Source organism: Quercus lobata, chromosome 2 (assembly GCF_001633185.2).
Source record: "Quercus lobata isolate SW786 chromosome 2, ValleyOak3.0 Primary Assembly, whole genome shotgun sequence".
Classification (NCBI taxonomy): domain Eukaryota; kingdom Viridiplantae; phylum Streptophyta; class Magnoliopsida; order Fagales; family Fagaceae; genus Quercus; species Quercus lobata.
Genome location: NC_044905.1, coordinates 79,374,486 through 79,435,433, shown reverse-complemented (window position 1 = coordinate 79,435,433; position 60,948 = coordinate 79,374,486). Strand labels below are relative to the sequence as shown.

General features: G+C 34.6%; 4 protein-coding genes across 9 annotated transcripts; 1 reads left to right on the top strand and 3 right to left on the bottom strand.

Moving 5' to 3' along the window:
* Positions 1-4,151: 4,151 nt before the first annotated feature.
* LOC115976773 lies at positions 4,152-8,242 on the bottom strand. The gene is made up of 9 exons (XM_031098264.1): positions 7,904-8,242; positions 7,732-7,812; positions 7,378-7,638; positions 6,323-6,458; positions 6,010-6,172; positions 5,628-5,756; positions 5,251-5,445; positions 4,599-4,721; positions 4,152-4,501 (listed from the first exon to the last, which is right to left on the bottom strand). The coding sequence occupies exons 1-9, from the start codon at positions 8,082-8,084 to the stop codon at positions 4,409-4,411; spliced, it is 1,362 nt and encodes a 453-aa protein (XP_030954124.1). The 5' UTR covers positions 8,085-8,242; the 3' UTR covers positions 4,152-4,408.
* A 1,320-nt stretch (positions 8,243-9,562) lies between these two features.
* On the top strand, positions 9,563-10,126 carry LOC115971774. The gene has a single exon (XM_031091807.1). The coding sequence runs from the start codon at positions 9,608-9,610 to the stop codon at positions 10,124-10,126; it is 519 nt and encodes a 172-aa protein (XP_030947667.1). The 5' UTR covers positions 9,563-9,607.
* Positions 10,127-15,783: 5,657 nt separating this feature from the next.
* On the bottom strand, positions 15,784-21,145 carry LOC115976772 (CLAVATA3/ESR (CLE)-related protein 25). Of its 4 annotated transcripts, none has more exons than XM_031098261.1 (3): positions 20,692-21,145; positions 17,431-17,731; positions 15,784-16,444 (listed from the first exon to the last, which is right to left on the bottom strand). In XM_031098261.1, exons 2-3 carry the CDS (start codon positions 17,679-17,681, stop codon positions 16,405-16,407), a joined length of 291 nt encoding a protein of 96 aa, XP_030954121.1. In that variant the 5' UTR covers positions 17,682-17,731; positions 20,692-21,145; the 3' UTR covers positions 15,784-16,404. The 4 variants fall into 4 exon arrangements, with proteins under 4 accessions (XP_030954121.1, XP_030954122.1, XP_030954123.1 ...); XM_031098262.1 differs by lacking the exon at positions 20,692-21,145 and adding an exon at positions 19,602-20,001; XM_031098263.1 differs by lacking the exon at positions 20,692-21,145 and adding an exon at positions 18,987-19,551.
* Positions 21,146-21,789: 644 nt separating this feature from the next.
* On the bottom strand, positions 21,790-29,282 carry LOC115976771 (putative rRNA methyltransferase YlbH). Of its 3 annotated transcripts, XM_031098256.1 has the most exons (10): positions 29,042-29,274; positions 28,849-28,949; positions 28,298-28,396; positions 26,296-26,400; positions 26,019-26,123; positions 25,619-25,757; positions 23,030-23,145; positions 22,842-22,898; positions 22,269-22,467; positions 21,790-22,119 (listed from the first exon to the last, which is right to left on the bottom strand). In XM_031098256.1, exons 1-9 carry the CDS (start codon positions 29,193-29,195, stop codon positions 22,393-22,395), a joined length of 951 nt encoding a protein of 316 aa, XP_030954116.1. In that variant the 5' UTR covers positions 29,196-29,274; the 3' UTR covers positions 21,790-22,119; positions 22,269-22,392. The 3 variants fall into 3 exon arrangements, with proteins under 3 accessions (XP_030954116.1, XP_030954118.1, XP_030954119.1); XM_031098258.1 differs by lacking the exon at positions 22,269-22,467 and having other exon boundaries at positions 29,042-29,282; XM_031098259.1 differs by lacking the exon at positions 22,842-22,898 and having other exon boundaries at positions 29,042-29,282.
* Positions 29,283-60,948: the final 31,666 nt, after the last annotated feature.

The window sequence follows — 60,948 nt, the reverse complement described above, 5'->3', positions numbered from 1 at the left end:
AGCGCTAGTATAGGTCTTCAATTAATATAATTAAAAGGGTCTATACAAGCATTCTCGAAAACGTTGGTTATAGGTCTTCAATGAATATAATTAAAAATGCCTATACCAGTTCTTTTGAAAGTGTTAGCATAGGCAGTACATATTCTAGCGTTCTTGAAAGCGCTGGTATAGGTCTTCAATTAATATAATTAAAAGGGCCTATACAAAGCGCTGGCATAGGACATAAGCCCATACCCTATTCTAGCGGTTTTTAAAGCGCCGGAATAGGTCATTTTTTAAAAAATATTTTTAGCATCTGTAATGTATCTACAATTCATATTTTCCAATACATATTTTATAGCAACTATGGAATAGGGTCAAAATTCCTATCCCGGCGTTTTTTTTTCTTGGTGCTTCAAACTGCTGGGCAGTGACAGTCGGTATAGGGTTGTCGAAGCTGTACCAGCACTTTTCAAAAGGCCCGAGACCTATCCCAACGCTTTTCAAACCCTATTTCGACGTTTTTGCTTGTATCGAGACAGCCCTTACCAATAGTTTTGAAGACTTGTACCAGCGGATTTCAGGGCCTATATCGACGCTTTTTGTTTATTAAAAAGCCCTGGTATAGGTCTATCTATACCAGCAATTTTATAACTGCCCCTAAAGGGTATTCACGGAAATATGAATACAACCTATGCCAACGCTTTTGAAAGCGCTAGCATAGGCAATACCTATTCCAGCGTTCTTGAAAGCGTTGGTAATAGGTCTTCAATGAATATAATTAAAAATGCCTATACTAGTGTTTTTGAAAGCGTTAGCATAAGCAGTACATATTCTAGCGTTCTCGAAAGCGCTGGTATAGGTCTTCAATGAATATAATTAAAAGGGCCTATACCAGCGCTTTTGAAAGCGCTGGCATAGGGCATAAGCCCATACCCTATTCCAGCGGTTTTTAAAGTGTCGGAATAGGTCATTTAAAAAAAAATATTTTTAGCACCTGTAATGTATCTACAATACATATTTTCCAATACATATTTTATAGCAACTATGGAATAGGGTCAAAATTTCTATCTTGATGTTTTTTTTCTAGCGCTTCAAATTGCCGGGCAGTGATAGTTGGTATAGGGTCGCCGAAGCTGTACTAGCACTTTTCAAAAGCCCCGGGACCTATCCCAGCGCTTTTCCAACCCTGTTCTGACGTTTTTACTTGTGTCGAGACAGCCCTTACCAATAACTTTGAAGACTTGTACCAGCGGATTTCAGGGCCTATATCGACGCTTTTTGTTTATTAAAAAGCGCTGGTATAGGTCTATCTATACCAGCAGTTTTTTAACTACTCATATAGGGTATTCATGGAAATATGAATACAACCTATACCGGCACTTTTGAAAGCACTAGCATAGGCAGTACCTATTCCAGCGTTCTCGAAAGCGTTGGTAATAGGTCTTCAATGAATATAATTAAAAATGCCTATACCAGTGCTTTTGAAAGCGTTAGTATAGGCAATACATATTCTAGTGTTCTCGAAAGTGCTGGTATAGGTCTTCAATGAATATAATTAAAAGGGCCTATACCAGCGCTTTTGAAAGCGCTGGCATAGGGCATAAGCCCATACCCTATTCCAACGGTTTTTAAAACGCCGGAATAGGTCATTTTTTTAAAAATATTTTTAGCATCTGTAATGTATCTACCATACATATTTTCCAATATATATTTTATAGCAACTGTAATGAACCACAATTCATATTTTCCAATAGCAAATACAATACTGCATTAAACCAAGAAACTAAATATATTTAATTACACTATATTAATAATTACATCCCAAATGTCTAGAATGTTATACACAAAATAATACATCCCAAGTGTCTAGAATGTTATGAACAAAATAATACATTCTGCATAACTATGTAGAATGTCATGCACAAAAGAATACATTTTAACTATATAGAATGTCCTGCACAAAAGAATACATTCCAATTGTCTAAAATGTTATAATAAAGCTTCCAACTATGATGTGTATATATATCAAAGTTTGAAACTTTATTATAAATATCAAAATGTCACAGTAACTACTCCAAAATAGGGTCCAAACTATCGCCTACTACATATCATCAAATGATAAGTGCTGAGTACCAGGAGACTAGATATCCACTGCAAAATCACCATCACCATCCTACGAATTAAGAAACATACAATAGATTAGTGTACTAAACAACAACGTTAGTATCTGAATGACACAATATCACTAGTATTACTACCAAGTGCCACATTAGCGATTAAAACACACTCAAAATTTGAGATTTTAGTTAAGCATTCAAACATTCTGTTCCTTCAAAAACTCTCAAATTTATTTCCCTCCAAATGGTTCATAAAAGGAAAGCCAGAGTAGTTCCCCACAAAGTAAAACAAGTCTTTTTACCACATAGTCTAGACCAAATAATGAGTAGGTCTGGCACCAAAAACAGCCTTGAATTGCAGTAAGGTACTTAGACTAGTTTTCCTTAATGGAAAAAACCACCCCGGCATGCAAACAATCTCATAGAAAATTCATAAATAGTTACAATTAGTCAGAACACTCAAAATCTTTGTATCCTAACCATTCACATGACCTATGCAACGGCCCACTTCCCTTCCTATTGCAATAGTCTTAGAAACTCTTGAATCCTATAAGCCAAAACTTACTCTCTCAACTATAAACCAAAACTTCTTGCCCTCCAAAAAACCTCGTGAATATTTGTAACAATGAACCTCACTAAAATGACAGTGATTTCAAACTCTAAAACAATCTCTTGGGGATCAATTTATCACTGGGAAAATAAAAGTATTTTTCTATGAAGCACAAGACAATAAGACATTGGTTTTTGAAAATCTTCGTTAAATTAATGTATAACATGAGGATGCAAGGTCAAAAACAAAACCAAGAGGGGTTGTGAGAGACTTACTAAGTAAGACTTGCCTTGATATGTGTAATAATATCGTTCACTTCTTGTACTCAACAAGTTGTGCTTTAAAAGATTTTTTTTTTTTTTTTTTAAATGATAGTTTTGCTGAAAACTAAAAACACTGTAATAAAATAATTTTCAAATGTGTGAATAGTACCGTGAGACCCATTTTTAATGAAAATTTTATTGAAAAAAGAGGTTTGTGGGTCCCGTGAACAGTGCATGGGACCCACTGACAAACACATTCCAGTGAAAATTTTGCTAGTCAAAGAGGCAGTGGGTCCTGTGCATAGTGCACGGGACCCACTGACTGACAAAATTCCATGTGAAACGTGCTTCTCAATTAAAAAAAAAAAAAGGAAAACACAAACGCACAAATGCAGCACCAAAAACGCAATCCAAACGGGTACTAAGCTTCGCTTAAGCAGCTTTTATAGTTTCACTTTTGGGTTAATTTCACTCAAGCAAGCTTTCCCATATTGCACACTTTCAGCAGCTTCAGGCTTGACTCTTTCTTCACAAATGAGTGAAATGACCAAGGATGCAAACCTTTGTTTATTTTATCATGTCAAAGGATGTTGTCAATCAAAATCCTCACACTTTATTATCTTGATATTTTGCAAGAATAGAAGGTATAAAAAAAAAATGTAATCCAACGGTGAATTTTTCAAAATGCATATTCAACTCATTAAAATATGAAAAAGGTAGGTTGGAAATTAATTTTAAGTTACACATAATAGAAAAAAAAAAGTGTTACGTCCACAATATTTTCCTGATACTTTCATAATAAATCTTATGTGGTAAGTTATTATTGGTTTTAATTTGTATTCACCATTTAAATTACTTTTTTCCTCCGCTTGTAACAATCATTGACAACTTGTCACTTAGGATTTATTATGAAAATGTTATGGACATAACATTTCTCATGAAGATAATGTTATCCATGTGGTATTGAATTTAAGTTTCCAGATCAACATCTTAAAACCATTTCCAATGAATTTGATTTAGACAAGGGGATTACACTCACCCACATGATTAGATAGGAACTCTAAAAGCCTAATAGACACCCAAATTAAGAACTAGTCGACAGAGAATGGGATATGCTTCTTTAAGATTTTATAAACCCAGGCTTATGCGTAGCCAGACAAAAGGCATCGAGTTAGTACTTAGACACGCCATACCAAAGGAATAATTTTAGGAAAATCCAAACAGCTAATAGATTTAATATTTGATATCAAATTATTAACATGTCTTATTATATATACCATAATTTTAGGAGAAAAAAAATGAGAGCATTTTTATTACATTCTCTTGGTCTGTACAAACGAATTGAGGACACTCAAGTGGCAAAATTGGAGACCACAAAATCTAATTTGTTAAGGTGCCCACAAGGGAGGATGTATAAATAAATAGATATTGGGGTCGATAGTCTTCGTTGATTCTCCATTGTTTGGAAAACCTTACAGCATTCAAACACTTGTTGATCAAAAGCCCAGTTGTTTATATTTAGTGAAGTTAATTTCATTCAACCTTATGCAACATAACATATGCTCTGGCAAGTCTTCTGCCTTGTTCCCCTGTTTCAAATCAACAAAGAGGGGCAGCATAGGTTAGATATGAATTTTCACAAAAACTAAAGATTAGCTGTCTGAGAATCTCAACTAATATAGTTACCTGAATTGTCAGGCCGAAATCCAAAATACATGACTGCAGTCTGTCATGGAATGCTTCAAAACCTTTTCTGGCAATGTAGCTGAATCTATGCATATCTAAATCAATTTCAAAGTAGTTTTCCCCCTGTAACAATGTTCATATAAAAAAAAATTGAGTAAGAAGAATTTCTTATGTAATTTCACTGATCTTTATACAGTCATGTCAAACTTAAATATGCAAATTCACTAAAACAATAGTTACTTTAGCTAAGGTCTTTTATGGGGATGAATAATTTTGGCTCATTCTAGTGGTGAATATAAACTTCTATTGCAGTTTTCCTGCTAGAACTTAGCTTTATGAATGAAAAATAAAATGAGAGAGAGAAGGATTCTTGCAATCACAGGACTACATGAGGCAAACAAGATCCACATAAACCAATACTGACTTTCTTATTCACTTTCAAATTTATCTTTGATCCCCCAAAGAGAAATACACAAGCAACCTTAATCCACCACATTGTAAACATTGTGCACATTGTATCATAAATATCAGATTAGTGTAACATAAATAACAGCTAGTGATTGCTCACCACGAAAATTTAAAAAAAAAAAAAAAATTGAATGAGAAATAAAGTACATCACTCTAATGGAATATAATAATTTAACAAACTTACCAAATAAAACTCATGTTGAGGACGTGTGAGAACAGGTTTTTCATTGTAAGCATTCATAAGCTTCTTCTCAGCAGCGCTTAAATGAAGATCCTCTACATTTGCAACTCTGCCCAAGATTTTTAATCTCTCCCTAAAAGACGCAATTGTGTCTACAGGGAAACCTCTAACTCTCTCCACTTCATCATTGATCAACCTCTGTCAAGGAAAGAAACATAAAAATTCTAGTTAATAAAGTTAAGCATACTATATAAACACAAAAAACAGAGTCAGAGAGATACCATGGGATGCATATTCAAAGATAAAGAGCTTTAGGAACTACATCTAGAAACATTTAGCAAAAGTTAAGGAGCAGAAAGATAGAGATGCATTCAACTTACAGTTAAATTTTCTCGGAAATGAGAGGGAAGCTCTTTTGAATAACTTTCAGATAGCTTAAAGTAAAGAACCAAACTCATTCCTTCTCCATCATTTTCACTTTGAAAGATGGTAGTTGGATATAATGGTATCTGCAGGTGAAAAAGAATGGTTTTTAAAATAAAATAAAATGGTTTCCCTTCCTAGTGTACAAAGAGTTACAAGGATATTTATACATTAAACATGCCCCTGTAGGATTTAACAAAATTATATCACCAAATGTCTGGCAAAGACAATATAGTTGGATATTAAGAACCACAATTCTTTGCAGCATCTTTCCACTAGAAATGAAGAAAGGGATGCAAGGTTCAAAATTCAGACAAAGAAAACGAAAGATATGGATACCTGAACATTCACAACAAGTATTGAGGGGAGTTCTCCAGCTGAAATTATATGAGGAAGTTCGAAAAAACGGGCAATATGATCAACTTTCCTCTGAGATAAGAAGAGGTCAGCTCCCAAAGGATAATACGCAGCACAGTTTGGAGCAAATTCTTTCTTTTTATCCCTGCCAAGTAAATTTCAATTAATTGAAACACGCAGAAGAAGATAACAAAAAACTCAAGTAGAAAGGCATCCACAGTTCACACCTTAATACTCGCTCACTTCCCATGACTATGAAGTAAATGTAACCCTACTAAAAGTATTACGTACTCACCTAAGATAATTCTTTCCCCTGACTTTGAAGGCACTTGGCTCAATCGGTGACCAACAATCAGGAATTCTCTTCTCTACTGGGCAGTAAGGAATTGAGGTACCCGCCATTGGTTTTTGCCGAAGCGCCTTGGGTGAAACTGAGACAAAACAAAAGATCACGTACTTGAGCTTCTGGTCTACCAATCAACTATCTTACCAAAGAAGTAGTTCACATTATACTAAAAATGAGAAGAATAAACTAAATTTCATCACAATTATGAATGCAAAACAAAGACAACTACTCACTATTAGAGAAATCAGTCTAGATTCAAAGTACCTATACAACTTATACTAATTGCACATTATAGCTTGTACTATATCCTAGCATTATTATTTGGACACAGCATGGGTCACTAGATCCCTATTTCACATTATACTAAAAATGAGAAGAATACACCAAATTTCACCATGATCACAAATGCAAAACAAAGACAACTACTCACCATTAAAGATAGCAGTCTAGATTCAACTGTACGTACACAACTTATACTAATTGCACATTATAGCTTGTACTACATCCTAGGATCATTATTTGGACAAAGCTTGGGTCCAATGCTCCTATGCACTAAATCCAAGAGAATGCTTACATGTGTATCAACATTTGTGCACAAGAGTACTGGACCGAAGCCTTGCCCTTATTAAAAATATGGATAATTCTGGTGCCACAACTTGCCCATGTGGCGAGTTGTGGAGGGTGGAGGAGTGTCACCCCCCCCCCCCAACCAACCACAACTTGCCACATGGGCGAGTTGTGGCACCAGCATTGCTCTAAAAATATAGCCTCTTAAAGTCTTTCGGTAATAAATGTATGTGTCAGGTTAAACCACGTTAATTTTCACTTCCGTTGTGTATTTCTCTCTCCTATCAAATTAAACCAACATATATTAATAACTCACCCTTCTAATTGTATCATCATCAATCATGTTTAGCTACATTACATTACACCTATAACTATAAGCTCCAATATCACTAAAACATAACAAAATGACAAAAAGCAAAATTCAGAAACACACTCACCAACTGCTAAATCAGCTTGAGCTTCCCTCAATTTAAAGGAAAGCTTTGAAATCAATTTTCGCCGCGAACCCGCCGGGCCAGTGCCCGTAGACGCAAGACGAGGCAAGCAAGCATTCGCACCACCACCACCACCACCACCACCACTACCCTCATTACTAGAACCATCCAAATTCAATTGAGGCCTCGCTTCCCTCGGCAGATTCAAATCCTTTCGCGACGACATGCTCACCGTCGATTCAGAACCATTCAGCGAAAACGCATCTACACGTAATCAAAATCCATTCTCTTCAATTCAAAACCAAAAACCAAAAAATTAAAAAAAAAAAAAAAAAACTAAAATATTAAATATTATACCGTCGCGAACACTATAAAACTCGTCGTCACGTTCAGAATCGATGATTGAAGAGGAATCGAACCAAGCAACATCTAAGCTTCCTGATTTTCGTCACAATAAATATTGGTTAATTCAATAAATCAATATATATATATATATATTTTTAATGAATGAATGAAGGAGAATGACGACCTTGGATTTGGAAGGTAGGGTTGAAGTGAGATCGATCAATGTTGTTCTCAAACTGAAGATTGTCCTTGAACGAAACGTGGCGTTTTGAAACTCTTCTTCGTCTCCGGCAGTGCCTTCTCTTCTTCGGCAATTTGATTCGACCTTTAACGCAACCTTCTGGTTTCGAAGCACAAGCCCCCATTGCTCTCTATCGCTCACACAGCTTCAACTTCTTTTTTTGGTAAATTCGATTTCGATATTCGAAGAAGAAGAACAAAAATAAATAAAAAATTCAGTGCTTTATTATTATTATTATTATAAAAGTCACAATAAAATTTTAAGTGAGGAAAGAGAGAGAGAAGTTTCAATGCAATGGGGCTGGGATATTATAACAACAACAGAGAATAGTCAAATCAAAAAAAATTGGCTGAAATTTTTTTTTAACCTTATCTGCGGGGTCCACGGTGAGAGACGCGCTATTCTCAACGGGTTTTTGATCTGGTGGTTGTAATTTGTGCCACGTAGGATTTCGGTTTAAAAATCCGTGGGCCCCAACCGTGTGGAACAACAACAGTGAGTTTGCTTGTTGTTCAGTTGAGATTAGATTTTACGTGTTTTGGCTCCTTGTCCTTGCGCGCAGTTTAAGGAATTAGAATGATTTATCGCGTCATCTATATTTGTAGTTTCGAATTTCCCCACGTGTACTTTTTTGTTTTCTTTGAAATAAAGTTTTTTATTTTATAGAATCCAGTAATGATGACAAATGATAGATGTTTTTTTATTTTTTAAAACTTATTTTAGATATTTACAACTTTTTTTTTTAACTAAGATTCTTCTAACAAATTCCATTTTAAAAAAAATATATAAAAAAATAAATTTATTCAAAGTTCAAACAAATCCAAAACCAACCAATATGAATTAATGCGTTACAGATTTATTATCATTATTTGAAGTTAGTGGATAAACTACATATGTCCCTCTCCAAAAAAAGAAAAAAGAAAAAAAAAAAAAGGTTAGTGGATAAACATTGAAAACAGAAACTGGATCTAGACACTATCCAATTGGAAAACAGAAACTGGTTCTAATCATGAGTGACTAGACAGGAGCCAATTGGGCTTGCACTGTAGCAGGCTTATTTAGTTGGGGCAGTAAAATGGGCTGGACTAACCTGGGCTTGGATTTGATTGTAAATACAGATTTTAGATATCTTCATTTTATTACCCAAAAAAAAAAAAAAAAAATTTCTTGAAAAAAGCAATATAAGATATTAGTGTTAGAGCATCTGCAGCCGGAAATCTCATTCTATCTTATTTTACCATTCTAAAAAGCAACTTTATCAATTATACCATACAATTTTACAACATACCTAACATCCCAACTTTTATTTTCCTATTCTACTCTTTAAAATAATATATCTACCCAATAAAATAATATATCCCAAATCCATATCTATTCTCTCCTTTCTCTCTCCTCTCTCTGATTTTTAACTCTCTTCCTCTGTCTCTCTTCCATTGAAACCACCACCACCTCCACCGTCCTACAAAACTCAAACAAACTACCCCTGCTTCACTGCCCATCAACCCACCACTGCCAAAACAAAACTCACAAATGACCAACAAAAACCCAGCAAAATCAGACCCATAAATGAACAATTCGCACCATAAATGAAAAAAACCCATAAACCGATCTCTGCGCCGATCTCCACACCCAATACCCAATAGAATAATGGTGTCCAAGATCTGCAAGAGGACCCCACCAACAAAGTGCATCAAAGACTGCCGGATCCTTCCCCGGCGGCACCGCCGGAAAACCCCTGAGAATAAGAACGTAGCGGCGGCGTCTGCCACAGTTTTAGCAACCATCAACAAGTCCATATTCACGTGTCAGGGCCGCCTCATCAGGCTCTTCTCCAAGTTAGCCCGCATCGGCACCCCGAATCGCCACAAGGGCTTCAAGATCCTCAAGAAAATCCCACAAGACGAATCCGAATTCGAACCAGAAACCGAAAACACAGTCCAAAGAACCCTCATTTTCGACAGTAGCGACAACAGGAAAAACAGCATTCTCCCACCGATGATCTTGCCTAAGAGAACGGTGTTTCTTGATTTAGACGAGAAATTGATCCATTCCAAGGCAGACCCACCACCGGAACGTTTCGATTTCGTGGTGAGGCCGAGTATTGAGGGAGAATTCATGAATTTCTACGTGCTGAAACGACCGAGTACACCATGGCTATGGGGTTGAGTCTGAAGAGAGGATAGCTGAATGAGAGAGAAGGAAGATAGAGAAAAGAAAAGGAAATAATGAGAGAGAGAGAGAGAGGAGAGAGACAATTAAAAAATAATTTTTAGAAATAAGATTGTGCTACAGTAGCATCTTATTAGTAAGATACTACTGTAGCACAATTGTAAAAATTTTTACAATTCTGAATGTTTACAAGTCCAAATGCTGGGTGTTTTTGGGGCTTTTATGCTAAACCCATCTTACATTTGGCATATCCATATCCAGCTGCGGATGCTCTTAGCTACAGCTTGTAAGCTAATTTCACTAGCTTACTTGAACTTGAACTTGTTGGGCTTTACAAAAAGGCATGATTTTGTTTGAGTTTGTCAAATGAGTCCTACATACACAACAAAAATTAATAATAATTTTATAACATGTATAGTGATGTGGTGTAGTCATTTGATTTTATGAATAAAAAAAATTGTTTTCTTACCTTCTTCTTTTTGCTTTTTTATTTTATTTTTTATAGTCATCTGGCACCCAAATTTTAAAGGTTTAGTTTTCAAAGATTTGATAAGTTTTTCCATTAACCAAGTAGCAGAGCCTAGATTTTAATTTAGGGATAACTTGAAAGGAAAAATCATAACTAAACATTTAGTTGCTAATAAGATGAAAAAATAAATTCATTATGACAATTCAATTTTATCTGCCAGGGTCTCCATGATTGCAATTAACTTAATTAAAATATTTCATAAGTTTAAACAAAATATATATGTAAGGACACAATTTGAGTCCCTAGCTCAAATGATAAATGACCTTAGCCCCAAAAGATCCAATATAATGAATTTGTAGAGAGTGTGTTGGAAAACTGGGATTTAATGAATCAAACAACAAATTAAGTATATTCAGATGGCAAGAAAATGAAGATAGTCTGGTTTATTCTAAATAAAATCGTCCTCGGCATAGTCTGAGGAGATCAGTCCTTATATATTTCTCTCAAGTTTGATTACAAGTTCAATTCTTGATTGCTACAATGTTTTTCTCTTAATTTTTTTCGATCCCCTTCTCTGAGGACCTTCCTCCTATTTTATATCACATCTCCCCTCTCATCTCTACCCTCTATGTGGACGTTAGATTGCTTATGTTGATACTTGTCCCGTTAGCACCTTCTTGAAGTCTTTGGGAGTAGCTGTAAGGCTGAAAGACACTATTCAGATATCACTTCCTTATTAATGAGGCCAGAGATTTAGCTACAGAGCATTTAATGAGGTGGTAGCAGCTTTCCCCTAGATATTTCTCAGCTCCCATTTTGTCCTGTATGTTCACAGTGCATATCCTTATCAACAGAACTTCCTGGAACGTTACTCTGGATAATAGAACACACTTTCTGACCCCTTCTTCATTTAGCTGAGGAGATGCTCCTCCTCGGCCTACCCTATAGTCATAGCTGGCTTGTGAAGTTAAAAGTCTTACGTTTTCCTTACTATTGATCTATCCTCGGACCACTGAGTCTCCTCAGACAAGGTCAAGGCCCAACATATGTTTTTGGGTCCATTGTCCCCTAGATATTTCTCAACTCCCATTTTGTCCTGTATGTTCACAGTGCATATCCTTATTAACAGAACTTCCTGGAACGTTACTCTGGATAATAGAACACACTTTCTGACCCCTTCTTCATTTAGCTGAGGAGATGCTCCTCCTCGGCCTACCTCTATAGTCATAGCTAGCTTGTGAAGTTAAAAGTCTTACGTCTTCCTTACTATTGATCTATCCTCGGACCACTGAGTCTCCTTAGACAAGGCCAAGGCCCAACATATGTTTTTGGGTCCATTGTCCCTACAATATAAATGTTAATGATTTAATGACTAACTTGATATGTTTTATCATGACTAAACAATCCCAAAAAATTATTGTTAATTAACTCTTACATTGGATACCGAGTGAACCGTCTCTTGATATTTTGAACCTAACTCATGTATTGCTTTAGTAAGTATACAATCAAACCTTTGGAACATATTATTACCCTAAGTGAGAAGAAGAGCTAAATTTAAAGTGTCAAATCCTTCTAGGTAATGACTAACTTGATATGTTTTATCAAGACTAAACAATCCAAAAAAAAAAAAAAAAAATTGGAGAAATAAATACACACAATAGAGAGAAAATGAAGTTTTAACACAAAAGCACACTGCAAACTTTACTCAAACTCTTATTAATTATTAAGAATTTAACAATTTAAAATTAGAACTAAATATAAGATATTCAATAAATGTTAATACATTTCCTGGTCTCTTTGTCCTTTTGCCCTCTCCTTTATCTCTCCAATGTCCTAAATTCTCTTGATCACTATCATTGTTTTATTTTTGGATAGCTCCCTCCCTTTATTCTTTTCAAACTTTTAACATATCTTACATCTTTGTAATGTTTTCTTTTCCCCCGCATAAGCATGGTATATACACCATCTCCATTGAGTCATTCTGTCCTTCTTTCCAACTTTATTTTCCAAATTTTTTTTACACTTTTTCTCTTTTTAGTTCTTGTCTGCACGCCCATGCCGTGTACACTGTCTAGTATTTCAATGAAAAAAGTTAGGGGTCCCAACTCCCAAGTCCCAACCTATTCACCTATTTCAAAAAATTACTTGGCTACATTAGTAATTAGGGTTATAATCGAGTCAATACAAGCCTAATATATAAAGTTTAGAATTATCTATTTAATTTTATTGCCCACACAAGTTGAGCTCAAGCTTGGTTAATTTTTTTTTGTAAAATAAACTCAAGCTTAGTCATGAGTTGCTTAATACCTTATTCTTTTTTCTATACATAGTAAACGCTATAATTAAAATATGTTATCCCTTCACAAATATATACTTCCCCCGACCCTTTCCTCAAAGTTAATTTCGATGGAGTTGTTTTTAAAGAATTTGGTGAGGCGGGCATTGGGATAGTTTTCTGAGATTGCAAAGGGCGGGTTTTAGCTTCAATGTCTAAAACAATTTCTCTGCCACCATCGACTTGGAGGCACTTGCAGTGTTTTGAGCTTTAAAATTTTCCCAAGACCTCGGTTTTCTTTCCATTATTTTAGAGGGGGACTCAGAAGTGGTAATCAAAGCTCTACTAAGTGAAGAGGAGTCTTTTGCTTCTTTTGGCCACCTTATTGTGAATGTTAAATCAAAGGCCTTCAATGCCGTTATTTTTTTTCCCATACTCGTATACAGGGTAACTCTGTAGTACATAACCTTACTTGTCATGCTGGATATGTTAGCAGTTTATCGGTGTGGATGGAGAATGTTCCTCCACACCTCCTTGTTGTAACTTTAACCAATTTGGCTAGGTTTTCTTAATAATATTTTTAGTATTTCTTCTCTATATATATACACTAAAAATCTTTTCATAAAAAAAAATACACTTATAATTGATAACTAAATTATAGTTAAAATAATAATGAAAAAAGTACACAAAACCCCTTGTGATTTATCATAAAACAAGGAATCCTTGAAATTTTAAATGTAACACTAATGTGATATATATATATATATATATATATATATTTATGTTAAATGGTAAAAAATCCATTAAAATAAATAGTGATTTGCTTGTATGATAATACATGTCCATATTTAAAATTGCATTTTCATATAAAGCACTACCACTAAGAGATTTTGTGTTACACCCATAAACCTCAAGGGGGTTAAGTGTTACACATTTAATGATTAACATATGAAAATATATCATGTGGAGGATAATTGTTACACTCAAAACTTTAAGGGAGTTCTATATTTTTAGGGAAAATCACTTAAAGGGGGTACGTATATTCTTTCCAATAACAATAATTGAGTTAACTAGATGGATAATGTTCGTTTATGAACTTGTAAAATTAGATTTATTATTATTATTATTATTATTATTATAATGTTAAAAACTATATATAATTTTTCATACAAAATAAATTGTTTTTATTATCAATGAATTACGAATAATAATTTGTTATCTTATAAATAATTAAATACATTTATATACTTACACAATCCAATCTCAAGTTTATATCAATACACATATATATACAGATAGATAAATAAATATTATACACACTTCAAGCCTCACACTCATAAATTTTTTCATGAACACATTATTGTATTTCAACTCGGCTTATTTAATAGTTAAGCCAAAATTTAGGCTATGACTTAGCTCATTTACTAAATAAATAGCGTAAACAAGTTTTTTTCTCAAGTCGAGTGCATACTGTTTATAAACAGCTAAGTTCATAACAACTCTATTATCAATATCAACCAATTGCACCAGATGGTTACAATTTCATTTTCTTTTTTATATTTGACCAAGGATACCTGCCCATTCAGTTCAACTTCAATCCCCACAAATACGTAATATAGGGTGTAATACCTTTGTGGTCTCTCAAAAATCTAAAATGTAACAGTATAGTAATTTCATTTATTTTCCGGTCATATATTGTTTACGCGACTAAAAAAATGTTGAAGCATTCCACATTTGAGAAACCAAAAATGCAATTCAGTAATTTACAACAAGAATATTATTCATTCAATACAATCTTGAGAATTACAAGCAGGTTCAGGTGTTTATACAATGTTCATGGAAAAAATTGGTTAGTGACGTTAGTCCAATTGATTACATATAATGGGCGTGATACCAACAACAATGCTGTGACCGGATCTTTATCAATCGTTTTGGTCGATGAACCATGCGGCACAAAGGTCATCAGGGTCTATATATTATAATGACAAAACTAACAGTCTTTCAATCAAAAGAACTGCCCAAGATCGGAATCTGTCTCCCATGCAACAAAAAAGGAACTTAATTTTGAATCTAAGTTACTTTGGACCAAGTCTTTCCTTCTCGATCCAATCAAAATCAAACCCAAAAAGAAGCAAAGAAAAAGTAAAAGAAAAAGCAAATATCAGAAATTGCTTCTTCCTTTTTCACCTTGGAGGGAGATTCATTTAGTTTTGCTACTAACCACCACTAATTATAGTGGAAAAAAACGTATCATTAAAAAAATAACTGGGCCAAGGGATGAATTTCATCATTTTATGCTTTTTCTTACTTCTAAATGCATATCTAATAATATGGGGGTGTTCAAAAGCTAAAAAAAAATTCATGCCCGGTAACATGCAAAGTATGTTTTTGTTTTTTTTTTCTTTGAAATAACATACCAAGTACAATTACACGTGTTTGTGCATATCATCATATATTTTGTTCTTGTGCATATCATTATATATTTTGTTTCATGGTTAATCTCAAATCTGAAAAAGAAGTATGGAAAAAGAAAGAAGGTTGCTATAAGTTGAGCGTAGAATTTAATCACTTTATTATAAATATAATTCTTTTTTAGAAACATACAAAGTATGTTTTCCATTCAATCTCATTATATGTTATCTTTGTTTCTTTATTCATCCATTTTCACTTTGGAAGGATAAATATTCTATGAATTAATTGTCCCAATGTTTTCAGTGGAATCCTCATCCGTTTCTTTTGAGGGGTGAAGGGAACTGGCAAGGACAATATATTGCCTAAGGACCGTCCCTTTTAAAGAGAAAAAAGAAAACAAAAATAAACAAAACAAAAGCAAGAAAAAGAATACAATTGATATGGGAATTGCTTTAGTTGGGAGCACAAATCAAACAAACCACTTCAAAGAAAAAGAAATGCCAAACCAAAGCAACAAGAAGCAGGATTAATAAAATATGTTACAGGCTTCACTCATCGCGTATTGAGATAGAACCTTTTTAGGATAGTGTTCCTTTCTCTTATTGTATCTACTTTGCTTTTTTTCTTCTTTTTTTTCCTTGCAAAGTAAATTCCTTCCCATGAATCTCTTTCTAAAGCATTCAAGTAAGGACAAGCAAACACTTAGTTGGGGATACCTCCAAAAGCTCAATCTTTCTCAGGCTTCTCATGCATTTTTGTCTGGGAGAAACTGACCATGTTGGAGCTAGCTCTTAAGACAATGTTTGGAACATTGGAGTGAACAAAAGAACTTAATTTACTAACCTCCTCCATATATATCTTTTCAAAAACTAATCACCACAAATCTAACTAAGGCTGGAACAAAATGATATTGTACCTGCATGAATTGCAGAGAATCTAACTACAAAATATCTAAGCACTCAGACCCCAGTTATAGCAGTACTTGGCAATAGTGTTCAGGGGGACACCATCGCATTTCAACTGGGATTTCTAATAATTGAAAGGATCGTAAATCTAGAAAATCTCTTGTACATTGCCCATCCACACAATTTCCAATGCTTTCACATTCCCTCTGATGCTTTAGGCTCGTCCAGGTGGCTGTCCTGTCTTCACTGCTCTCCTGGATAAACATTATAAAAGATGTTCATGTTAACATGAGAGAGAAAAATAGTTCTATATTACTATATTACTATTACAATATAATAGTAAAATACACAAAAATGAAATACTATCATGACTTCAAGAGCATTGTAGTTTGCGCATAGTCTTCTGTGAAGAGAATCAAGATTTAAATCTCTCTCCTCTACTTATAACAATTGAATTATCTTTAAATAAACAAATACGTGCAACACTATGATTATAATTTATTAATCGAGAACCTTCCAACTCAGAAGCTTTAACCTAAAATATTAGGGGAATTAATAGTATAATATGATAGTTGTCATTAAGAGCCTAATTATATGGGCAGCAAATCTCGTCGTATTGAACAGCAAACTTTTTACGTGAATGATGGTCTGGACTCTTTTAGTGGAGCGTTAAGAGTTATATTAACTTTCCATAAAGTGGTCCACGTCTTCCCCCGATGTCTTTATTTGTTGTTTCATCAAAATAAGAGAAAGATTGGTTCAAAGAAGCTTTTGGTAAAAAAAAAAAAAAAACAAAAAACAAAACTATCATCAACTTCGACGCATGTCATAGATGAGTGCATAATGGTTCTTTTAAAATTTTACCACCTTAGCTATAATTTAATTTACCAAAGGGCTAAAGAAGAACTGGGTGAGGTTTGATTCTTGATGTTCTTGTGTGGTACCAAAACAGAAGAAGAAATGGTAAATGAAAGTAAAAGAAGGAAACATAGATTAAAATTTTCTCTATTTCTCTCATCAAAAGAAATGGTCATTCTCATCACATTTACAAGAAGAGTAATGAGTAGGGACACTTATTTTTGAAAGACACTGTCAAGCCTGAAAAGTGAAAACCACACTGAGATTTGGAGCTATTATGAAATAGAATGTAGTATGCAATTTCAGACATTAGGTTTTCTTCTTTGGGTCTTGTCTCACATTTATTACATGATATATGTCTGATCAACAAAAAAACATGTACCTGTTATGAATGGGATCGGGACCATTAGGTACTCTTCTCTTGCTCACATAATTAAGATTGAAATCCCACTGAACAGCATGCTTCTCTCTTGCAATCAGCTTCCAGTACTTGAAGATTTGAGATGATTGAACTGTTATTGTTGATCTTTTACTTGCACGGTTTGCTAGGATTCCAACTGTTATAAACCAGATGACGCCAACAAATACAAGAGCTCCAAACGTTGCCCTGAAAACTCTACCATTAGACGCCATTTCTTTCCCCCTTTTTCTCCTATAACTTTCCACTCAAGAAAATTGGCAGGCTGTTCAAAGCAGGGAACGAAGAATAGCTCAGGACGACCATGTTGGTATTGAGCAGACAAAGATCAATATGGACATACCAGGCAAGCAGAACAAGAGAATAGAAGAGAGAGCACAATAGGACAATTAAGAGGATTTTAACTTGGCGGGTGGGTAAGTGGCTTGTGCTATTTAAAGGCAGAACACAAGAAGAAAGAGAGCACACGACCAATAAAACAAAAAAGTTTGTTATTCTGGTTGCTTTTTATATATAGATAGGGTCCATGCAAGCTCTCTTTCATTATTTTGCTTTGTGCATATTCATGCAGCTACCAAAGGGACCTCATTACCTCCTCCCTAATACTTGCATACCCTAAGTTTATAAAAGACATAGAGCCTGGTGCCTACATGGAACCATGAGGATTGAGAAACCACCCATTAGTGGGAAGTTGGTTCCAACATAAAAGATTGTTTTACCCTCTTGATCAAATGCTAAATCTCTCTCTCTCTCTCCCCGACACGTGCACGCACACAAAATATTAACAAATAACAAAAGGGGAGGGGGGAGACAAGTGTGCACGTTAGTGCACACAAACATAAACAACTGCTTTCTTGAGTAACTAAAAGCACAAAATGAGAAGAGCAGTGAACAAGAAAAGATAAATTAAAAAAATTATAAATATAAAGATAAAGTCATATCAACAAATAAGATAACAGCTCTGCCTCTGCCCCCAATTTTGGTTTTCTTCCTTGATAAGTATTTTATCCTACTTTTTCATTCAACAAGAATTTAATGGAACCAGATTTGTAACCAACAGCTTAAAACTAAACTAGTTTGCATATCGTCTCAAGAGCAATTGTATAGTTAAAGCAAAAAAAATAGGTGTGTGTGGTAACGCTGAAGTAATTTCATATGTGTGAAACTTGAACCCTTGTGCTCTGATAGTAACATAAATTGCTCAAGATATAGCATTTCCCTATCTGAAAGTTCCCACCAAAGAGACAGGTAAGGAAGATGACTGAAAACAAAAATGGAAGCAAAAGAAAAAAAGAATGAAAGATACTTCAAGAGAAACCAGCAACTAATTCAAGCTCTTAACTTTTATGTTAGTGCAATCCTTTCAATTGGTTAGTTGCAAATGATGTTTTCCTGTCCCCTAGTCACTATTGGACACCATCACATGGAAAATACAATGGACCATTCATAAAAGCATTATTTTTAAAAAGTAAAACAGATGATTAAAGAATCATTAAAGCATTTGTTCTCCATATTCTTACAGAAAAAGATGACCTCATCACCCTTTGTTTGGTTGAAGATATCATCATACTTCAGAAGAAGAAATCTCATCACACTTCAAGAAAGTTTCACCCTAACAAATAAATCCCAGAAAACTTGAAAGCTTATAGAGGAATAAGAGGAATAACAATGTAATCTCATCTAACATAAAACTACTGAAACACCGTAGAACAGAACAACAGCAATATGAACTTAGCACGGAACAAGCTGAACATGATAGGTACAATATCTGTATGATGTCTCAAAGTCTAACAAAAAGTTCTCTAAGATACACTCATATTTGTCATAACACAAGAAGAGTAACTAAAAAGAAATTAAGTAGTCAACTCTCATAATAACCGTAAAATTGATAATGGCAGTTAATACACATGATAAAATTATAGAATGGGCCACTATCCAGTACAAGAATGTCAGCAAAGTACTAGCATAACAAGAATACACCTTGAAGTCATATGGGAGAGCTTATTTTTCATTGGCTTATTGGACTTAAATAATAAATTGAGGAAAAATATAGTTGTAAGTAAAGCTTTAAAAATTTGTATATGAGCCAAATAAGCTCCCCCAAACGAGAGCGATGGTTAAAAAGAAGAGGCAACCTGCAATCTCCTGGTGGTAGACTTACAACAGGATTCCCAAACTTTACACAGGCTGTAGAGAACTACCAAATTCAAGATAGCTCACATGCAATGATTAACATTATTGGGGTCCATCTGAAAATTATTGTTCTAAGAAATAATCAGCTGTAGTCATCTATCAAGACAAAAAATGCATAATAAATGTACATACTGAAGTAATCACTTTGGTGAACAAATATCCAAAATAAGGCAAATTTCCCACCCCACAAAATAGTCATAAACAAACTAATGCATTAAAGACATAATAATATGATGTCTGTATCATCTTTGAGGCCTTAATTTTCACAAAGTTTCCATGTCACTGTATCCAACAGAAGCATTGAATTACTTTTGTTTCCGAGGCTAAATAATTCAATGAATATATTCATTATTTTTAATGCACAATTTCCTCCTAAGATTATAGATGATTCCTGTAGGATTACAGTTCAATAATACTTGTGGGGCAACTCTTTCAATTATGGAGAAAATGTAAGGTCCACTAAGGCCACAACACTTTATCCAACAACTGGGACATGAAGAGAATAGAGACGACCATTTTCTTCTTGGGTCCCACCAAAGGATATTCTACATAGAAATTTACTGTGGTCCCTAACTCCAACCATACACATTTCAAAGAGGGGGAGGGAAGAAAATACAGAGTAAGCATTACCCACAAAAGTTCACAATAAAATGACTGCAGAAAGTAGAAAGAAGTCTCAGTACTTTGAAAATAGAGTGGGATGCCCACACATCCATAGGTTGCCCTTTTTCAGCGTAGGAGAAAATAAACAGTAATATCTATATGAATTTGAAATGATTCTTCAAAACAATCCTAAAGTAGTTAGGATGGGTCTCAGATAACACAATTCTGAACAGAACTTGAATTTAGATATAATCATATAATGGATTGGTGACAAAACTCAATCCACCCTGTTAAGTAGTATAGACTACAGAGTGATAAAAAATAGACAAATACATATGACTATATACAATCATATACTTGAATGCATATATATAATAAAAGATAAAGTAAATTTTATGAACAAATATAGTCAGCCAGTCCTTAACCCACCTTGAACCCAAGCCCATATCAGAGTCCCGTCAAAATGAGCACACTTCAAATAAGCTTCACGGAACTGTATATCTTGATCTAAAAAGGTATGGCTGATTCCTTGATTTTCTCATTCCACATGTAACTTCCTCTTGTCTTGTAGAACAGAAAAGACGCACTTCCCCCTACAAAACTCGAAGTATCGACTAAGGGTAGCCCCACCTTCCCCTGTTCGAGCAAAATCTCCTTCTCTTTATACCATCCATATTGCAACTTTTTCACTGTCCCTTTAATACAACTCAGTTTCTACTAAGGCACAAACAAGACATTTTAGGAGACAAATTGTTTTTCTCAAGGCTCCATTATTGATTCTATACTATAGAACCCAAAAATTTTAGGTGAAAAAAACATGTGCTTCAACAAGTACCCCACCCCTCCCATCTAAGCATTATAAAGATCAACTCATGGAGTTAATCAGTTGAGATGCCTAGGGCTATATTTAATGCCTAGGGCTATATTTAGGGCCTAAGGTGATGCATTTTTTTAGTGAATTTTTTAATATTGAAATATTATTTATTCAACTTAAAAAAAAAAAAAAAATTGTTTTAAAAACCATTCTTGCTTTTTGAGATACAAAATTGCTAATATAGTTTTTGCATTTAGATTTTAATAACATAGCTTTTTACAAGTTGTTAGGAAAATTGATTTACAATGATTATTCGGGACATTCATAACAAACTCATAACAACTTTGTGTGAAACAATTTAGGGTTTCAATTGTGTTGGATTTCTATTGGCTCAATATTTTGGGCCTTCTTGAAGATGAGGAAAAAAAATGCAAAACCCACATATCTTTTCTTTTAAAAATATTAGTTATCATTCTACAATTTTGAGAAATTTTTGTTTACAATTTTAAGGCCTTAAAACCTTTGAAAATATTTGGGACAAGTTGTGGGGGGGGGGGGGGGGGCGCTAAGGTCTAGGCCTTGAGCCGGCACTAGAGACTCCTGGAACCTAGTTTTATGACATCAAATGGACCCATCACAAATGTCATAAAAACCACATTATGATATTTGACAAAATTCAGCAATAAAATAAACTTCAAATGTTCATATAGTGATTGAAAAAGGTAACAAAAAATGTTAACATTGTGCCAATGATGGCCTGTCTAGGCTACAAAAAATCACATACAGACTTGCCTCTGATGCTTCAATTGCTAAAATAAATACAGCACACAATAGATAGGCAAATGGTTAACAAAGTTCAGAACCTTGTACATTGAAGGAAGATAAATAAATGTACACCCACTTGTCATGTACTTAAACCTAGATTTGGTTTATAGATTCCTTACATATTTCACAAATCAACCTGAACCAGTATGGTTTGAATCAATCTTCTAATAGTTGATAAGCTGCCAGGGAATGCTGAATTACCAATTTAAGACTTTGACCTGCAATAAATAAATCTGGTTAAAAGACACAACAACTACATATAACCAAAAAGAAAATAACTGAAACCGTGGGAAAATTTGGAACCATTAAGATCCATCAAGGCTCATGTGGCATTACTACAAACTGACAATAGTAAATAGTACACTACCTAATCATAGCATTTGAAGGTGCACAATCACATTCACTGCAAAATCTTTGCAGTTCCAGGATACAGTTTTCACCTCCGCTTGCAGACTTGAGTTAAACTTCTACTGATACTTTCCTTAGTGACTTTACTTCCTATTCTTTTGGGCCCATGTAGGTCCATATATTACTAAGTGTGTCCGTCCAAACCGTCGCTCAGTTATCTGCACTCCCATTTTATGAGTAAAAATCCCATAAAAACACAAAAGCAAGCATACATAACCAAATTAGTTGACATACTAAAAAATCACATTGCTAGTTATTTGAACTATAGCACTGCAGTTTCAATCCATCAGGAGATAAATGAAGTAGAAGTCGTTTTTGGTGCTAGATGAAGCATAAATGAAGAGGGTAATCATGTATAGATATGGAGACACTTTGATATAGGGAATTTACTACAAATCTTCATTGTACTGCCACCTGGTTTAAAATGATCAAATTTAACATCCATCCAACAATTGCAGTTGTGAGCTCATTATGATAATGCATTATATATTGTTGCCTGATTTTTTCAATGAATTATATGAATTAGAATTACCTTCACCAGGCATCCACATGAATCAAGCATGTTGGTTCTTGATGGATACTCAACCACCTAGATATTGAATGTTTGTAAGAATAGGACAAACTCAACCACAACACCCCCCCCCCCCCCTTCCCCCCCCCCCAACAAAATAAAACACATGCATAACCAAGTAAAGCAGAAAACATGAGATCCAAACTTACAACAAAGGTGTCTTCTCCAATTAATGGTGACTTCGAAATTTGGCCCATGAGCATGCCATAGTCAACTTCAGTATATGGAGGGGTAACACTAATGTAATCAAATGATCCACCTTTACCTACAACAAACCAAATCTAAAATTGTAACGGATAGAATACAAAGTAAATTGTAATTACAAACTTATACTATTCAGAATCTGACTCATTCAATGAAATTGACCTCTCCGTAAGTTTAATCATTATTTCCCACGGCTTATATCCATTGTATTCTATATTCCTTAACAACTGTCACTGCAACAGGACATGCACCCAGACCACTCCATATATACAAATCTGGCCCCACCCAACCCTTTTATTTGCTCAAAAGATGTTGAGGCAAGTTAGTATGCATATAAAGGGGAAGCCCAATTATAAGTAACAATTCCTTAATTGTCTTTCTTTATCCATTAATTACCAGTAATAAATATTATAGTCAACAGTGCTAGGATCAATATATTTTGGCTAGATTATTGTGGCATAAATGTCATGGCTCTCAGAATGCACCCACTAGTGTGCACTCTCAGTGATCCAATTCATTATCAGTAGCAAATTATCAGCATCTCCTGGTGACTATTGAGGACATATATTTGTGGCTTTCAGCATGCCCTAACTAGAGTCTTGATTTTGGGAAGTTTACGTAAGGCACGATACGTAACCATGTCAAAGTTTAATGCTTCCCAATGTTTTTTTAGGCTAGAGGTAGTAATTCGGATGGATAGGTGATGGAGGAAGCATGAGGGAAAAAAAAATTATTTTAATTTAGTTCTATTAAATTTTTGGAGTCAATTATATTTTTATTAGTAATTTTGGATTCTATTTTAGGTATTCGTGGTTAATTAGATTGATTAGTATTTTATTTAATTTCCTAGAGTAAGGGGTATTTTTGCAATCCAATAATTTTTGATAGACCAATTCAATAATTAGGATTTCCCAAGTCAATTAGAATTAGGATATCATGGCTTTTAAGTGGAGTTGTGGTGTGCTTTTGTGTTAGACTCCTTTCCCTCTCCCTTGTGTGCGTGTTTGTTTCTCAAAAAAAAAAAAGAAAAAAAAAAGAAAAGAAAAAAAAGAATTAGGATTTTCTAAGCCAATTAGCATTAGGTTAAAGTCATAGTCCATATAACAATATTCTTGTACACTTGTGGAGGCAGTTTACAGTTTGATTGATTAATAGAAGTTCTCTTGGAAACTTTCCAATGGTTTGGTACTAACTCCAGCCACTCCTGGGTTTGCTCCCTCTCGTTTGGTGTTGACTCTAAGCAAGTGATGTAGGATACACAAAGAGAATTTTATTATAATTTAGTTTTATTTGTTTTTGGACATCATTATACTTTTATTTTAGGCCCTAGTATTTAATTAGGTTAATTAGTATTTTATTTAAAGCCTAGGGTATTTCTGTCATTCAATAAGTAGGGTTTCCTACGCATTAGGGTTTAGTTTTGCCTATATAGGCGAACTATTGTACTCCTTTTGGAGATTGATTTTGATGAATGAAAAAAAAAAAAAAAAAAAGAAGAAGAAGAAGACCTTTTGGTCTCTTTGGTCTGGTGTTGACTCCAACCAACCCTAAGTGCTGACTCTTAGTATTTTTCCTTACTTGGTGTTGACTCCAAACAAGCCCAGGTGTTGACTCCTAGGTTCCTATCCCTTTATTTTCCAGTTGTTTAATTTTGCGTTGAATTGTTCTAGTTGTCCTGTGTCAGCAAGAATATGTGCTGACTTCAAGTTCTCTTACTGGGTACTAAGTCCAAGCTAAGTTATTAATATTTTTATTTTTTTGTTCTTTAATTATGTCATTGAATCGTTTTGGTTTTGTCTTGCATCAACAAGTCAATGCCACTATCATTTTGATTTTTCTCATTGTTCAAGGAGATCATTTAGGTACACTTTTTTCACAATTACTCATAAGTTGTAAACAAATTTACAGCAATGTTTCACTAATTAAATGGACAGCAAGACAAACCAATGTAATAATGCAGAAGAAAGTGTTTTATTGTTTGCAAGGCGCTCAGTATATTGAGCGCCACATCCTTTTCTTCTTCTGGTTTTTTATTTTTATTCTATTTTATTTATTTTATTTTATTTTTTATTTTTAAGGTACATAGTGGGAGAAGAGGAAAGGGAGGTGGGGTTCAAACCATAGATATGGAGTACTGCAAAGGATTGGGCTATCACTTAAACCCCATATTGAGTTCCAATTTCTAAAACAAGCTAAACTTCAACATTAGCATCAAATGCCCTAGGGCAGCAGTGAGATGTACAACGTTATTCTTATCTGGAAAGAAAATATTGAATTCAATTAATAAATTTCTAATTCTGGAATATTGATATTATTATTATTATTATTATTATTATTATTATTATTATAAATCTAAGAGCCGAGTGAGTTCCATTTATCCAGGCAGATTATGTTCCTCTTAGCATGCAAGACTGATACTCATTGTTCAATATCCTGGACCGGACACAACCAAATAAATATTATGGATAGTTCTGCGCTTATGTTGCTAAAAGAATAGAGAGAGAGTTTTTTTTTTTGAATAGAAAATCACATACCTACAAATTGCTCTGCACGTTCCAAGAAATTTTCAACACGGACAGTATGTATGACAGATACATTAAGAAACCCAGTACATTCCAAATTTGGACGTAAAACATCTGATACAACCCAAGGATCCATCTCAACAAAATGCACCTGAAAATTTTCAATTCCATGGGGTATGAATTTCAGGAAGATTACAATATGCAATGAAATTTTTTAACCATGCAATATTAAACTTAGTTAAATATTGTCACAAATTTCGGGACTCAAATCCAAACTCTAATTTCACCTCAAATCAGAAAGCTACTTCAACTTTTTATCTGTTCAACAATATTTATGGGCTGGGGCTCCTGACCTTAGCAAAACATCATAATTTGTACCATCAAATGATATTAACTGAGTTATTAATTGTACCTCAGAACAGCCTCGGCTAATTGCTTCAATACCAACAGATCCAGTACCACTGTACAAGTCTAACCAGCGGCCAGGCCTTAAAGATGCAGGACAGCCACAGGCTGCCTAAAAAATGTAGAAAAAGTTATTCTGACAAGCACAAAAGTGTTAAGTATTTTTTTCATCTAGTTGATGACTAGTGTTGGACATCAAAAAACTTAAAATGATCAGAAATCTTAAATTTTCTTTAAAAATAAAATAAAATAAAACAGCATTTAAAGCTAAGATTAAACTATACCTGCAATATATCAAAGGCTGCACCTTTCACAACTACCATCATTGGGCGTACATCCATACCCTTTGGTGACAGCAACTTCTTTCTTCGAGCCTTTCCTCCAAGAACCTATGATGGTCAATACATTTAAGATTGCTTAAACAGAGGAAACCTCAGACTGCCGAGAATAAGACACAAAGCATGTTAGTGTCCAATAGAAAGTGTATTGCCCCACATAAGTTTTCAATCTACAATTAATGGGCCACTGGAAGTGGCAGCAAGCATCTCATCAAGCCATATGATGCAGACAGTAAAGAGTAATTCTACAAAAAACGAAATTAAATATTTAGCACCTTTCATCGGGAACTTTAGTTATTATTGAGTCTTAGTATTAAGTTTTTTAGGTTAGAAAGTTGCTGGTTTAGTTTTAATTTAAGTTTTACTAGAATAAGGGCAATTTGGTAATTCTCATATTCTGGAATGGGCTGGCCTTGACTGTAGCAAAGGCCCACTAGCAGTGAGGATCTTGAAACTTCACAAACTATGTGAAGGAAAATGAAGCCATACCAAATCTATTTGCATCCTAACATCATGTTAATTACATGGATTAAATTTTAAAAAGGTTGCACAAATTCCACCTTTGTGGGATCTTGATTATGTTGGCTAGCCTTATGCGAATATTGGCTTGATTTGTGATTCATCTTCAATTACCTTTCCTTGTGTGGCAACAACAATGTGCCAAAACCCTTTTGCACCATTAAGCTGAAATTACTCAATAGGCACCTCCTGATATTTCCAATGAAAACACTTAGGGTTCAAATCTCCCCGTTTACCAAAAAAAGAAAATCCCCCCTCCCATTGTAACTATTGAATATCAAATATTTAGTTAATTTTTTTTCTTTCTCCAGTGAGTGCTGAAACTTTCTCCTTGTCACTGTCCATGGATGTAGGCAGTTTGCCAAATTCCATAAATTCTTGTGTTATTTGTGTGTGCGGATTTGTGCACATGCTTGTCAATTTATTTGTATAACTATTTTCTAAGTTAAAATGCGTGAGTGTTATTGCACAACACATTTTGAAAAGACTTTCTCCTACTTAAGCAATGTTTTGGAGAGGAAAAAGTCTGGCTAAACAAGTAAACTGATTCAAAAATTCAAGTTATTTGAGGATGAAACACTGGCAGTTCTGAAGGTTTTTTTTTTTTTTTCCTAAACTGATCGTACATTAGCAAAACTTTTAAGTCTTAAGACACATAAAATTCTGAATCCTACAAACCGAACATTGTTTTAGTAGCCACTTTTAAAACATCAGTACATCCAACATTGAATAAGCAAAGAATGCAAACTAATTCTTTCTAGATTCACATACATATAAAATGAAGAACTTTCTAAAATGACATAACTGGTGGGCACATTAATAACAGACTTCCCAGCAATCCCTTTCTTTTCAGACAAGCAATTCTTCATGACATTGCTTGCAATAGACATTCCAACCCAACATTACTTAACAGGTACTAATTTGGACCAGGCCTCTGTATTTAACCACCCTAAACTACGGAGTCATTTGGAATTCCACCCTAAACTACAAATTTTTACAATCAATACTCTAATTCAAGATTAATTTGCAATGTCCACCCCACCATCCAAAATCTGTATTAAAATTAACAAATTAATGAGCCGATACATTCCAGCCACCTTTCTCAAAATTAACCATAGAGTTAAGTTCTATCTCAAATGGAACCTCCTATAATTGTAAGAGCAAAGTGGAGGGTGAGGTCATGGGTTTAAGAACCACCACCAACAACAACTAAACAATAAAAAAATATTGACACATTAGCGCATCCCATCACCGAACCAGGCCACTAAATTTAGATGGTGAGACAAACACTACAAATTAATCACAAACTACGGTGTCGATTGCAAAAATTTATAGTTTAAGCCGTACATTGCAAATGACCCTACAGTTTAAATTTAGGTAGACAGCTAAAATTAACCCTCATAAGAACGAAATTGGAAAAAAGGAATACCTGAAGCAATTTATGGGTAGTCCGTGGCGGCTTAGGCTCCTCTGGTGGTTGAACTTCCTTTCCTCTTCCTCTCTTTTGCACCTCCTTTGTTCTCTTACTCTAAAAAATCAAATTCCATACCAGAATTTAAAAACCAAAAAAAAAAAAAAAAAAAAATTGAAATCGGTCAAAGTTTTAAAACTATGAAGTATTTGTTTTCCCAATAAATCATTGAACAAAAAGAAAATCCAGCCAACTACAAGCTTAGCTACAGGCAAGTCTCTCATTTTCACAAAAAAACCAAAGAATATAAAAATGCACAACATTTATATCTTCAATTCTCATCCTTTTTCTCAGTTTTCTCAGCTACCAAACAGAATTTGAACCAAAAAAATAAAAATTAAGTTCAACCAACTACAATTAGTACAATCACTTGGCTTAGCTTTAATGGCAAGTCTCTTATTTTCACAATAAACCAAAACAACATAAAATGCACAACAATTTATATCTTCAAATTCTCAATTTTCTCAGCAACCAAACAGAATCCGAAGAGAGAGAGAGAGAGAGAGAACCTTAGGAGGAGGAGGAGGTTCAAATAAGAGGTCGTGAGGATCGAGACCATAACGCTCGAGCAAAATCTTCTTGTCCTCGCTACTCAAATCACTCCTCGATTCTGAAAACAATATAGCATTAAGCACAAAATCAAAAAAAGTAAAAAATAAAAAATACTGAAACCCATAAATTTGAGTCGATGGTGAAGATTACTGTAGGAGAAGACGATAGAAGGTGGACGTGGCCGATTGGTCGCTGCGAAGAGAGGAAGATTAGAATGAGATGAAGATGATGACGAGGCAGCAGGGTTTGTGAAGAGTAGTGGTGAGAGAATTGGAGACGATGATGAGAGTGAAACCACCGCCATTGCTATTTGCTACAGCTCAATTCAATTCTAGCCTACTTAGCTCTATGACTATGGTTATTGTCTTATTGGAGGGTTTTTTACGAGAATTGAGCTAAAAATTTTAATATTTAAAACATCAAAGCAATTTTATTTATTTTAATATATAATTTCACAACACAACTTACATAAATGATCTTATTTTTGCCGTTAACCAAAATACCACCAGAAGAAGGCAAAAAATTTTGCCTTTGTTCCATTAATGATAGGCACTAAATTGGAGTTTAAGGTGGAAAATAGTTAAAAAGCTATTTTATTACCTCCTATGGCAGTAAAAAAACTAGATAACATTTTTTTTTCCTATTTTACTGTTTATTTTTCAAAATATCTTTATTTAAATTATTTATTTTACACTATATTTTATTAAAATATTAATTTTTTAAAATTTTTAAAATTGTTTATCTTTACGGGTAATGACTACCATTTACTTTTTTTTTTTTTAATATATAAAGAAAAAAATAAAACTAAATAATAGTGTCAATATTCACTATTTCTAGTACAAGCCCATATGAATTCTCTTGTTAGGATAGTTTATTTTACATTGCCAGAGGTCGAGCCCAGTTAGCTCAAAGTGGTGCTTTTTATTGGTATCAAGTTCGTAAGGCCCAAGCGTGACTGTCAGAGAGCAGGCCAGAGAGAAAACCACTAACATAATAGCAAAAAGTTATGGGAAACCTTGGTTGACAATCTTTTCTGTTTTGGGCCGCTTTTTTTCTTTTGACTAAGTAATTCAGAAGCCCAATGGGGTTTTTTTTTGAAGAGTAGATAGAATTCAGAAGCCCGAATTGACTGGAGTCAAGTCTAAGCAAAAGGATCCATGCAATAAAAATCTAGTCAAATTGATAGGGAAATAATGACACAACCAAAAAAAAAACAAGAAACTAGAAAGCAAACACAAATGCGCAATTAAAATGGGAAATTTTATTGACATGACTAATTGTGAGTATTGAAGAAAAATGGTAAATCTATGTGAAATTGGTAAACAGTCACTCACAATTAGTCACGTATAGATTGTGGTAAAATTTATGACTAGAAAATTGTGATTCTAAACTTCTTATTTGATAGTTGTATGATCTTGACTTGAAGTTTATAAGAGCTCACCCACTTTTGGGGTAAGGCGTGTTTGGTATAGAATGCACTTGCATTTCATGGCTAGCTCCCCTTCCTTGACAAGTCACCACAAATAAATTGTCTTCACCAAAAAATAATCTTAGGGCCTTGACTTTTAAATTCTATCAAGTGGCAACTGAAGATTTTGCAATATGAGAGCACCAATTAATCTCATCGGTCACTTTTAGAATTTTAATTTTCAACTAACCCCTAACATGACAAGCCTAGCAATTCTACGGGCTGCGGTTGCTGAACCATTATTATCTAGTTGTTGATGCTTGGATGCATGGAAAATTTGTTTAGTGACACTATAATTTTATATTAAATGCTTTTATGTCAATTCAGTTAGAAAATGAATGTTATTGTTAACAACACTTTCATAAGAATTTTTGAAGTTAAAAGCAATAATTTAATCAGTGTCCAAAGAGTCTATGTATCTGTAATTCATTATATTTTATAATTGGAAGACAGAAAGCATACTCATGCTCAAAATTTTTTGTAACATATTGTTTGAATCTCTTTTTGTTAAAAAATAAAATGAGATATAAGAAAATACTTAGAACTTTGGTTTTTCAATCATATCTTGTATCTGGGGAAAGTTAATACCATAGGGTTCAGTTAACACAACAACTTGGTACACAGTACGTGTACATAGAGCTGTATGTTATTGGGTCAGTGAACCGCCAACAATAAAACCCATCAATGGTAACATACAGAGGATAATGGATTAAGAGTTGTCGGAACATGAGATATACCACTTCGTCTCAAAACCAAATGGTAATAAGGATATGCACTCAAGTTTTTTATGGTATTCGTCTATTCGACATTGTATGCATACAAGCCTGTTTTTAGGACAGTTGTAAAAAGCTTAAATTGTGATCCCCCAACAATTCCCCCTTACTCGACTACTGTAGAATAGTGAGATGTGCCACTTCACCTCCATTTTTGGATTAAAATTTTTGTTTTTTTTTTTTTTTTTCATGGATCGATCAAGTATTGGCAGGGACGAAGCCACTGTTAGACTTGCCCCCCCTAATTTTTTTTTTTTTAAAGTTTTATTATATATGTGTACTAATTTTAGCAATTTTGTTTTATAAAATTATATTTTGCTCCCCTCAAACAATATCATTGATATTTTTAAGAGTATTGCTATACTCACAAACCTTTTTTTACAAATTGTTTTGATAGCAAATTCTTATTGGTTTGCATATGAGCCCACCACTTACATCAATTTTTTACTTACCAATAACCACTCATTACATCAACAATTTATAAAAAAAAAAAAATTGTAGTTCTAGCATTTTCCTCATTTTAGTGACCATAAAAAAATTTATAGATCTAAAATCTAAAACAAAATATACAAACCCAAAAAAAAATATTAAGTCAACAACAAAAATTACCGATAGTAAAACTAAAAAAAATTAAGCTGAATCAACTAATTTTATCCAAAATAAACAACCCTACCCTTTAAAAAATTCTAAACAAAAATAATTTTGCTCTTGCCAACACAAAAAAAAAAACCCCTCAGCAATAAAATAATAGCAGAGTCAAAGGTTGAAACCGCTACACACAGCCAATAGTAAAGCTCCTCCCCCACACCCCCCCCCCCAATCAAAGTTCTAGCTCTGTCTTGAGTATTATGAGATGCAACATTACAAGGACCAGGTATCCTAGGGGTGGCTAGGTTCTAATCGGGCCACTATGTACATTTGGGACAAGGATTGACTAAGGGTCAACCCCGAGCTAAGACGCTATACTTCTAAACTTGTAATGTAAGGAACACTGTGGTATTCCAAACGGTAAAAGGAATGCCGTGTTATTCGAAACTATAAAGTTTGTTCATTAACATACTAATTGATACTGGGTTGTGGGGTGGTAGGTTTGCCTGAAGGACAAGACTTTAAGGAAGATCGTGATCCTAAATCTTTTATTTATTTTTAATACAAGATAGAAATTCTACTCTAGCCTAATCTAAGTATCTATGTGTGTGAAACTCTCTTCAGGAGACTTGAATCCCAACCCTTGCTCCCCACACCCCACAAGCATTTTTACTTGTGGATTGACCACCGTACTAAGGGTGCGCGGTGGTGCGATCCCAAACTAATACTATCAAGGTTTACATGCTATCGCACATTTAGCAATAAATAAAACAAGTTAATAAGATGTCAATTTTATAGAATTCTTGTTCCATGAAAATTCTATGTTTTGGGGCTTTTTTTTTTTTTTTTCTCCTTTTGACTAAGTAATTTAGAAGCCCAACGGTTTTTGTTTTTGTTTTTGTTTTGTTTGTTGTTTGTTTTTTTTTTTTTTTTTCTTGAAGAGGAGATAGAATTCAGAAGCTCGAATTGACTGGAGTCAGTCTATGCAAAACGATCCATGCAATAAAAATCTAGACTCATTGTAGACATCGCATTTTGTACCCCTTATGACTTGGGCCCCTGTCCCCCAATGATGCTAAAATTATAAGACCTAAAGTTAGTTTAGGGCCCAATTAGATTACAAATTGACTTAAGACATATTAAAATGGAAAATATAACTTTTTAATGAGCAAAAAATATATATTTGGAAAATAAAGGCTAAGGAAAACTCATGGCTTGCATATGTAGGCATGAACTTGCGTACACAACCTTAAAGCTAGCGTACGCAGGCATGAGCCTGCACACGCAGGTAGGGTTTCAGAAACCTATGAAAGACAAGTTTTTTGAATTAAAGACTAAGATTTGGAACGAATCCCACATCGTCTGGGATCCATTCCAAACCCTCATTTTCACAATATAAATACCCATACAAGTACATTTTCAAAACACACAGAAATCTCACGGGAAAACACTAAGATTCACTAGATATTATGAATTAAAGAGAGAGTTTTTCACAAAGCATTCTCAAGTCAATTTTATTTGATTAGGGTCTTTTCTGGCCTTGATCTTTGAATTTTAAGATTTTAATTGCATTTTTATTGATTTGTGAATAGATTTGACTGAGGGGAATGGTTAAAAATCAAGCTTGAAGGGCTTTTTCTTTTAGGTACTCTTTCTTTTCTTGTCTTTTTATTTTTTTGACTTTCATCTTTCTGTTGCATTAAATATTTGCTTTTATGTGTTTTAATATGTTTGTTTAGTCAAGTCTATGTAGTTTTTACGTTTTATAGCATGTTAGGTTGTTAGATTTTTTGTTTTGAAGTTCTAATCTGTTTTCTGTGTTGTTGTGTTCTTGGCTAAGGTTTCTAGGCTGAACCCACGTACGCATAATTTAGCATGCGCACGTAGGCCAAATTATGTGTACGTAGGCTTGTTCATGTGTACGCATGAACCTGTCCAAAAACCCTAAATCAAGTTTCTATTTTGTTTTCTCTGTTTGTCTCACATGTTAAGCTTCTGTTTTGTTCCTCTTTTATATATATATAAGTTTGAATCTTTGTTTCACATGTTTGCTTGTTTATTTGCCTTTCACATGTTTAAAATAGGGTTTGTTTTCATTTCTTTGTTAAATGCTATGAACAATCATTCACATGTTCATACATTGATGCCATAGGTGTTGTGATGCAGCGAGGTAAGTGAGGTAAGTTATGCATCCACATGAACATGCATATGATTTTGCTTTGATGATTGGTATGAACATGCTTGGTTGGATAATATGTTTTTGATGCCTTCAATATGATTCTTTGATGTCACCATGTTTATGTTTCTGCCTTAACATGTTACATGTATGCTTGCTGCCTTGGATGGATATGATGTTAGATGAATGCTAGGATTTATGAGTTGACATGTTTTGCCATGCTAGCTAGGGTTTATGCTTTGATATAAGATGTTATGCTAGATGAATGTTAGGTGGATGATATGCATGATTAGATGAATGTTAGGTTTTGGTTGACAAGCATGATAGATGTATGGTTAGGGATGATTGATTCTATGTTGTGTGTTTAGATGTATGCTAGTGTGTGTGTGAGTCTAGAATAACAATATTAAGTGTGTCTTCAGTAGGGTTAAGATATAAGATACAATGAAGGGAAGCCAACCCTAGGGTTGGGCGGTTTTAGGTGCCTAACACCTTCCCAAGACCATACCTTAACTTCGAACCCATATCTCTAGTAGTAAGATCAAAAGATTCTTCCTTGAGAGGACGCTATATATATGGTTCATATACCATTACAAAAACTAGGTAGCGACTCCCATCTGTTGTGTCCACACTCATTGGTAGGGATATATTGACAAAAAAAGAAAAAGAAAAAGAAAAAGAAAAATAAAAAGAAAAAGAAAAGAAAGAGAAACCAGAAAGCAAACACAAACGCACAGTTAAAATGGGAAAATTTGTTGATATAATTTTGATGTGACTAATTGTGAGTTTCGAATAAAAAGGGTGAATCTATGTAAAAGTGGTAAACAATTACTCACAATTAACTAGATATGAATTGTGACAAAATATATAACTAGAAAATTGTGATTCTAAAACTCTTATTTGAAAGTTGTATGATGTTGACTTGAAGTATATAAGAGCTCACCCACTTTTGGGGTAAGGCATGTTTGGTATTCAATGCACTTGCATTTCATGGCTGGCTCCCCTTCCTTGACAATTCTCCACCAATAAATTGTCTTCACCAAAAAATAATCAAAGGGCCTTGACTTCTAAGTTCTATCAAGTAGCAATATGAGAGCACCAATTAATCTCATTGGTCACTATTAGAATTTTAATTTTCAACTAACACCTAACTTGACAAGCCTAGCAATTATTATACGGGCTGCGGTTGCTGAACTATTATTATTCTTTTTTTTTTTTAGAAAATGAACTATTATTATCTAGTTGTTAATGCTTGGATGCATGGAAAAAATTTTAGTAACACTATAATTTTATATTAAATGCTTTTATGTCAGTTTAGTTAGAAAATGAATCTTTCTAAAAAAAAAAAAAAGTTAGAAAATGAATGTCACTGTTAACAACACTTTCGTAAGAATTTTTGAAGTTAAATGCAATAATTTAGTCCATGTATCTGTAATTCTTTATATCTTATAATTGGAATACAGAAAGGATACTCATGCACAAAAGTTTTGGTAATATATTGTTTGAATCTCTTTTTGTTAAAAAATAAAATGAAATATAAGAAAATACTTAGAACCACGTTTCTCAATCATACCTTATATCGGGGAAAGTTAATATATGGTTCAGTAACTTCAGTTATAGCTATATATTATTCCTTTTCAAAAAAAAAAAAAAAAAAAAAAAAAAAAAAAAAAAAAAAAAAAAAATAAGCTATATATTATTGGTTCAGTGAACCGCCAACAATAAAACCCATCAATTGTAATATATAGAGGATAATGGATTAAGAGATGTAACATAAGATATACCATTTCATCTCAAAACAAAATGGTAAGAGCATCCATAGTAATGGACCTATTTTTTTAGCTATTTGGCATCACAAAAAGCTACTTTATCTATTTTATTTACTTATTTTACAAAACATCTAGCAACAGTGGATCTATTTTAGCTTTCAACACAATAAAATAATATAAACATCACAATAAAATAATATATATATTACAATAAAATAATACATCCCACTACAAAAAAAAAAACACCACAAATCGATCAATGGCACAATCACTGCCAACCAAGAACAACCACCCAACAAAACTAGCAAGTCAAGAACAACCATCCACAACCACTGCCAAAAATCCAATACATCCAAATTTCAATAATATGAAGAAAGAATGTAACAATCATATCTACATGAACTTCCCTGCCCACTTGATCTAAACCAATAGAAAGGGTTGGATTTCAAGGATCCACAATCCATCAATTAAAAATTAAGGAAAACCACAAAGCCTCCAAATGAAAATCAATGGATCCAAGCCTCCAAATGTCTATGAAGCACCCTAACCCATCAGTTTGAAGAAACAAATAACACCGACAAAAAAAAAAAAAAAAAAAAAATCCCAGTTGCAAAACTCAATGTTTTTTTTGTTTTTTTTGTTTTTGATAATATATAAAACCCAATCTTGAAAAAAGCAATGTTGTGGTGGAAGAACTGCTCTTGCTTCCATTGTCGATTCTTTGTGATTGTCTCTGGAATTATTTTCTGGGTTTTGCTTTCAGACCCCGTTAACCACTCTCTCACTCTCTCTCTTTATGTGTGTGTGGTTTGCTTTCTCAAGAGATGGGTCGGTGGCCATAAATGTGTGTATGGGGGGGTTTAATAAAATATTATTATTATTTTTAGCTTGTGCACAACCATTTAGTTATAGCACCATTGCTGTAGTATGCATTTTAAAGATTCGTGGTGCTAAAAATAGTTATATAGTTATTTAGACCACTATTACTAGTGCTCTAATGAGAGATAGACACTCAAGTTTTTTTAGGCATTTGGCATTGTGCCATGCAAGCATGTTTTTAGGGCGGTTGTAATTAATGAGCACCCAACAATCCCCTTTACGAGCCAGCAATTTGACCACTGCAGAATAGTGAGTTGTGCTATTTCATCTCATGAATAGTGATCGGTTTTTGAATTGAAATTTTTGTTTTGCTTTTTTTTTTTGATCAAGTGTTGGGCTTTGATTTATCCGTTGGAAGCAAGTTCCAAACAAAAGAAACAAGTACAACCAAAATGAAACAAAAGCAACTATGAGACGCAACATTACAAGGACCGGGTATCTTAGGGGTGGTTGCTAGGTTCTAATCGGGCCACTACATTCGGGACAAGGATTGACTGAGGGTCACCCATGAGCTAAGATGCTATACCTCTCAACTTGTGATGTAAGGACAGTTATGTTATTCCAAACGGTAAAGTTTGTTCGTTAACATACCAATAGATAATTTGATACTGTGGGAGGTTTGCTTGAGGGACAAGACTTTAAGGAAGATTGCAATCCCAACTACTACTATCGGGGCTTACATGATGTGGGAGTGAGTTTCAAGAAGATCAAGATATGACAAGATTACTCAACTTCACTAGAACTCAAGAGAGGGAAAGAGAGGGTTTTTTTTTTTTTTTTTTTTTTTTAATCCTTTGGAATGAAGGAAATGAGGTTTATATAGTAGTGGTGGAAGAAATATGAATGGAATGTCATTTAATGAGGGTTGAAAAAGAATCATGAACCTAGACCTCATTTTAGCCTTGGCGAAAATCTAATGCATTAAATGTAGAGATTAGTGGGAGTGAGGAGCAAGTCAAAATTTGATTTTCCCGTAGCCACTGTAACAGCCTGTAGAGCCAATTTCAAAAAATCATATTCTACTCAATTCCAAATGGAATTGTCTCGTTATTGTGCTCAAATTGAAGTCCCGGATGTCTAGTTTCTGAGAAAATTAGCCTCATTCACAAATTCAAAATATTCGGAGAGATATCAATGAAATGGTGAGCAAAGGTCATTTGCTAAAAAATAATTTCAACACAATTAACATTAATAGGTCCCAAATTAATTTTCAATTAACATTAATAGGCTCTAATCACTCCCATTTTAGACTTAATTAGTTCCAAATTTACCCTAATTAAAAGATAATTGCACAAATTACTCATTGAATAATTAATGTTTAATTATCTAGTTAATTAGGTGTGTGCAACCCTACCATAAAATGTAGTCTTAACCAATCAAATTATGACATATCATTGATCTCAAATTGATTATACTTATAACCAATTGAAATCAATTGTTCATAATCACATATAGTCGGACTCAATTTGTGATAGTGCATCTCAACCATTAAAACTTGATTTGATGATAACTTTCAATCTGGTGGTCCGATTAGGATTTATGACCAGTCGATTTGATCGTTACAACATCAAGATCATTTTGGTGAAATGAGATTAAGGATCTAATGACCATAATCAAGATGCATATTTCCAAGGAGAAATTACCCTTTTACCCTCCATGTGAAGTTAAATGCAAGTTGCCAAATGGGGTGTCAACAATAGTGGTGAGATGGTTATTTATGCATTTCTCCTAGGATTTTTTAGTCCTTAAAATTAAAAGAATGTGACTTTAAAATCAAGAGCTTGTATTTAAAAACCATAAACAACTTACACAATATAAGCAGTACATAACACAAACTAGCAAAGTGTAGAAAAATAGCTCATCTAAGCCAAACAAGGTACACAGTCATGAAATGCAAATTTCATAGGCCAATCTCAATTACACACTTGGTGATGTGTAATACAAAAAAAATAAAAATCTTTTTGGATTTTCATATTATGACCAAAAACAAAGAGTACACAATATGCTACAACAACAATGCATGAATAGTGCTCAACTAAGCTATAGAGGGTACACAAATAAGAAATATCAAATTTCTTAATTAACCCATATAAGTACTTGTACAAACTAGTACACACTCATACAAAATTATATTTATCTCAAAATAGTCATGCACTTAGTTATGCAATACATACTTTCTATGTTTCTCCACAATATCAAGTATGTTCTAAATTAAGAAAGAGATACTATAATTCATGTAATCCTCAAGAAAAATAAAACTAGACACAAAATAAAATATTTTTGTCTTTTTGAAAATTTTCAATGTTTTTGGATTTTTTTTTTTTAAACAAAACAACCTAAAAGAAAATAAAACATGTCCACAAATAATTGAAAGAATTAAATCAGTGACAAGTAAGCAACACTCACCTTAGAGAATCTTTTCTCACCCATACAACACGAGTCTTTGGCTTTGTAGGTGAAAAACCATGAGAACCAGAGTGTATTTGAGGGATTACACACTTCTTCTGAGAGAGACTGAAATCTTGCAATTTCCTTTCACAAGCCAACAAGCTTAAATTTTTCAAAAGCATATGAAATAATTTATCAGGACTTATGGCAGGAGAAATATCATCACATATCCTAGACTGAAACACAACATGCTTAAATTTCAATTTCTGACAGTTAGGACGAATGTGACCAGACACACCACAAAAGTGACAAAGAGGAACAAATTTAGGAACATCAGTATTCCTAACAGCAAATCTAGTCTCTGATTTTGGTTTTTGCCTCAACAAAGAACAATTTGGTCTAATGTGACCAATAACACCACAAATGTGACAGGTAGGCACAAAAATAGATTTCTTATGCACTCTAACAGTAGGTTTAGACACAGGTTTAGAAACTTCAGCATCTACGTCATAAGTTTTACCTTTGTCTAACCTATCAACATAAGCCTTTTGAAAGGAGGAATATAAATTTTTTCTTTAGGCTTAACAGGAACAAGAATAGAAACAGAAACAGATCTGTTATCAATAGTAAGTTTGGTATTGGAAAATTTTTCTAGTTTAGCTTCAGCCTCAGCTAACTTTTGTTCCAAACTTTTCATCTTTTCATCTTAAAGAGGAAAATTGATTTCTCAAAAAATCATTCTTTTTATTAGATTCATCTAATCTCATAATCAATTCCTCTTTTCTAAGATTAGCCAATTTTAGCTCTTCCTTAAATTTCTTAGCAATTTTCATAGATTTAGTTAATTCCCTACGAAGAGTTTCACAAGCATCAATAAGATTAACAAAAACATTAGTGTCCTTTTTATTCAAAACGTCACAGCCAAAAGCAGTAAGACACTTAAAATTATCCATAACAGAAGGGATCAAGGATCTCACTCAGGACGTTAGTCCAATCAAAGTAAACCCGCTCTGATACCACTTGTTTGTTTGTTTAGACCCCTTAAAGCAAATTGTATAACCTAATATATTAGCCAAGTGATTACTTAGGTTAAGTATTCAGATCTAGGTTAAACAATAATAAATCATAACATGCACAACAACAGAAAATAAATAACACCAAGATATGATGATCCAAGAAAACCAATGAAACGAACTGTCTCAAGGTAAAAATCTAGAAAGGATTTGACCTAACTTTCCTCAAGGTAAAGCAAATACACTATAAGAGAATCAAAGATTTTACATTTAGATTTAACTATAAATCTATTGTTACCTCCAGTAGTAACTTACTGACACGACCACGTGCAAACTCCAAATTCACAGACTCCTTCTCTTATTGGACTTACTGCAACACAAGCACCCACACTTATGACTTTGAGATCCCACTTAAAGGTTTAGCAACACAAACTCTCTAGTTTGTGATTCCAAGACCACCCTAAAGGTTTAGATCATCAACAGATATTGATCTTGTTGCAACAAATTTAGATCTACCAGCTCTAATGGCATGAGAATGATTTTCGGTAGTGACTTTAAAAGAGGAAGGTACAATACCTTTTTAAATCTCACAAGAGCACCTCCAAAGTCTCTAAGAGCTCTGAAAACGTAGTTAGAATTTTCCTTAATATACTAGAAGTGTTTCACTTGAAATCTAGAACGTTTAAGCAGAGTTTGGGCTGAAATAGAATTCTGCAGAAATTTCATGTCTGCAAATTTCGATCAGTCGAACCTATTTCTCGATCGGTCAAACTCTTCAAAAATTGAATTCTCCTTTCTACAACTTGAATGTTCTTGTATGTAAGGTTGAATTTAATCAACCATCTTGTTGGCTTTATTTCGTACCAAATTTGCTTGTAATTTAGCAATTAGTAACCCTGTGTTTAGGTGGGAATCATGTAAGGGTAGTGTGTGAGAGAGTGTGAAGAAATGCTCAAGACTGTGTAGAAAAGCAGGGACTCGCGGCTGGATTTTGCGGGTGGCTCACGGCTTGCAAGCCGCCAGAAGATGCACATGAGTAAAGCATGCAGAGAAGTTGAATCGTCATGCCAACCATAGCACTACAGGACAAAAAATCCAGACTGGCCATTCAATTAGCTCGCAGCTTGAACTCGTTATTGGGAAATTTAGACCCTGGTCGATATAATTAACAAGTTTTAAATCCAAGTTGTTAATTAGATTTATTATGAATAAAACTTATTAAAACAAACAAACATCAATATCATGTCAATAATGAATGCAGCGAAAAAGTAAATAAGACAAGATATGATGACCCAGGAAAATCAATGAAACAAACTAGTTTCACAGTAAAAAACCTAGGGGGAAACCTTCCCAAAAAGCAATCCACTGTAGTAAAGAGAAGTTTCAAATCTAGTTCAAAACCTTTGTCCCTAGACTCTACAATCCCCGTAGATGAACTCACAGCAGAAACCTTCTACCACTTAAGAACCTCTGAACTCTTCAATATATGAATACCAATCTTTAATGCACGAATCCCAATACGTGACTAACCAATTGTGCGGATCCTAGTACGTGACTTAATCACCAACTAGAAGAAGATTGTTGGCTGCAAAGTTCTTCACTTCATCAACAATGAAGATCAAGAAGATGCTTGGCCACAAAACCCTACGGTGCACATACACAGCAACTTCTTCACAAGAATGATGAAGTAGGGCAAAACTTTGTCTCCTGTTACAAATTGCTTGAACAAACTTTGCTCAACACTTGTGCAACTTGTGTACACTTTGATGACCCTTAAAATAATCATTTTATATGTCCAGGGTTAGAAGAAAAGAAGGCTCAAACACATAATCATAGATTAGAGTCAAAACAGAACTAGAATTCTATTTTTCATAAAACTCGACAGATAGCTGTCTGTCGAGGTGCTATCGAGCAGCAGTCGAGCCACGGGGCTAGAACAGCTTCTTAAGCTCAATGGATAGCTAGCTGTCGAGTTTTAATGAACAGCACTTCTTCAGCTTGAATCTTGGACAGACTTGTATGTCTTCAACACTTGATCTTGAAACATAGTTTCTTGAAGTATTAAATACATCCTAGATCTGCCTAAATACAAGTAAAGTGCGTTTTGTCAAAGGATAAGCCAATTACATAAAATAGTGACATATGTTCCTAACAAGTGAATCATATATGTCCTAACACTCACGACTCAGTCAAGTCGCGAGGCTAAGTCGCCAGTCCACTTTGTTATGGAAAAACTGACTTTTCGCATTCCTTTCTCACTCTAGTATAAATACCTCTTATACCCACGAAATATTGAGAGCTTCTAGAGAGAATTTTGAGAGAGAAACCCTAGAGAAAAACAAGATTGACTCATCTACAATCTTTACATAGTGACTATTCAAATTCCTCAACTCTCACCCTCTCCATTGTTACATCCTTGAAAGGTTCTTTAACCAAATCCTTTTCTCACCTTACCCATATCTGTGAGAAGGCATTTTGGTGTTTTGGGAAGTAGTTTGGAAGGAACCAATTCATATTGGTTAATGCTATGGGTTATAGTGGAATCCGGTAAACTAAGGAAGAAATAGGTTCGGCGTAACCTCGTTGGAGTAGGAGCTTGGAGGGCTTAGGTATACTAGGTAGATTAGGCTTGGAGGGTTTTCTGCTGTTCATGTATCCCAACTACATTTTTTAGTGGATTATTTACTGCTTGGAGGGCGGCAGAGAGGTTTTACGCCGAGGGCTTCGGTTTTCTCTTCGATAACACATCGTTGTGTTGTCCTTGTGTTTGCATCTCTCTTCCCTTAATCTTTGCCATTTAATTTCTGTTGTGGATGTGATTTTATTTGGTTTAGATTGTTTATCAATTCTGTTATATGCTTATGTTCATATTCCGCACATTAATTGTTTGATAATAAGCTTGAATTGATAATTTGAAAATTGGGAGTCTAAACGTTCATAGTGGTTTATACACATTTTGAATATTCAATTGGTATCAGAGCGGGTACACTTATATTGGTTTATTACCTTAGTGTGATCCTTGACCCCATATTGAGATGGACCGGTCTCAATCTTTAAATGTTCCACCACATTTTGATGGTAGCAATTATGCCTTTTGGAAGGTACGGATAAGAGCATTTTTTTTTTCTATTGATGAAGCTGTTTGGGATGCAGCTGATATTGGTTGGACTAGGCCGAAGGCAGCCAAATTCAGATGGGATAAGGCAGCCCTCGTGGCGTCAAATGCTAATAGCAAAGCACTTAATGCTATTTTTTGTGGTGTGTCTCCAGATGAGTTCCATCGAATTTCTCACATTACCATTGCCAAGGAGGCTTGGCAGATATTGGAGACCACTTATGAGGGAACGAAGAAAATAAAAGACACGAAGCTACAGATGTTGACCACCCGATTTAAGGAGCTCAGAATGAGTAAGGACGAGTCCTTTGACTCTTTCTATAGTAAACTGAATGAAGTGGTCATCGGCAAGTTTAATTTGGGAGAGAAAACGAAGGATTCCAAGGTAGTAAGGAAGATCCTTTGGTCATTGCCGGAAAGCTTCCATGCCAAGGTGATGGCGATTGAAAAGAGCAAAGATCTTGATGATATCAAAGTCCAAGAACTGGTTGGTTCGCTTCAGACTTATGAATTGTCGTTGCCCACTCAAAGGAAGAGCAAATTTCTTTCTCTTAAGACCATAAATGAAAGGGTAGAAGCACACGACTCGTCAGATGAGGATGTTGTCGAGAAGGATGTTGCTTACCTTGCAAAAAATTTCTGCAAATTCCTGAAGTTCAAGAACAGTGGGAAATTTGGTAATAAAGGGAAATTCGCAATTTCTAGAAAGGAGAAAAAGGACTTCAAAAAGAGAGACGGGAAGGAGTCCTAATCTAATCAAGGAGTCACTTGTTTTTAATGTAATGGACATGGCCATTTCAAAAAGGAATGTCCTAATTACTTAAGATCGAAGGACAAGGCGTATGCCACCACTCTCAGTGACTCAGATTCCTCCACCTTTGATTCGAAGAATAGCTGTGATGAAGAAGGGAACTTCTCAGCATTTATGACTATTGCTCATATTGAATCTTCAGAGGACTTGAATTTGCTTGTGCAAGAACTTGGGGAGCATAGTGATAAGGAATCCATGGTAATTGTAGAAGAATCGGATGCTGAAGAAGATTAAGATACAGCTGGTCTTCAAGAGAATTACAACTCTCTCCTTGAGAAGTCGGGAGAGTATGCACGGGTGGCTAAGGCGACTATGAAGAAGATGAAGAAAACAGAGGAAGACTATAGAAGTCTCCTAGTAAGATATAAGGAGGCCAAGTGTGAGATTGAAAAGCTAAATGGTGAGCTAACCGAAGCTTACACCAAGTTGAAATTCCTTGAGCTTGAGGTGGTTCAAGCAAATGCCAAGGTAGAGCAAGTATCCACAAAGAAGCTTGATGATGTCCTCTCTCACCAAAAACCCTTCTTCGAAAAAACCGGATTAGGATACACAAGAGAAAGTAGTTCAGCTGTGAATATCTCCAAAGAAGTGAAGTTTGTGAAGGCCAAAGAGCTAGTTGTAGTTGCCCCTACTGTGGAGAAGGCAAAGGTTGAGAAAAAGAATAATGTGGCTAATGAACAAGTGTTGAACAAACCCCATAACCAATCTGTGGTTAGGTCTAAAGCCAAAGGGAAATCTCTTCCAAGATCACAAAGAGGTTCGAGAATGAACCATGTCTGTCACCATTGTGGACTTCAAGGGCACACCAAACCAAATTGTCATAAGCTAAGAGCATTGAAGAATGCAAGTGATAAAAGGTCAAGAGGACCAAGAAATGACAAGAGGACTTGGGCTGTTGAGTCATCAAGAGGTCAAAATGGTGATCCCGGTGTGGTGGACATGATGAAGATGATTGGTGCATTCACCACTTGCTTGGAAAGCTTCACTAGAAGGTTTGAAAGTCCTAACTCTCGTACCCAATCCTATAAGGATATCACCCTAAACGCACGTGACGTGTGGGTGAAGAGGGGTACTCATGCATAAGCATTACAACATGTCCATGCATTAATACTTCCAATGTTTTGTGACTATGCTTGGTTGTGTGTTGCTGCTAGTTTGAGTTGATAATTGTTTGTTTGTTTGCTTTTACTTTAAATGTTTTTACATTGGTGTTTTTTATCTATCTTTTCTTGTTTTTATGTCAAAAAGCCAAAAACACATAAAAAGTAGAAAATCTAAAAAGTTTGATCGACTTCGCTAAGTTTTGTCTCAAAACACATTTTGCCTTATACCTTTGTACAAATGGCCTTGTGCATTTACGAACGTAGCTTGTTCCCTATGGCACTCTATATCTTTATGGGAGAAATCTTGACATCTATGTAACTGTTGTAAATAGATCTTTTAAACTTATCATGAATGATTAGTCAATGGTATTGTTGATCTTGAGACATGCGTAAACTTGTGCCTATATATCTTCCCACTCATTTATTTTATTTATTTTTCTGCTTAAAGAGCTCACCAAATGTAAATCTCCAAATGAAAAGAGATATTGAGCTGCAAAAGCCTGTTGCACATACTAGTATTTGACTAGGAAAAGGAAAAGCGACGTAAAATAAAATGTATGATGCCCAAAAAGCCAAAGGCTAACTCATCAAATTGAAATATCAAAAATTTCAGGCATCGATCTCACAATGAGATGTATTGATTCAAAAAGATCAAATGATATGAGGTATATGGAGCCAAATGAAAAGCTTCACAAGTTATGTAATCAAGTTTTGTGGGAGGTCATATATGCATATTTCTATAATTGAGATGGGTTACTTTATCTAGTGCTAATTGTGTATGGCTTGGTTGAATTGATCATTGAAGCTTCATGTTAGACTAAGGACTATCTCATTGTTGATATCCACACACATCACACATGTCTATGTTCAATGAATGTCATATTCATTTTTGTCTTAAGTGTTCTGGCGATTGGACTTGGCGACTTGCTCGCGACTTAACCCAGTTGCGAAAATCGCATGTTTTGCGCAAATAGGTCAGTTTTTAAAACCTTTTTGAGTTTTCTCTCGAAATTTTGTGACTATTCATTATCTTCCTCACTTAAACCTCTCTCAAACTCACCGTGTCACTCTTGAAAAACCTCCATTTTTTGCATCTTTTCAACTTCAAATCTTCAAGAAAAAGGTATGGGCTTTCTCTTTCTCACTACATATTTTATGTTTTGAGCTTTATTTTCTTGAATCTATGAGTTGTGGTTTTGATTTGTGATATCTGTAGTTTTGGATATGGGTTGGGTTCATGTTTGTTGAGTTTGGGTGTTTAGGTTTGGTTGATCTTGTTTCTAGGATGCTTAATATGGTTGTTATCATGTTTTAGTTTCACTCTTTGAGTTTGTAAACTGATCTGTGTTGGTTGGTAAATCTTATACCCATGATAATATGTCTCATTATCATATGCTATTTGATTGGGTTTACTATGATATACTCTGTTTGTGAGTATGGTTGGTTCAAAATGGTTGAGCTTAAATGGTTGGGCCATATTTTTTTTACTTTAAAGTTGCTATTGACTATTGATATCATGTGTGTTGCTTCTGCCTTGAGGATATTGTCTGCTCTGTGTTGGTTTGAACATCTCATACTCATTAAGATATGTCTCATAGACATATGCTTTCTTTTGGATGAATGTGGTATACACTGCTTCAATACAGCTAATTATTGCATGTTGAAGTCTGTGCTTAGGAATGTGCCCTAGAGTGTTCTTGATTGATTTGTGCTCACTATCACAATGTGTTATGCAAAAGTATTGTTGATAGGTTGTTCTATCCTTTTTTGATTTGAGCTATCTCTTTCAATGTCTGAATCTCAACTGAATATGGATTGAATGCTGGTATAGTTCTATGTTCTTTTCAGTTATACTAACTTGTTACTAATGTTTGAATTTCCATCTATTGTGCTTTGTTTTTGTGGCCTTTTCTGCTATGTTTTCAGATGACTCCTACCAAGAAGAAAACCACTACCAAGAAGGGTAATAAAAGGCTGAAAATGGACAACTCCAAGTTTAGATCTACTCAACACTTTGAGAGATACAAAGAGTACTACATAAAGGCAACAATCATTCAAGAAAGATTTGTGGACTTAGGGGATTTGAAGAGCGCTTTCATTCCCAAATGTTTTGAGGGTAGAGGTTGGGATAAGCGGTTGAGTGACTTACCTGGAGTGTGTGAGCCTTTGATCAAGGAGTTTTATGCAAATGTTGTGCTAAAAGAGGATGAGATTAATTGTTGGATAAGAGGAAAGGAATTCACTATAGATGTGGGTGTTATAGATGAGGTGCTAGGGCTTGAAGGTTTTGATGACCATGACTTCAATTACAAGGACATGATGCTATCCGTAGAAACTGTCCAATCTCATATTGGTGGTGTTAGAGAGGGAAGATGCCTTAACACTAATGCCTTCCCCACTGACATGAGGTGTCTAACCACCATCATGATGTTCAACTTGTACCCAGTAAGGAAGCTGACTACAATCAACAATGCTAGAGCTAGCTTTCTCATGAAGCTCAAGGAGAACACCTTCATAGACATCTGTTAGGACATATGTGATTCACTTGTTCGGAACATATGTCACTATTTTATGTAATTGGCTCATCCTTTGTCAAAACGCACTTTATTTGTATTTGGGTAGATCTAGGATGTGTTTAATACTTCAAGAAACTGTGTTTCAAGATTAAGTGTTGAAAACATGCAAGTCTGTCCAAGATTCAAGCTGAAGAAGTGTTGTTCATTAAAACTTGACAGCTAGCTATCCATTGAGCTTAAGAAGCTATTCTAGCCCCGTGGCTCGACAGCTGCTCAACAGCATCTCGACAGACAGGTATCTGTCAAGCTTTATGAAAAAAAAATTCCAGTTCTGTTTTGACTCTAATTCGAGATTATGTGTTTGGGCTTTCTTTTCTTCTAACCCACACATATATATATACTAGTCGCTAACCCGTGCGATGCACGGGAAAGTTATTGAGTATAATATAAAATTTAATCTTGGTTTATTTTACTACAACACCAAAATTGAATTTGTAAAACAAAATCATGTAGCTAAAACATTTGCTAACAGCTATACGTTTCGAACATTTATTAACACCCACAAAGAAAAACCAACAGGTGAAATGAAAAATAATGAATTTTTAAGTCCAAGAACCATCTAAAAGTGACAACATTGTCTCAACACATACAAACATGATGAATATATCATCGTTCATTATAAATAAAGAAAATTTAGAAAATATATAACATGTGTTGAGTTTTAGAATTAAAGAAAAACGGATTTCTTGGTGTTCTAGTTTTCTGCCGTGATTGTTTTTGTAAATCTCTTTTGAACCTATATGCTATGCTACGTTTAATATATGAGATAAATATTGATTCACGTTAATCGTAATAGGCCATGATTATGTTTCTTTACATCAAGTGTCGTGTCATGCTTTTATATGCATCAAGAATTCGTATGCATTAAGTTTTGATTTTTTTTTTTTAAATTCTATTGAATCCTATATCATCATTACAAATCGGCACTGTCATATATGAATCCTATATTAAATATGGGCCATTTGATCCTATATATTCATGAATACAGATTCAATCCCAAAGATAAATTTTGGGCAGGGTTAACAGACCACGGGCTAAAGCAATACAACCCCATAGTAAAAAATTAATGCAAGAGTAAGTAAGGCATTTTATCAAACACATGGTAATTCTATCTTTTCCTCGTCCCTAGGTTTTCTCTGAAACCCTATACGGTGGAACTTTTTCACTTTCCCACAAGTGCCGTCATTTTCCCAAACTCTTTGGTGAAATTTGCTCCCCTCTTTGCTTTCCTTTCTACCTTTCCCATCTATTTCTCTCTATCATTTTTACTCTTTCCTCCAGACTCTCCATCTATTTCTCTCAAATAGCCCCCTTCTATTTCTCTAAAACAGCTTTATCTCTTTCTCCTTGCACTCTCCATGGATGACGTTACTAAGAAGTGGGAAAAGCTCTCTCTGACCGATGTTGAGGGCAATGAGTGTGCTCTTATAGATGGTGTGATAGACAATTCCTTCGCGTTAGTGGCCAAGTTTTTTACAAAACGAAAGATTAACCTTGAAGCAGTAGCAAGGACTTTTCGAAGTGTTTGGAAGTCTGATGGCAATTTTGAATTTAGTGACTTGGGAAATAACAAGGCCCTTATTGTTTTCACCAATGAAGTTGACATGAATAGGGTCTTATTGCAGAGCCCTTGGACTTTTGATAAGTATCTATTGGTTCTTCATAGGTTGGGTGAGAATGAATGTGTCGGCTCTGTTCGCTGTGACAAAGCTTTTTTCTGGGTTCAGATCTCAAATCTACCAAGCCGACTCATGACGAAGGCAAATGGAGAACTCATTGGGAGCTCTTTGGGTGAGGTTGTCTCTGTGGATGCTCCTGAGGGTGGTCGGGCTTGGGGAACTAGTATGCGTGTGCGAGTGAAAATGGACATTACCCAGCCATTATGTCGGGGCAGAATGGTTCGGTTGGGTGGTTCGGACCGACGCTGGGTGTCTTTTCAGTATGAGCATCTTCCCATTTTCTACTACTGGTGTGGCAAACTTGACCACGATGAAAAAGATTGTCGTTTGTGGATTCAAAGCAATGGTTCTCTGAATAGAGATGCACAGCCATATGGTCCGTGGCTCCGAGCTAGTCCTGACTGTTTACAAAAGCCGCAAGTTGTTCGGGTTTGTTGTCAAGATACTCACCAAGTCAACCACAGTACCAAAAGTCCTAAGAATCTACGCCGGACCGCGACGGAGCATGTGGGGAGTACAGGGGATACGATGCAGCACAAGGTACTCTCAAATCCCAATATTTCTGTAACTAGTTCTCCACCTGTACATCATGTCCCTAAAGATCCAAAGTTCCCTTCAATTCAAAAAATTTCAGCCATTCCAATTGATTTTGAGGCACATATAAGGGAGATTGATAGGGCGCTTGAGTGGAAAGTATCGGATATGGTTGAAAAGGATAAGGAAATTTCTGATTCTATATCCCCACTTTCAAATGATGTTGACTCCAAGTCAAATGGGGCTGACATCACCCCTCTACATGGGCCTGCTCTTGAAGTACCTCAAGGTGAGGTTAATAAGGTCCCTATTGCTTTCGTTATGGGTCCTGGATATAATTTTACTCAAGTGGCTAATTCAAAAGGTGGGATTGTTCATGTGCAGCCAAAAAAATCTAGGCAATATACTAAGGGCAAAGGTGGTTGTAAGGGAACAAAAGGAACTGGACCAAAAAAAACAGAGGCATCTGAGGATATGGTGATGGAAATTCAAAAAGAGGAGCCTAAGAGGAAATTTGAAGGCTAGACTAATTCTACGACATCAGGGGCAGAAAAGAAAATCAAGTTGGATGATGCTGTGTCTTTGGGGAAGGTGTTTGAGGATCAATTTGGATCGGCGGAGGTTGCTAGGCAACCCCGCTAGGCACAATGAATACTTTAAGTTGGAACTATTGGGGGCTTGGGAACCCCCATACAGTTAATGCACTAAAGAAATTAGTGCAAGCTGAAGCTCCCAGTTTGGTCTTCCCCAAGGAAACCAAACTTCCTTTGAAATCCATGAAACGAATGTCCAACATTAAACACTCTCTTGGATTGACACAAGGTTTGGTAGTCCTAAGTGAGGGAAAGAGTGGTGGAATTGCACTGCTTTGGAAACCAAAGACTAATGTTCATATTCAATCTTTCTCTCGGTTGCATATTGATGCTGTCATTGATTCTGGGAGCTGTATTGGGAAGTGGCGTCTAACAGGTTTCTATAGCAACCTCGATATAGGTGGTAGGCCAAAGTCATGGGCTCATCTTTCTCAACTTGCTATAGTGAATAATCTCCCTTGGATGTGTGTGGGGGACTTCAATGAGATCCTCAGTGTTACGGAAAAGCAGGGTGGGTTGGATAGGCCGAGTAGGCAGATTGAAAATTTCTGGCGTTGTATCGATACTTGTGGGTTGAAAGATATTGGATATGTCGGTTCATGGTTTACGTGGAGTATGTTTAGAAATGATTTGGGTTGGATACGGGAAAGACTTGATCGCGTGTTTGCAACAACAGAGAGGCTAAATTTGTTTCCAAATGCGAGACTACACCACTTGGCTTCCTTTGCTTCTGACCACTATGCTTTAATGTTGAGGATTAGTTCTCAAGGGGTACAGCGAAAGAAGCCAAAAAGCTCTTTAGATTCGAATATATGTGGCTTAAAGATGATAGGTGTAGCGCGATTGTGGAAGAAGCTTGGGCTGAAGGTTCACTTAGGGGTGTAGAAAATAATTTTGTGGCTTGTCTGGATTCATGCCGTATGGCTCTAACCAGATGGAATATTCGGGAGTTTGGACATATTGGGAAAAAATTGGCAAAGGCACAAGACTTACTCCAAGCTTTAAAGGAGAGAGCAGTGGGGTTGTCAAACACACAAGAGGTATGTCAGCAGAGGGCAGAAGTGAACCGCTTGCTTGATCTAGAGGAAAGGATGTGGAAAGGCCTCTAGTCGAAAGTAGCGTAACACAATTATGGGCGTCATGGACAAAACCAATATATGGCAGGAAAATGAGGACAAGATTTCTGAGGTGATCATTGATTACTACCAGAAGCTGTTTACCACCTCCCAACCAGATATTACTCCGAAATTTCTTGATGCAATAAATCCGGGTGTGACCCCTCAAATGAACCATATGCTCACCAGAGAATTCAGTGCTACAGAGGTGAAAAAAGCCCTTGATCAGATGTACCCTCTAAAATCTCCTGGTCCAGATGGTATGCCCCCTCTCTTTCTTTTATCAGTATTTTTGGCATGTTGTTGGGGATAGTGTTATTAATTTTTTAAACACTGATATGGCTCCTTCTAATTTTCATGATACACATATTGTTCTTATTCCTAAGGTAAAGAGCCCTACAAAGGTGTCAGAATATAGGCCCATTGGTCTATCTAATGTCATCTATAAACTAGCATCAAAGGTTCTTGCTAATAGACTTAAGACTCTTATTCCATCTCTTATCACTGAAAATCAGAGTGCTTTTCTCTCAGAGAGGTTTATTAAGGATAATGTGCTTGTTGCTTTTGAAATTATGAATTCTATTAGTCAAAAGAGAAGTGCGAAAACAGGAGCCATGGCTTTAAAGCTTGATATGAGTAAGGCTTTTGATAGGGTTGAATGGAGTTGCTTGGAAAAAATCATGACTAAGATGGGCTTTCATCCTAGGTGGATATCTATGGTTATGAGTTGTGTCACCTCTGTCACATATTCTATTCGTATAAATGGCATTCCCCAAGGACGTATTACTCCAACTAGGGGTTTATGTCAAGGAGACCCTCTCTCTCCTTATTTGTTTCTTTTGTGTGCAGAAAGTCTTTCAACCTTACTACACAGAGCTTCTGAGGCGAGCACCCTTCGAGGTCTCCAAGTTTGCAAGAGAAGCCCTCACATCACTCATCTTTTCTTTGCCAATGACAGCCTTCTCTTTTGTAATGCTACCATTGCGGACTGTGAAGAAATCCAAAGATTGCTGCTGGTCTTTGAAAGAGCAACAGGGCAGCAAGTAAATAGACAAAAAACCTCGTTATTTTTTAGCCCCAATATAGCCATGGAGATCCAAGAAAATATTAAGCAAAGATTTAGGACAGAAATCATCCATCAGCATGAGAAGTACTTGGGTTTGCCATCCTTAGTGGGTAGAAACAAGCGTAATACATTCCAACAATTAAAGGAACGAGTGATGAACAAACTAGCTAGTTGGAAGGAAAATTTTTTGTTTATGGCAGGTAGGGAGGTGCTAATTAAGGTTGTTGTGCAAGCAATCCCAACACATACTATGAGTTGCTTTCTACTACCAAAGTCCCTTTTTGATGACTTGAATAGTATGGTAAGCAAATTCTGGTGGGGGCAGAAAATTGATGAGCGTAAACTGGCTTGGATGAAATGGGAAAAGTTGTGTACTTCGAAAGCTTGTGGTGGTATGGGTTTCAGGGACCTAAGATCTTTTAATCTTGCCCTTCTAGCTAAGCAAGGGTGGCGGCTGCAACAACAATCAAACTCACTTTTCTATCGAGTTTTCAAAAGTAAGTACTTCCCTAACACTTCCTTTGTACAAGCTCAACAAGGCAGGAATCCGTCCTATATTTGGCGGAGCATTCTAGCAGCACAGCCAATAATTAAGCATGGCATGCGTTGGCAAGTTGGAAATGGGGAGAATATCTATATTTGGAAAGATAAATGGATCCCAAATCCATCCACCTATCAAGTTATCTCTCCTAGAACCTTGTTACCTGAGGATGCAACAGTAAATGTTCTGATTGATGTAGACCATGGCACTTGGAGATCTGATCTAGTAAGGGAGTTGTTCCTAAACTTTGAAGTGGATATTATCCTCAGTATTCCTCTGAGCACTCGTATGCCTAGGGATAAAGTGGTATGGGCAACAACACCAAATGGTAAGTTCACGGTGAAAAGTGCTTATTGGTTGGCTTTGGATATGAAAAGTGTAGAAAATGAAAGTACCTCAGGCCCTAGCAGACAACAACAACTTTGGAGGTCCATTTGGAGTGCTAATGTGCCCAATAAAATAAAGAACTTTGCTTGGAGGGCTTGTCAGAATATACTCCCTACAAAATCTAATCTATTCCACAGGAAAGTGATCAGTTCTGAGGTTTGTGAGCATTGTGACCAGGGTAAGGAGACAATAAGCCATGTTCTTCTGCACTGTGCTTTTGCACAATCAATATGGGAAGCTTGCGGTCTGGTGGTGGATACAAATTGCACTTTTGAGGATATGATTTGGAAATGTAGGAGTGGCTCGGGTCCAGCAGTTTTTGAACTTGCTCACTTCATGGCTATCTTGTGGAATTTATGGAACAACCGGAATGGGATTCGACATGGTGATGTGCCAAAATCTGTGACAAATATTGTTCTTGAAGCTTCTCGACTAATAGTAGAATTTTAGGCTGTTCAAGATTGCCCCAAACTGCCTACAATCCCTCTCCATACTAGGTGGAAACCCCCATGCCTGGTATGTATAAAGCAAATGTTGATGGAGCTGTGTTCAAGGAGCAACTTACTGCTGGCTTGGGTGTGATTATTCGTGATGGTGATGGTCAGGTTGTTGGTGCCTTAAGTCAGCAGATATATGCTCCATTAGGTGCTCTTGAAGCTGAAGCTAAGGCGATGGAAGCTACTGTGATGTTTGCAAGGGATGTTGGAATTCAAGAGATCATTTTCAAAGGGGACTCACTATAAGTACACAATTTTCTTAAAGGAGGCTCCTTAGTCCCACCTGCTGTTGCTAATTTGTTGGAAGGCATTCTCTATCATCTTCAAGCTTTTTGTTCTTTTGATTTTTCTCACATAAAAAGGGTAGGCAATAGGCCAGCGCATCTTCTAGCTCATCATGCTAAGTCTGTAGTTGATTTTGAGGCATGGGTTGAAGAAACCCCCAGCTTTTTAGAAGCTACTTTGGCCTCTGATGTAGCTGCTTGCAGCACTTAAGTTTTATTAATGTTATGCAGTAATATTCCCAATCAAAAAAAAAAAAAAAAACACATGGTATGCACAAAATTTCAATATCTTAGTTATTAACATTCGTTATTATTAAGAAAAAAAATTAAAACAGAAATACACAACCTGCTGACAAATTGAATAGTTCCTGTAATGCTAGAAACCCAACTCTTCCATGGCTTTTATATTTCTCATCAACATGTCTAACATTTGTTTTTAAATCGCCAAAGCAAACATATTCTATTTACTGTATTCGTTTTACTGTTGTATTGTAAGGTTGTCCAAAGTTGTTGTTTGAAAAAGGAATAATATTAGAAAAGAATAAACCAGTTACTGTAATGATTTTGCTGGGTTACTCTGTTTTTTTCTCCACAACCTTTGCTAGGTTTCTTCTCACAGAGGGAAAAAACAAAACAGAAAACAGAAAACGAAAAGTCAACAATGTGGGTTTGAAAGAGTTAGACCAACTAATGCAAGAATAAGCAAGAGCAACTAATGTTTGTGAAGAACCTTCGTTGGGTTTGTTCTCACAGCAGGGAAAAAAAAGGGAAAAATAGAGAGAAGAAAACAAAAAGCAAACAAAAGGTAGTTACCCAACGTTACTATGTAATCCAACATCAAAATCAATATGACCACCAAAAGTAATATTAACGCAAATATGAATATAAATCGTACAATAACAATATTTCTATCAAATTAGTGGAAAGTTACCGTAATGATTTTGCTGGGTTACTCTGTTTTTTTCTCCACAACCTTTGCTGGGTTTCTTCTCACAGAGGGAAAAAAGAAAACAGAAAACCGAAAACGAAAAGTGAATAGTGTGGGCTTGAAAGAGTTAGACCAACTAATGCAAGAATAAGCAAGAGCAACTAGTGTTTGTGAAGAACCTTCGTTGGGTTTGTTCTTGCAGCGGGAAAAAAAATATAGAAAATGGAAAAATGGAGAGAAGAAAACAAAAAGCAAACAAAAGCCCACTGAAAGTAAATAAACAATCGACCGAAAAGATACATTGTTCTATATTTTTAATGGTAGACGTGGCATTAATTTACGTAACTATGTGGTGCAATGAGGCGTGGTCAATAAAAAGTCAAACGTTTCGGCTATTAGTTATTATATAGATATAGATATAGATATATATGTACGTATGTTTGTCTTAACCCACAAAAATATGAAAATTTACTGTTGACTTTCCAAGGAATACCTCTTCAAGTGTGATAGGAAAAGATATCATTAGATTGTATCATTCAAAAAAAAAAAAACAAAGTGTGCAATACTGTCAGTTATGGGTTTAAGCATTCGCAGGGCACAAATACCAAAAATAAAATATAGAACATAGATTAATGAACAAATCAATATATTACTAAAAGCTGAAGCGTAGCGTTTAATGCTGCTGCTCTTACGTTGAGCCACGTCAACGTCCACGTCATCATCTTTTTTTCTTTTTCTTTTTTCCATTTTCTTATAATTATTTATAATTTTTTTTATTTCATATTTACATTTCTCCAACCTTTCTCCCTCCTTTACCTTTTCATCTTCCCACTACTTCTCTAACCTTTCTCCTTCTCTCATTCTCTCACCTTCTCATCTCCCCACTACTCTCTACATTAATATCATTCTCATCTTTCCCTTCATCTTCCTCTATTTTTGTCTCTTCTTATTCACACTCTATTACTATAAATTTGTCACTATCTCATTCATTTCATGCATAGTTTTCCCTTACAAAAAAAAGGTTCTCTCTCTCTCTCACACACACACACACAATTTTTGAGTGGATTTTTATTTTTTTATTTTTCTTGCATCTTCGCTTTAGGTTGATAATTTTTTATATTCTTTAATCTACTTTAGGTTAATGCGATTCAGTTTTCTCTCTCTATGTCTCTGTCTCTGTCTCTCTCTCTTTGATTGTTAAATGTTATTCTATTGCATTATAAAGGATTAAATATAAAAATATAATATTATTCTAATACATAGCATGATTTGGATAATTTAATTTGGCAGTTACTGTAATTTGATAGCATGATTTTTATAGTACTTAATTTATCAATCAATCAATCAATCAATATATTACTAAAAGCTGAAGCGTAGTGTTTAATGATGCTGCTCTCACGTTGAGCCACGTCAACGTCCACGTCATCATTTTTTTTTTTTTTTCCATTTTCTTATAATTATTTATAATTTTTTTCTAATTTCATATTTACACTTTTCCAACCTTTCTCCCTCCCTTACCTTTTCATCTCCCCACTACTTCTCTAACCTTTCTCCTTCTCCCATTCTCTCACCTTCTCATCTCCCCACTACTCTCTACATTAATATCATTATTCATTTTTCCCTTCATCTTCTTCTATTTTTGTCTTTTCTTATTCACACTCTATTATTATAAATTTGTCACTATCTCATTCATTCCATGCATAGTTTTCCCTAACAAAAAAAAGGTTCTCTCTCTCTCTCTCTCTCTCTCTCTCTCTCTCTCTCTCTCTGATTGTTAAATGTTATCCTATTGCATTATAAATGATTAAATAAGCCACATCATCCACTCATTTCCATTTTCCTCTCTCTTATTTTTCACTTAATTTTTTTTATATTAATTCTCAACTTATTATTACACTTTTTCTAACCTTTCCCTTCCCTTTACCTTTTCATCTCCCCAATCCTAATATCACTCTTCCTCTATCTCTTTATCTTCTTTTTATTTTTGGCTTTTCTTATTCCCATCTTCTTATTATAAATTTGCAATTCTTTCTCCCATTTTATGCATAGTTTTCCTATACAAAAGGTTATCTCTCTCTCTCTCTTTCTTAATTTTTTTTTTCTTCATATTTTGGTAGATTGTTTTTCTTGCATCTCTACTATAGATTGATTAATATTTGTGTTCTTAAGAACTCTACTTTTGGTTGATGTGATTTAGTTTTTGTGTATTTTAAGTTATATTTTTTTTTCTTTTCTTTGATTTTATATATATTATCAAATTGCATTATAAAGATAATATATAAAGATATAATGTTATTCTATTACATAGTATGACATAGATAATTTGGTGTTTATTACTATATCTCTAATTTTTACTCTTTTTCGTTGAGAATTTTATGAGGTACATTATCTTTTAAAATTTGAGCAAAAAAAGATTGACTACAGAGTTAAAACTCAAAAATAACGACAGTAGACAACTTACATTGAAAATTTTCAATATATATCATGCATTGCAAAATAGAGTAAGCAGACAACTCACATTAAATCCTCATCATTTGTAGAATCACAGATTAATTATACTAGCAGTACCCATCTAAAATGTTGCTAAGTTTGTTCTCTCTCTCTCTCTCTCTCTCTCTCTCTCTCTCTCTCTCTCTCTCTCTATATATATATATATATATATATGTATATATATATATATATATATTCGTGTGAGATTTCCCTGCCTATTTCAGCATCTCTCTGGAGCAGCTACTTTCTTCCTCCCAAATGGAGCATCCAGTTATGACAACACCACTCTTTTCACTAACCTTCAATGCCATCTTTCTTCTGTTCCACCCCATATCAATCTTAAAATTTTACTTAGCTACCACACTTTCAAATGAGACTAATAAACTTGCATTGCTCGAATTCAAGTCCCACATAGATAAGCCTCTCAGTATCCTGGCTTCTTGGAATGAATCTTTCCATTTCTACTAGTGGGTTAAGGGTCACCTATGGCAACGAACACCAAAGAGCCATTTGTTTGGACTAGCAAAACAAAATATGGTAGGCACCATATCACCCCACATTGGAAATCTTTCTTTCCTTCAATCCCTTGACTTTTCAAGTAACTCTTTCCATGGTGGAATTCCCTCAGAAATCGGTTATTTTAAGATGACATATTTTAGTAAAATATTAACATCTAAATTTCTAATGATGACTTTACACATTCTAAAATAATAATTAAATACATGTAACTTACCAACTATAATAATTCTATTATCATTATCACTGACAACATGTAGTCATAAAATACGCTATATATCAACAAAAAAGAAGTAGGAATTCTTCAATAGACATATCATCCTCTTTTTTTTTTTTTTTTCTTTTTTGTTAACCCTTCTCATAAGCATTTTATCAAACATTTGACATAGAGCTACAAATTGTGGGATTATCCTCAACATACCACTTTGCTGGCGGCAAACCATATTAAAACTCCAATATATTTACCATTATATATATGTAGACATTGAACTTATTAAATATTAAAATAGTCAATATTGGACACAAAAAAAATTCAAAATTGCATTATGAGTTTATGACCGTGTTTTAGTACATAATCTCTTGCCTCCCATTTGTTTCTTTTCTTTTATGAATGGTTTTGTTATTTTTTAAACTAAGTACTACATAAATTCTTGCTAAAATCCTTTAATCTCATCTACATCTATGCTAATTTATAATTTCTTTCTTAGGATACCTTGGAAGAAGAAACAAAGTATTATGATTGATAGGTATGGTGCTTCTCTTTTTCTTTGTAGTAGGGATTATATCTTTTATATATATATATGGTTTTTTCATTAATTTTTCCACAAATTACAATGTAAATAACATTATGGTGAGTTAGACATACTAAAGGTTTAATTATTTATTATTTTAAGATATAATCTCTAATTCTTACCATTTATAATTTTTAAGGAAATAGCTTTGGGACACTTACAATGTTTAACTATTGCATCCATTTTATGACTATGGACATGCATACAATATTGCTTTATGTTTTCCACGGTAATACTAATCTCCATTACTTTGGAATTAAAAATTCTCTTAACGGAAGCATATAACTTGATGTCTCATTCTTAGGAAATCCTGCAACCTAATTCAAATCATGCTAGACAAATAGATAACACACACACACACACACACACATATATATATTAAAATAGAAAATAACGGTCCAAGATGAATTAAATCATATTACTTCACCTCAGTTAGCTTAAACTTATCTCATTCTCAAGGGGAAAAAAGAGCTTAAAATTAAGTATCTCTTATTTTGAGTTCAATGTGTTCTTTGTAATTATTAAAATAGAGCTTAATGACTGCAACATTCTACATGAATTAACTCATCATACCTTATTTAGCTTAAATTTATCTCTTATGATGAGTTCAATTTAGTTGTGATTAGTTGCTCTTCAATATATAATACTCCTTAAATATACAAAAATATAATAGATAAATAAATTAGAAAAGCAACTAAGCCATGTTGTTCTATTTTATAAAATGATTGACCTGCTCAATGTAATATATATTTCTTTTGTACTTTTTCTTATATTCGTCTACATAAACTGTACAAGTTTTTGAATTGATTAGAATCTCAGAGAACCAAATCCATTAAATATAGAATTACTACCGTAGTATTTTTTTCTTTAGGATAATAAGTGATAAATGGCTGTTGGGTTTTCGAATTGATTAGAATCTCAGAGAACCAAATCCATTAAATATAGAATTACTACCATAACATTTTTTTTTTTAGGACAATAAGTGATAAATGGCTGTTGGGTTTTCGAATTGATTAGAATCTCAGAGAACCAAATCCATTAAATATAGAATTACTACCATAACATTTTTTTCCTTTAGATAATAAGTGATAAATGGCTGTTGGGTTTTCTATTTCTCTTTGTAAATAGTTGTTTCTGGTCATTTTGGGTGATGACGCTGGTATCACTAATTAAATTCTCTTACATTATTTTATTTTTTGGTCACTAAAATTCTGTTTACTTTCACATATGTCACACTTTTTAGCAAGTGTTCTGACTATATATATATATATATATATATATAATTTCCTTGGCAATTCTACAATCAGCAATGCATTACTCTTTTAGTAAAATTTGTAATTTATTGCATTTATTGTTCACACGCGATAGTTTAATATTCATGATGTTTCTCTCTTCCTTCTTAATTACTAGGACATATTTAACAATTATTATCATATTTTACACCACAATATGAATTGGATTTGCAATTAAACTTTTTTTTTTTTTTGGGTTTAGGCTTGGTGCTTCACAAACAAGTGTGCGATTTTTTGTAGTTTTCTTTAGAAATTCTGCATGGCTTAATCTCGCTAGGTTCACTTTTCATGATCATTAGTTTATATGTTGTGATTTGGGCTAAAGCTGAAGACCTGGAAGAGATCAAACAAGATACAGTTATAGAGCAACTAAAAGAATCTTTTAGAGAACAAGAATATTAAATGTCTAAATCTGTCAATAACTCAACAAAATGTAATGATTTCATGGTATTCAAAAACAAATATGAACATGTATAAACAATTATATCACGAATACATTTGCTTTCCTCTACCCCTTTTGTGTTATATGTTGATTGACTAAGATTTACTGAATATTTAGCTTCAGTTTTTCATGTTTATTAAGTTGGGGAGAAAAAATTATGTAATAGTTGATTCTCATATATGAGTTTAGTGATTTTCAAAATATAAATTGTTATATGTTGGTTAAATAAACAAAATGTAATGA

What these genes read in the sequence shown, in the direction of transcription:
- LOC115976773 (XM_031098264.1), bottom strand. Translation starts at nt 8,084, where the DNA reads ATGGGGGCTTGTGCTTCGAAACCAGAAGGTTGCGTTAAAGGTCGAATC. An exon ending in ATTTCCGAGAAAATTTAACT is followed by an intron (nt 5,446 to 5,627) that starts GTAAGTTGAATG and finishes TTTCCTTGACAG; the next exon opens with AGGTTGATCAATGATGAAGT. An exon ending in ATTTCGGCCTGACAATTCAG is followed by an intron (nt 4,502 to 4,598) that starts GTAACTATATTA and finishes GATTTGAAACAG; the next exon opens with GGGAACAAGGCAGAAGACTT.
- LOC115971774 (XM_031091807.1), top strand. Translation starts at nt 9,608, where the DNA reads ATGGTGTCCAAGATCTGCAAGAGGACCCCACCAACAAAGTGCATCAAA.
- LOC115976772 (XM_031098261.1), bottom strand. Translation starts at nt 17,681, where the DNA reads ATGGCGTCTAATGGTAGAGTTTTCAGGGCAACGTTTGGAGCTCTTGTA. An exon ending in CCCGATCCCATTCATAACAG is followed by an intron (nt 16,445 to 17,430) that starts GTACATGTTTTT and finishes ATGTTTATCCAG; the next exon opens with GAGAGCAGTGAAGACAGGAC.
- LOC115976771 (XM_031098256.1), bottom strand. Translation starts at nt 29,195, where the DNA reads ATGGCGGTGGTTTCACTCTCATCATCGTCTCCAATTCTCTCACCACTA. An exon ending in TTGGAGAAGACACCTTTGTT is followed by an intron (nt 22,899 to 23,029) that starts GTAAGTTTGGAT and finishes TTCAATATCTAG; the next exon opens with GTGGTTGAGTATCCATCAAG. An exon ending in CATGTGGATGCCTGGTGAAG is followed by an intron (nt 22,468 to 22,841) that starts GTAATTCTAATT and finishes ATGGGAGTGCAG; the next exon opens with ATAACTGAGCGACGGTTTGG.